Raw genomic sequence first — 72,089 nt, forward strand, 5'->3', positions numbered from 1 at the left:
CTTATGTGGATCCTGAGAAACTTAACAGAAGACCATGGGGGAGGGGAAGGAAAAAGAAAAGGTTAGAGAGGGAGGGAGCCAAACCATAAGAGACTCTTCAAAACTGAGAAAAAACTGAGGGTTGATGGGGGGTGGGAGGGAGGGGAGGGGAGGTGATGGGCATTGAAGAGGGCATCTTTTGGGATGAGCACTGGGTGTTGTATGGAAACTAATTTGACAATAAATTTCACATAATAAAAAAAAATTCAGGTTAAAAAAACAAAAAAACAAAAAAAACCCAAAAAAACTTAGGGACATGGAGAGTCAGCTAGAATAGGGGAAAGAAAGTCATAGGTGGTGGTGGGGGGGGTGTAGGTGGGCACATGTAGAGCCATGCTGATCTGTCCAACACCTGTGTGCCTGAGCTTTAACTAAATGAACTCAGGAGGCCAACAGCAGTAGACCTGCTCAATTCACCTTCCAAATCAGAACAACAAGACTTAAAAGCTCAGGCTTGCACTTTGCACCAGGCAGAGGTTTCGCCGGTGATGGGGAGCTCAGAAGCAGGATCTCTACTCGTCCTTCACAATCTGATGCATGCACACAGCACGCCCAGCAGCTGAATAGCTGCAAATGCCCGCACGACCCAGATGATACGCATCATGATTTCTCGTAGCTCCTTCACAACCAGAGCCTCGCATCCCTCGGCGTAGAGGTCGGAGCGGTGGGCCAGACCGTTGGAGCTGCTGGTGGTCTCTCTGCACAGCTAAGAGGGACACTCTGGTTTTTGGTTTCCTTGAACCGGTCTGGATTGTCGCAGTCTGAATAGTTGTGAATTCCACAAGAGTGCAGCTATCTCTGTACGTGATCAGCAGCCGGGCTAGTGCCACTGGGGTTGGTTCCACTGTAAGCCTTATGAATGCTGCAGTCAACCTCATTTTTCACCTTTGCTCTGTAAACGTATCCCCAAACCACTACAACAACTTCTGTGACAAAACCAAGAGTAGGTTGATGACAAACGTGGCGAGTCCGCATGGCTTTCTCGGATCGTGACCCGCGAGCCAATGAACCCAATAATGACGAGCAGGGCTCCTACAGCTATGATCACTACGGCGGGGATGAGAGAGTTCACATCTTCAAAGAAACGGTCCGGTTGTAGTCCTTGGAGGTGATAAAGACATAGCCTCCCGTGTAGCATAAAATGCCAGCTGCCCCCCCCCCCCCCCCCCCCCGAAGATGAGGTTGAGAAACACCAGCATGGTCTTGGAAGAGGTGATGTTGTGCTGGCCCATGGTGCCTGCAGCCTGCTAGGAAGTGGACAGCATACATGGCGCTCACTGCAGCCCCAGTGCCCTTGGGCGGGCCCAGCCCCAGCCCCGCCCCCGCCCCGCCCCCCACTCGCCCCGCCCCAGCCCCAGCCCCAGCCCCAGCTCCGGCAAGCTCCAACACTCCTGGCTTGGGAGAGTCACTATTTCCTGGTTCCGCTTTCGACCAATGGGAGGCTGAAGACAGGAAGGAGCTAACAGATTCTTCACCGCTCTGCCCCACAGTAACTGTTTTGAGGTACAGTCGTTTCATATTGCTTCTTGAGAGGCATCACACAGGACTAAGCAACTCACTGTGTTTCCTTGAGAAGCTGTGGGCCTGTTGAAGGAACACAGTTCCTTATATTTGCTTTCTGGCCTTTCCTGCCTTATGTTGTTTCTCTTGTACTCTCAGTGCCCTGGGATTGTACTCCCAATAAAGTGTTAGCATGCACTGTATTCACCTGTTTGCTATAGAATTGGGGCTAAGACATTGTCTTTTAAAGGTCTGGAATATTATCCTATCCCTTGGTGCTATGGGGGGACCTAACCTAAGGTGAATGAGTAGGGGAGGAAGGAAAGGGAGAGGAAATCAGGGAAGGCCTCCAGAAGGAGGTAACCCTTGAACAGAGTTTAGAAGGAAAAGTAGGGTATCATTGGGCAAAGTGGGGTTAATAAAGGAGGATGAAACAACGCGAGCAAAACGACAGAGACATGGAATTGTGTTATACTCAGGGACTAAAGTTTCTCCTTGGAAGGCTAGCAAAAAAATCTGGAAGTTCTGAAGTCTTACTAATATTGATTATTTATTATTGTTACTGCTACTTAATAATGTTTATAATTAATAGTATTATTACTGATTTTGCAGGAGTAGAGACAGGCTGCTTTAACTGCTCTCTCAGTTAAATCTTCCACTGAGGACACAGTAAGAGGTGAGAGCATTTAGGAATACCCTGGAGTTTGCATACAGTGGCCTGACAAATGAAGCTGACTGATAGGCATGTCCCCATCAGTGTTGCCCACACCATGGGTTATTGTCTAATTTGAATGGGTTGCCCATCAGATTCACACAAAACTCTAAATTCCTGTTTCCCTTGAAAAATCAGACCAGATAGCACAGGGTTTGTATCCCCACATGGATCTGATCAGCAGGTGCCTTTGTTAGGTGAAGTGCAGATGTTCAGGCTGACAGGGTCCTCACTACCCCCTGACTGGGCTTACGTTTCTCTTCCACATTCGTCTTGGAAGTTCTTCTAGCATTTAAGTCTGCAATTCTGGGCATTCACTTACTACTGGGTCACTTGAAGTAGTGAGAACATTTCTGCCCCCTTAACCTCCCAGGGCTGGATGCACCTGGAGCCATGAGAGCTCATGTTGTTGAGACTGAGCCCATGGACCCCATGCCTTCTTCTTTTGGTCACCAGCTGCTGATTCAGACCCAGACAGGAGCACGTCTGAATGTTGAAGCTGAAGGCTCATGCTCACACCTTAGCTGCAAAGGCAGCTGAGAAGGAGAATATTTGGCATTTATAGCTCCTCTGATAGGAGGCGGGCTCTGCCTCTAAGTAAGATCCGTAATGTTTAGACATTCAACAGTCAAATGAATGATAAAAGTCTACTAGAGAGGGGTTGGCTCTCGAAGAATGGAACGTCTCCCAGTGATCTTATGTGGATCTTATGTGGAACACAAAAAAACATTGTCACCCAGGTGCCCCTAGAGTACTCGTTTTTGTTCCAAGTGGTTTGTAGTCTAGGGGACAGTTCTCAATGTTGACATTATTGACATTTTGGGCCAGATAATTCTTTCTGTGTGTGTATGGGGGAGGGGCTCACCTATGGATTTTAGGAAAGCATTCCAGGCCTCTACCCACCAAAGGTCAGTGGCATCATCTCCAGTTGTGACAACCAGAAATTGCCAGATCTTCCCTGGGGGCACAAATGGCCCCCTGGCTGAGAACTTCTGGTCTTGAGAATTCTGAAGTATCCCAGTGAGGAGATAATACCCACAGGATGAAATGAGGTGACTAAGCAGTTCTGGTATGTTCTCCTGGGTGTTGTTGCACGATATCGTGTCATTGTTTGTTATTTGCAGGTGTGTCTACCTTCTCATATCAGAAATATGCAGTACCAGCTTGTACCAGTTATCATCCTTTTAATGCCGTATGTGATAAACCTGTGTGGTTTACTTACAAAATGAACAGCCAGCTTCTTATTTTTCTAGAATCCAGTGGCATTATACTTGGCAGGAAACTACAAGTGATCTCAATCTCTTTACACATTTCTTTCTTTGACTGGGTGTTAGAAATTCTTTGAGGGGGGATCTCTGTAAAAATGGGACAGATTATAAACTAGGTCCATTTGTTTATTAGTATTTTATTTATTTATTGAGTTTTTGTGGTTTTTTTGTTTACTAGTATTTTCAATACAAAGATCAGTATTACGATCGTGATATATTAATATAGCATAAAACACTGAAGAGCTAAAGAAAGACAGCTCTTCCCTCAAGTGAGGTTTTCTGGTCACCAGGGTCTAACAAGAGCATCACTCAATCCTTTTTATTTTAGCGTGTTCTGGCCTCCATGGCATCTTCCATACCATTTCTTGCCAGCCCAAACACCTTCCCCTCCAATCCCTTAGGATCTATTCAGGCAAAAACACTACCTCCTCTGTGATTGCCTCCAGAATCCTTAATCAGAAGAGCCACTTTCTTCCACTAGACCCTTTATTGTCTTATAGTCATCATTGTATTCTACTTTGGTTTCATCAAATTAAGAACCTGGATTCTCAACCCTACAAAACTGTAAATCACTTAAGGGAGAGGATCATGCTTTATTCATCTCTATTCCCAAATAGTTATCATAGTTCTTTGCACATAGAAAGCACTTGGCAAATTTTTCTTGAAAGAATGTATCCTTTTGTTAAATTAAGATTTCTCCAGAATCGGAAATCAATATTTGGCAGTGGGACAAAAATCAATTACTAACTCTATTTCTGTTGTTGGGCTGCAAGAATCAGGAGGGTGGTGAGATCCAGGCGGAGAATCTTCCCATCTTTCTCCCTGATGTACAGAGTGAGAGATTTTCCTCTGGGATTTTCTTTAGTCCCAGTTGTTGTTTGCTCTGTGTTTCTTTGACACTCGGGAATTAATTGCAGTCTTTCATGTTAATTCCATTGATCGAATCCATGAAGCAATCTTGCCCTCTATACTCTTTTAGCCCCGGTCAGGGTTGTCTGCCTAGACAACCTGTCTGCCACAGGAACTTAATCCCTCAAAGGACTCTCATAGTTCCCTTAGATACAGGCCATTGGTAAGTCACAGTTTGGGCCTTCTCAGCCATCCCACTTTCTCAGTGGCCCATGGAACCTGCCATGCTTCCCCTCTTGACAAACCCTGCTGTTGTTTACTACCTGGGATCCTAATATGTGGCTACTGATACTATCTTGGAAGGCAGATAGTGAGGGACAGTCCCTCCAGCTCAGCCTTGCTCCTTCTTATCCTCCATGTGCAGAAAGTAAATCATGGCTCGGATTAAAGCTGGCAGGTGTTTGGGAGGTGAAAATGTTCACACGTGACTTTACAGACAACAAAAATGTAGCTGTTTTATTTTTGAAGATGGATTTTATTATCTTCACATCCTCACCCCACTGGGTAGTGTTAGGGGTGGGGAGTGGGGCCTTAAATCTACTAATTAAGATGCTCTTAAATCAACCTCTTTCTGTTTAAGTCCAGTCATCTCCCTGGGGTGGGAGGGGGAGGGGGTGGGGTGACTCTTCCGGAAATACTCTACCTTGAAGAGTTCATCTTCCCCTTCTGTTTTTCCTCAAGATATGCCAGTGGGAACTAAAATAATTTAAAAAACCTTTCTCAACCAAGCCTAGCTTCCAAGACTACTACTGTCTTGCTCACTCAAAAATCCTACTTTTTATTTCCAATGGTGAACCTTGACTCTTTCCCTTTCTTTGTAGTAATCCTTATCTTCTCAAAGGCAAATGGATGATGTTGGCCTTTTAATTGATTTTTTTCCCCTGACGTTTGCTTTCTTGGGCCTACCTTTTACCTTTTACCGGGTACATGGTTCAGTTGGCTTCCTATTAAAAAAAAAAAAAAAGAAGAAAGAAAGAAAAAGAAAATCACTATGCATTAAATCTATACCAAGTCTAAGAAGACATGTCACTAACTACATTTAACTATATCTTCACGAATTCTAAAAGAAAAGAGAATTCCACATTTCTGCAAAGTGAGAGAACAAATGTTTACAAAGACCTGGGCCAAGAAATAGATGATTTACATTGTTCTGGGATCAGTTGGAGATGTACCCAGGAAGGTATCTATCTCGGTCATGAAGCAGTTCCACCATATGTGAATTTAATCCCTGATCACAGTTTACACTAGTACATAAACTCTTCTTTATTGTTAGACAGTCAAGAGATTACATGTGGCTAAAGGTATAAAATTTGGATGACCTAATGTAAAAGGAAACAAAAAATACTTCATCTCAGCCAAGTTCTAAGCCACTGTGACAATACACCCAAATAAACTAAAACTATCTGAGATGGACCCGGGTGTAACACAAACTCAGATAATTTCCATTAGTCCAAGAGTGTGTAATTCTTTATTTCTCTCAGGGCTCTCCCAACATTATCGAGAGAAATTACGTCCTTAGTCTATATGAATGTGGAACAGATGCTTGTGTGTATTTGTTTACAAAAAAGCCTGGGGCAGACTGGGAGAATTTTTTTGCATATGCAAAGTAAATTATTTTGGCTGGTCATGGAATTATTGTGTTGTAGAGTTAGAATGTGTGTTAGATGTCATCTTTGTTCTTCTCCTCATTTTATAAATTCAACAAATTGCTTATTGATTACCTGAAGCCCGAAAAGCCCTGATAAGTGGTTACCAACCTTTGCTGTCCGTTGAATCATTTGGGCTCCAACTGAGGAATTCTGATAGGATTGATCTGGTGTGAGGCCCGGACATTGGTAATTTTAAACACTTCTCAGGTCATGCTCATGCTCCTAAGACTACTCCCTTCCCTTCATTGAAAAAACACAAAATCTGGCATTTAAAAACTTGTATTCCGTATCTTACCCACATATGTAAATGAACTTATTTGATGAAGTAAAGGGGACAAAAAATGAGCTCTCCAGATGGCTTCTCACTTTCATAGGCTTTCATGACTTCCTCCCTTTGACCTCTTTATTTTTCCAGCGAGTGCCACCTTTTTAAAAAGATACAGTTGAGGGGCATCTGGGTGGCTCAGTCAGTTAAGCCTCAGACTCTTGATTTCGGCTCATGATCTCACAGTTTGTGAGTTTGTGCCTGCATTGGGCTCTGTGCTGACAGCGTGGAGCCTGCTTGGGATTCTCTCTCTCCCTCTTCCTCTGACCACCCCCCCTCCTCCCCAAGCTTATAAGCGCTTGTGCTTTCTCTCAAAAATAGATAGATGATAAATAAATAAATAAATAAATAAATAAAAGAATTTGATACCAATTCACAAATCCTATTCACTCAAAATGTAATTTTACTCCTCATCATGGATACCATGAAAATACTTTCAATTAAGGATAAACCATGCTTTGTAGCTGATGGATTTTCTTGTCTCCCTGGCCTACCACGAAGCAGAAAACTTGAGGCTCAGGGGTGCCCTTGAGATTGTGCAAACCTCAGTTGGACCACTGCCCCACAGTCCTCACTGCATCAATTTCCAAGGAAAAACTGACAACATTTGGTGCTATCAGATATGGGAGAAAAGCTCCAGTAAATGAAAAACTTAAAGGACTTTCAGGCCTGAGAGATTGGTTTGGGTAAAAGTCAATAAAAAAGGAAGTGAAGAATTTGCAGGTTTTAGGTATAGAAATGTTGTGTGAGATCAGCCCCTAGTGGGCACTTTAACTATTACAATAGTTCAGCGTTTTAATTGTGTGGAATGTTCATTTCCACACCAGACATGTTCTAAACGCAGACTGACTTCAGATAGCAGAAATGTGTCATTTCCGATATTATAGATAAATATAGAATATAAATCGTTCACAGGCTCTATGACTCTGCCTCTCTCTAAAACAGACTTGTAACTCTCAGTTGCTGTCCAACATTTGCGGAGGAAAAATCCTAGAAACTCCCTAACGTAGAGAAAAATGGTCCCACATTTTTCTTGCCCCTTCCTGCTTCTCCAGCCTTGCTTCTTGATTCTTTAGTACTCTGTTCACAGTGTCAGGATGAGAAGTTTTCAATGTAAATCAAGTAGGGGGACGCACACAAGAGAGGGGTTATTGTATTTGGCATATTGAGGCAATGGCAAATGTCTTCGTGTTTCTAAAGTGTAAAATGCGAGAGAAGATGGACAGCTGAGTCTTTCAGTGTTTTTCTTGTCTTTTCAACTTTCAACACATAATGATACAGAAATATTTCTCCACTCCAAAATAAATACAGTGCAAGTGGGATATTTTCACAACTGATAGTCTCCGTGACAGAGGTGGTAGGAAAGAGTCAGGAGTGTGGTCCATGGGAGAGTCCATGTTCCCTCTGAGCCGGATTACCTGTCCTCAGCTTCACTGACTGCTGGGAGAAGGGGGTCTGCTGCTGTGGGATTTTTCACATTCGTATTTTAAAATAGGGAATAGATCTGGGTTTGTTTCAAAATAAATGTTGTATTTCTGAACTCTCGCTTTCTTAAAATATTTTCTCACTAATTGCAAGAGATCAAATTTCTCAGAAGACTTAACTAAAGTGTATAGCATTTAAGGGGCGCCTGGGTGGCTTGGTCGGTTAAGCGTCCGACTTCGGCTCAGGTCATGATCTCACGGTTCGTGGGTTCGAGCCCCACGTTGGGCTCTGTGCTGACAGCTCAGAGCCTGGAGCCTGTTTCAGATTCTGTGTCTCCCTCTCTCTCTGCCCCTCCCCTGTTCATGCTCTGTCTCTGTCTCAAAAATAAATAAACGTTAAAAAAAAATTAAAAAAAAAATAAAGTTTATAGCATTTAAATATATTGATTACATGTGCTATGTTATAATTTAATTTCCATAATTAAAGAATATGGGGATTTATGTTTAGCATTACTTGTCGTACCCATGAGGAGTTCCCAATAATGTGCACATGAAGAAATCTGGACATTTTAGAAGACTTTAAGAATAGGTAATTTCTCTCTCTCTTTATTTTGCATGTTTCTAACAATGGTTGTGGGCTGTAAGAATAGAAAGTTAAGAAGTTTTAATGCAATTATAATTAGATTAAATGTTTTCTATTGAAGCATAATTGACATACAATAGCTTATGAGTTTCAGGGGTACAACATAGTGATTCAATATTTTTATACATTACAAAATGATAATAAATCTAGTTACCATTGTCACAATACAAAGTTATTATGATATTGTTGACAATATTCCATATGCTGTACATTATATCCCTGATTTACTTATTTTCTGACTGTAAGTTTCTAACTCTTAATCTCCTTCATCTAATTTGCCTGCCCCCACCAACTTCCTCCTTCTGGTAACCAACAGTTACCTGGACCTATGAGTCTGATTCTGTTTTGTCTTATTTGTTCATTTGTTTTGTTTTTAGATTTCACATACAAGTGAAATCATATGGCATTTGTCTTTCTCTAACTTATTATTAGGTAATTATAGTACCCTCTAACTCCATCCATGTTGTCACAAATGGCAAGATTTCCTTCTTTTTATGGCTGAGTAATATTCCATATGTGGGCTGTTGTAAATAATGCTGCAGTGAACATTGGGATGTATGTATCTCTTTGAATTAGTGCCGTTATTTTCTTCAGATAAATACCCCGAAATTGCTGGATTGCACGGTAGTTCCGTTTTTAATTCTTTGAGGAACCTCCATATTGTTTTCCACTGTGGCCGCAACAATTTACATTCCCACAAGCTAGGGCTCCTTTTCCTCCACATCCTCACTAACACTTGTTATTGTCTTTTTGATAAAAGCCAATCTGATAGATGTGCATTGATATCTCAGTGTGGTTTTGATTTGCATTTCCCTGATGATTAGTGGTACTGGGCCTTTTTTCATGTGCCTGTTGGCCATGTGTATGTCTTCTTTGGAAAAACGTCTATTCAAGTCCTCTGCCCATTTTTTAATCAGATTTTTAAAAACATACAAAGTTGTATAAGTTCTTTATATAGTTTGGACATTAACCCTTTATTGGATGTATGATTTGCAAATATCTCCTCCCATTCAGTAGGCTGCCTTTTAGTTTTGTTGATGGTTTCCTTTGCTGTGCAGAAGCTTTTAGTTTGATGTAATCCCATTAGTTTATTTTAGCTTTTCCTGCCCTTGCCTGAAGAGACCGGTCCAAAAAAAATACTGCTAAGACTGATGTCAAAAACCTTACTGCCCACGTCTTATGGTTTTGCGTCTAGCAGTCTTTAATCAACGTTGAATTTGTTTTTGTGTATGGTGTACACTAGTCCAGTTTCATTCTTTTGCATGCGGCTCTCCCAGTTTTCCCAACACCATTCATTGACTGAAGAGATTCCTCAGGGTTGGCAATGGGGTGGGGAGGAGCTCACTGCTCTTTCATTATTTGAAGCCAGCTATGACTCCCTCCCCAAGCCCATCATTCTCAGCTTATCCCTGTGCCTGAAACTGGAGCTACCTGGGTTCACACACTGGGGAAATGAAGACATCCAATGGCAATGCAGACCCAGGAATGTATCTCAATTCATCCGGAGACTGACAGCCTGAGCCAAGCACGTGGGTTGGGGGCGGTTACCCCTTACTTTTTCCTTACCACCTTCTTGCCCCGCCCCACAGAGGGCAGGGGGCGGGGCAGGCGGCCTTTCGGCGCCCCGCCCCTCCGGCCTCGCGCCAGTGGGCGGAAGTGACGCAAGTCCAGAGCCATTTCCGGCGGGCCGAAACTAGGAAGAAACTTGGAGCTGCAGAGGCGCTCCTGGCGCGGGTCACCGCTGCTCCTGTGCCCCGTGGCCCGGCAGCGCGGAGCTGTCGGGAGCCCTGGCCATGGGGCAGCCCCGGCTCTCCGCAGTGTGAGGCGCGAGGCCTCCCGCGGGCTCCCCGACAGGCCGAGGGCGGGCAGGCGGGAGGTGTCGTTCCAGCTGCGGTCGCCGCTGCCGGCCCGGGCTCCCGGCATCATGAATATAGACGTGGAGTTCCACATCCGGCACAACTACCCCTGGAGCAAGTTGCCGGCCAACGTGAGGCAGGTACGGCCGGAACCTGGGACCCGGGCCCCGCCCTGCCGTCACCTGCTCGCCGTGCCCGCGGGGCCGGCGCTGCTCCTCGAGGCCGAATCCCGCCCTTCCCCCGCCTCGGTCTCGGGGAAATCGACCTGCAGGTCAAGGGTTAGGGAGGGACGGCTCTGGGGCCACAGGGGCAGGATGGGGCCGTTGCTAAAAGGGATGGACTCGCCTGGCACCTTTGGCCCGCAGCCTCCTTTAAACTAGGCACTGGGCTAGGCGCTTGCGAAATCTGCTTAATACGGTTCTTGACCTCCAGAACTTTAGGATGGTGGGGAATAGACGAACGTTAAATAAATACGTTACAGAATGATAGCAGCTCATACGTACTTGTATTATAGTATATGTGGGCACACAGAGGAGGGAGTAAGAAATTGTCCAGGGAGTGTCTGGAGGCTGTGTGGTGGAGGCATTGAAATTGGGCCTTAGAGGACGAATGAGAGATAAGAGGAAATAAGATTTTCCGGGAAGTGGGAAAGTTGTTTTACGAGGCTCGCACGAGTGAAAGAGCGTGTTCTGAGAGTAGCTAGCAACTTAGTATCACGGGAGGTGGAGTTGTGGGTATATTGGTGTTCGGAGGTGGGATTTTGTGAGTGCGTGGAGGTTGTAGCAGATGAATCTGGAAAAGCAGGCAGGGCCAGATTTTGAAGGGGCTTTCGTACTTGGTTTTGTGGGACTTTGTCCTCTAGGCAAGATAGGTTTATTAGAGATGTTGCAACAAGAGACTGACAGGAGGTTTTCTTCTGAGGGTTAATTCTCAACTGCTTGAGTGCCATTTCTGTTCGGTGCTCAACAGATAGTAGTAATTGAACACCTGCACACTGTGCCTTCTTGTAGGTGCTGGTGGTTAATTTGCACCAGTCAACAAGACGGAGACCCTGTTTTCATGGCTCTTACATTTTAGTAAAGAAAGACAGTAAACAAATAAATGAACGAGAGCCTAATACAGCAGGTGGTGGTGAATCTTAGGAAGGTAGTGATACATGCTGCCTATAAAGCACTGTTTCTCAGACCATAGACCATCGATTGACCTTCAGGTTTCCTCCCATTCCACTTGGTTGAGAGTGAAATTCTGGTTTCCATTGGTGCTGGGGAGTTATAATCGGAGTTTCGGGTGGTGGTGGTGATGGTATAAGGATTATTTGCTTTTTCCCTCAGCTTGGGGGCTTAGTTCTAAGAAATGAATAGTTTAAGGTTCTGGTGATGCGTCATGTGGCAGGGAAAGTGCTTTCACTGTGAGATACCCAAAAAAACTAGAAGGTAGAAAGACAGAGGAGGAATTCTTGGTTGTCAGTGGCTGCCCATGTGGCACTTATCTTGACTTGAAAGAACAAAGCTCTAAACTTGAGTAAATTTCTCTTGTTAAGCTTGAATGAGGGCTTTGGTACTTTTGTTCTTTAGGGTTTTGTGGTGTATCCAAAGACAACTGGAGGAACCAACAATCTTTTTCTTTGTTTCCATCTTTACTCTTCTTTTCACAGAAATAAATGTAGCATAATGGAAGAAAGATGGATGATTCGATTATGTTCAGCATGAATAATTGATCTAAATTTGTATTGGCAAAAGCATATCTAATACTTAGTCATGACTATTAAAAATAATCACAGATCAGAGTTATAATTAGGTACAGATGTGACATTAAATTAAAATTAGTTTTGGTAAGATCACTTAAAAAAGAGTAGCCATTTTAGCTTAGAAGGAGCTTCCGCTTATAGAAGGTGTTGGAAAACCCATCTGTACATGTTGCTTCCTTGGACTTCATGTGGCCATGCCACTGTTGGCCTAGGTCAAGCTCGGCCTTTGATTACTACATCACCTTTCTCCTTGGTCTCTTGTCCGCAGGATGGGACTCTCTCCCATTCATTCCTCACATTACACCGGAGCGAGATTTCTAAATGCCAGCTCAGTCCTGCACTACCTGTCTCCTCCTAGAGATTACTTGTAGCTTCTTGAATGTCAGAACTCTCCAGGGAGGTTTCCCTGACTTTCTACATGCGGAGCAGTTGATTCTCCACAGCGCCGTGTTTCTCACCCACAGCACTGACCCCACTGTGTTGCATTTGCTGCATACGTTACTTGTTTTTTGCTTTTGCATTTTGAGCACCTATCATGTGGTTGGCTTTTAGTAAACATTTTTGGAGTGAATGAGTGATGGTATCAGTCTGAGATTTCTTTTCAGGGAGCTAAAGCTCAGTCACTTTCAAAGTGGGAAGTAGTCCTTGTATGGAAAGAATTTGTTTTTTGCCATTATAATACTAAGTAGTTTGATAGCATTTCCAGTAAGCTTTGATGAGTTTAATTTGGAAATGACTCATTTCCCACTTCTGAAAACTGGGGGAAGGTGATTTCAGATTTTTTTAAAAAAGGTATGTCAAGCCAGAAGGTGATTTCAGATTTTTAAAAAATGTGTGTAAAGCCATTAGTTTTTATATGGGTGGGATGAAATGTTTTTATGTGATATGGCTATACAAAAGCTTAAAAAGTACATTAAAAAGTTATAGATAACGCCATTATTTCAGGATATTTCTGTAGTTTATCAGTATTTTGTATTCATGATTCAAAAACAATTTATAGGTGTTTTAAGGGAAGTCTTATGAGGTTCTGTGTCATGTGTGAAAGGTCAGTTAAAGATTTGGTGTATTTTTGGGGGGGTGTGCGTGTGTGATTGGGGTTTGTAGGAGAAAAGTCCGTAGAAAAAAATTCCTTATGCTTTTAGCGAAATCTGGTGCACAGTGGGTATTTTATAACCATTACCTATGTCACTCTTTAATCTGTTATAGTTCCCATTATATGCAGCTCAGCTTCATTTGTCAGATCTGGTCAGTATTTCTGCAGGGTCAGCGCATCTCAGAGTAAAATGACCTTTCTTTTAGTTTGCCTCCTGTAGTGGTAACAGTGTTTTAGTATGCGAATGGTGGGAAATTTGGGGTAGGAGTGGGAGGGAAGCCAAAGAATCTTTGTGAACAAAGCAATTATATTTTATGTATATGGGTAGTGAAGAATAAAATCAACTTTTAATGTAGTTTTTAGATATCTGTGGGTACACATATGTATTGATTGATCAGGACCAGTCATTACTTTGAATGCCTGGCACAGAGGCTTAGGCATTTAAACACTGTATTCTCTAACTAGCTTAGAAATAACAGACCCTTCCATTTTGAGCGGCGTGATTACACTCTTTGTTCTCGAGTTACCAGGGATGAAGTTAGAAAGAGAAAATGCTTGTAAGTCATGATAAATGAAGAGATTTATTTTAAAACAGAAGCGCAAAACCTCATGTTGAGGTTGCTGAGATTCTAGCAAAGTGGTGCTCTGTGTGTGTGTTTTGTGTTCCTTGAGAAGGAGACTTATGTGACAGCGGAGCTGGAGGAGACCCTTTACAAATTTCACAGCAAGCCCAGTGTTTAACTCCCCTCAACATCTTAATTACTGACCCTGGCGTTGGTGCTGGGTGGAGGATGTGGAGCGGTTTCTCGATAATAAACTTTGTTACTAACCACTTGTGACTTTAAAGAAGAATGGAACAATTTAAGCACATATATTCAGGCAGTAAAATGAGTCACGGTTTAGCCTGTGATAAACTAATTAATTTAGATGAAGGAAGAGAGATGTTAGTTTTCTCACATCACCTTTTTCTTAAAATACATCCCACCAGTGGGTCCAGTTAGGTGCTGGTTTATTTAAATATGAGTTTTATCTGTCTTGTAAGATGGCCTTTGGTGAAAGCGTGTGTGTGTGTGTGTGTGTGTGTGGACGTTTACCTCAGCTTTCAAACCTGTGAGTTGGAAGTATAATAACTGAATCTTCTGATCTTTTTGCCATTAGTCTCCTGTAATGTCTAATTTTATTTTACAGCGTGTTGGGAGGATCATACCCAGTAATTAGAAGGGGGATAGCAGTCATATATTAAATTAAGTTTATGGTCGCACATTGAATATAATGTTGACTGTAATCAGACACACTTATGCTTTGCTTTCATGAGAATCTATCTTTGAGCTTAAAACACTAAAGCACAGTGGGAAAGTTTTTTGCTCTTTAAAAAACATCAAAATTCTAAAATTGTCTGGATTTTTTCTAATGTTTATTTTCAGACACACACACACACACACACACACACACACACACACACACACGTGCATGCGAGTGGGGGTAGGTAGAGGCAGAAAGAGAGGGGAGAGAGAAAATCCCAAGCAGGTTCCACGCTGTCAGCATAGAGCCCAACATGGGGCTCAGTCTCACAAACCCCAAGACATGACCTGAGCTGAAGTTGAGTTGGACATTCAACAGACTGAGCCACCCAGGCGCCCCTAAATATTTTTTAATGAGGCCATAAGGAGATGATGTTTTTAAGAAGTTATCTTATATCATTTAGAGGTACATTTGAAATGTACATTCTCCAGAAATGTTAATTTTTGATAATTATAGCCATCAGCTATAAACAATTAGCAGACAAGGTCTTTTGTTGACAGTCTTACATTTTAGAAAAATGTAGGTGCATGAAGCCATCCGTCCATTTATCCATCTGTCTATTCAATGCACGAATTAGGAACAATCAGGAAAGAAGTCTTTGTAAATAGAACTTAGTTTTTTGTTAATGAAGTTATAGGCTCTCAGACTGCTCTTTTATTTGATAAGCACTTTAGGTAATTTCAGTAAGTCCTTTAGGAAGGCAGGCTAAAAATAATAAACACATTGAATTTTTGCTCTAATGTCATAGCATGAAAATTAGTATAATAACATTTAAGAAAATATTCTGTATTCAGTTCTGGAAATTAGAGGTATGAGGATTAAAATTAGAGGGAGTGGTTTTGAAATTGTATGAGGAAAAAGTACTGTTGTTTAGTTCAGAGGCTATTTTTAAAACTATTTGAATTTTTTATTTTATTTTTTTTAGAGTCTTGGAAATTCACAGAGAGAATATGAAAAGCAGGTTGTTCTGTACAGTATCCGCAATCAGTTACGATACAGAAATAACTTAGGTAAGTAGAGACATTTTTATATTGAGGTGGAAACGACTATTGCTGATTTACCATTTTCATTAATCCTATCTTTAAAAAAATTTCTTTTTTAATGTTTACTTATTTTTGAAAGAGAGAGGGAGAAAGCACACACGAATGGGGGAGGGACAGAAATGGGGGGGACAGAGAATCCGAAGTGGGCTCCGCCCTGACAGAGAGCCATATGCGGGGCTCAGACTCATGAACTGGGAGATCGTGACCTGAGCCGAAGTTGGGCGCTCAACCAACTGAGCCACCCAGGTGCCCCATCCTGTCTTTTCAGTACATGTTTCACAGTACTGAAAGTATTCCATGTACAGACTCTAAGAAACTCTGTACTGGGGTGCCTGGGTGGCTCAGTTGGTTGAATGTCCGTCTTCGGCTCAAGTCACGATTTTGCGGTTTGTGGGCCCACATGGGGCCCTGTGCTGACAGCTCAGAGCCTGGAGCCTGCTTCAGATTCTGTGTCTCCTTCTCTCTCTGCCCCTCCCCTGCTCGCACTCTGTGGCCTGATTGTTTCTTTGTTCCAACTTGGAGTGTTTCGTTTGCTCTCTTCCAACTACTGTGCTTTTATTTTTTATTAAGGTTGGTTTATGAAGTAGTTCCTATTGCATTTGTAATTATATGTAAGTGTAAGACACCTGACAAAAACTGGATAATTTCTCTTTCCCCAGTTAAACATGTCAAGAAAGATGAGCGCAAATACTATGAGGAGCTCCTCAAGTACAGTCGCGATCATCTCATGCTGTACCCTTACCATCTGTCAGATATTATGGTAAAGGGCCTGAGGATAACACCCTTTTCGTATTATACTGGGATCATGGAGGTGAGTTGGCAGTATACATGGGCCATCATGGGCTACTTGTCAGGGACTCTGCCGACAGTGACTGGCTCTGCACATCTCCGCCACATTGGCCATCATTCTTGAGTTTACAGCAGAGAGGGGAGTGTTCGTAACAAGTTAACCGCTTGCGCCACACTCACCTAAGCAGCTGCTGGAAGTTCCAGGTGTTCACGGCGGAAGAGTATCTGTTTTTCTTCTGGGTTCTCGAAGGCATTTGTTGACCCTTTGTGCTCTTGTAGCGTTAATGATTTATGTTAGCAGCGTCTCTGTAAAACAGACTGCTTTTGACACATGATGAAGGTCGAAAATGCAGCTGATGGAACTGACCACCGGGCTCAGAAAAACAATGCATTTAACTCTTCACTGACTACAGAAAGAATTAATGATGCAATACGTGTGTCAGAAACAGAAATATGTTTCTAGTCCCGGCCTCTAATTTCTTTCCTTTATTATTAACTTTTAGATGTTAGCCTTCCTCCAAAAGCAGTTTTTTAAATACCAGTTATATACTGTTTTTAAGTGAGCTGTATGTAAAGACTGGCAATGTTTATGTAGTATTCATTTGCTACTTAATTTTATGTGAGTGCTGCTGTTTTGGGCCCACTCACCGCTTCCAGAGCAGAGAGAAGCCTAGAACTGAAGGAGTTGGGAACCTACGAGTAACAGTGAGGTTCCTTTCCAATGGGGCTTCCTTTGCAAGATCTCCCTTTGCTTTTCTCCCCGAGCCCCTTCTTCACGGGCACTTATGCTGCCCTGCGTCTCCCGCGTCCCCATTCGGAAGGAAACATTAGAGAAATACTGAGGCCTGACAGCCCAGGTTTCTGTCAGTTCCTTTTCACTAGAACCAAGGCAGCATAATGGAGGCGGTAGCTAATCAGTAAGTAGCATCGTTATGGCTGTCTCTTTATTATTTTGCTGGTATTGACCACAAAGTTTAGGAGAGAAAATAGAGGGAGGTTTTTCCTCAGTTACCCGCTTTCGGTTACATCCACGTGCTTGTTGCTCTCTGGTTTCTGTTCTTACACCATGGGGTATAGCTGCTGGGCTGAAAATGGGCCCTATCTCCACAGTAAACAGTTGGTTTGCTGTTGGAGAAACAGGCAGGAGTTGAAAAAAGCTGGATACTGCGTTTAACTCTGCTGCTGGTTGGGTCTCGTAGGAGCAGAGATGACTAAGTGGTTAAAATCTTGGTTGGTAGCGCATGTGTCAGACGCATATTGATGGAGCTGTGAGCCATCACGCCCCTTGTTTCGGGGTACGCCTCTAGGGTTGGGTGTGAGGTGTGGAGAGGCTGGAGCCCAGAGCTCTAAATGCGGTATTCCTGGCACAGCTTCCACAGGGCAGAGGTTACAGGGCAAATGTTTGGGATTCATAGAGAGTGCTGTGAGAATCCAGACCTGAAAGTCCGATCTTCAGTTACTAGGTTCGAACCACATAGTGAGTACCACAATGTGGCATGCGTGTTTAGGTTGCAAACTCGAATCTCAGGGCTTCGTGCCAATAATTAATTATTATTCTGTTTGGCTGTAGTAATACATATTTATGCAAATTTTTATCTAAGGATATTTTGCATTTAGGATTTTTAATTGTTTTTTTTTTTGAAAGGACATTATGAACAGTGAGAAAAGTTATGATTCCTTGCCCAATTTTACTGCTGCTGACTGTAAGTATTTAATTATGCTGAAGATAATGATTAGAGTCTGTCTTTCTGTGTGCATGCTATAGTCCGTATCATCATGTGTGTTTTTAACCTAAAACACTTGAAACATGGGAACAGCAGGCACCACTGTTGATAGTTTTATCAGTTTTATACCAGTCAAGTGTAAGATGTAGTCTAAATGTCTACGGGGAATACTTTGGAGTGGTAGAAGGAGAAAAATGAGACTAATCTCTGTATTTCTAGAAAGTGAAATTCTCCCTGATGCTTGGGCAGTGTTGTGTGCCGAATGAGGGAAGAATATTTGTGCACAGTGGTTTTGCAGCATTGACACACGGTTGTTACTAATACAACCTGCTGTGTTATGCTCATTTTAAGGAAGTGTGTATCTGACATGTGACACAGTTCTGTTGTGTAGGAAGAAACTTTTGCTGAGAAGGATGTCCTGACTTCCTGAAGTCGGGAGGGCTTCTGCTCTGTAAAAATTGGCCCATGTGACATTGTCACAAGTGTCAGCTTGAGTTCATCTTTCCCAGTTTGGGTTTTCTTTTGTATTTCGTTTGAGAATTCCTTTTAATTTGATATTGATTATCAATCAGTGACCAAAGGTGAACAAAAGCCAAGGGGTTTTTTTCCTAAAAGACCTGAGTGTCCTGGCATTTTAAGATGCATTACGTGTTTTTAAAGGAAAGGCTTTCTTTCAGGTCTAAGGCTCCTTGGCATAGGAAGAAACCAGTACATTGATCTGATGAATCAGTGTCGGTCATCAAAAGTGAGTTAACTTGTTTTCCTTCCTTTTTCGTTTCTTCCTCCTTATCATACAGTCTCATTAATTGTTTTAAGTGGTAAAAATAATGAATTGAATTTCTTCGATCAAGTAAAATATGCATAATACAGAAATAATACCAAAAACACCTCTTCGGTATTCTCTAGGTTATGCCGATGCGATTACTGAATTAAAACATTTAAGGAATAAAACATTTATTCTTAAAAATCAATTTTGCTCTGCTGGTCTTTTTACCTGCTGATTCCACTCCCACTGTTCACTTAATGGTTGAAATGAGTACACATTTTTCAAATTTGTTTTCACCTCCTAGATTTCCTTTGAATTTCTGGATTTAGATCGAGACTTAATGATTTGTGTTTTGAAGTAATTTACTTTGAAATAATTTAAGAATGACTTTTTCTATTCAGTACATCTAGAGTACTTCAGATTTTAAAACATGGGAATTTAAAAAGATATTTAGCCTGTTGGAAACAGTCTTACACTGTGATCAATAAAAAAGAAAGTCGTGATTTCAGGCTGACTGCAAATTCTTAAATGTTTGTACCGTTGCAGAAATTTTTCAGAAGGAAAACAGCTCGTGATCTTTTGCCAGTGAAGCCGGTGGAAATTGCCATAGAGGCTTGGTGGGTGGTGCAGGCTGGGTATATCACAGAAGATGACATAAAGGTAGGTCCCTTTAGAAATTAGACATGACTTTTATGTTTTAAATTGTAATTCTTCATCATAGTTCTGTAATCTTTCTAAGAAGTAACACTGTTTGGTTTTCCTGAAGAAAATTAAACTTAAGTTCAAAGTTTTAAATGACTGTAGCACATGGGTGGGTTTGAAAGACACTCTTTAATAATGAGGAAGACTTGACTTGGTCCACGTACAGTAATCTGGGGACTTTAACTAGCAGTTTCATGTGAAGTGATGTGATGCTGCCATGACGCCGGCCAACACTTCTCGGGCGCTTGCTGTGTGCCGGCTCCACCAGCTCTCCTGCAAGCACTTTTATAGCGTCTCATGTGATTCCTGCAACACCCCAGAGTGGTGTATTATTCGTACTCCATTTCACATAGGAGGAAAGTGAGCACGGAGAAATAAGGTAACGGCTCAAGTCACAGTGGTAGCGAACGTCCAGGATTTTAAGTGAGGCAGTTGCTATGGAAGTTGTGCTCTTGATCACTCTGCTGAAGCGCTGTGCTGACGAGGTAGGAGCTTTGATGGGGGATAGTGTCAAGATCAAGGGGTGGTCAGACCGCATTGGAGATAAGCCTTACGCATGGTAGAAGAGATGCTAATTTAGAGGGAAAGGGGCAGGGCAGTGGACCAGAGGGCCTAGAGACTAGGTCATGTCTCTCTGTGGTTGAAGAAATGGAAGTGAGCAGGTGGACTTTTTTTTCAGTTTACATTTTATTTTACTTCAGAGGACAGATTAAATCCAGTGAGCAGAAGGCTTAGGAATTTTGCTTCAGTGTGAGAACAGAGCTATAGTGATGTACTTCCTGTGCTGATAATAGCCGTGTGGAATTTGAATAAACTTGTGATCTGAGAGGTTCAGAATCAGCAAATGGATCTGATTCCCATTCAAAGAAGATGATTAAATATTGGTATTTATTAGGTAACACTTACTGCTTATCAGCAAATATTGGTGCTTATAATTTGTCCTCGATTCTGTTGGTGGCATATTCTGGCACCTTAATCGACAGCTGTGTGCATAGATTTTTCTTCTGAATTCCAGAGCAATAAGAGAAAAAAAATACGTAGTACATTCAGCTAATGGCACCTAATATTTATAAGCATACATAATAGATAATATATAATCATATATAATAGTCATCATGATAATCCTTGTCTTAAACATGAAGAGATTTCAAGAGACTTATAAATTAATTTGGACAGAATTTAATTGAAATTATTTTGTTTTTCTTAGATATGCACTTTGCCTGAGAAATGTGCTATTGATAAGATCATCGATGCAGGCCCTCAGCTGTCTGGATCACTAGATTACAATGTAGTACATAGTAAGTGGTTAGTAGAAGTGGTCTTTTGTCAACATAAAAACTAATTTTAAACCAGCAACAATTAATAGTAATTTTTTTCAATCTTTTATTCACATACACTACAAATTTATACAAATGAATCATAGGTAAAAAAATGTTTTTAATTTTGTAGTTCTGAGCATGTGAAGGAAACAGATTTGAAAACTTTAATTCTTTTCCTCTTCTGCTTATTTTTTTTCTCCTTTACCTAGTATTCAGTTGTAAGAATCTTTGCAGAAAATCAGGAATCAATTTTGGTTTCTTTTTAAATTTACTGTTGTTTAGTATTCCATCTAAAACAGCTACTTTTGCTTCTGTAGGCTTATATAACAAAGGATTTATTTATCTGGATGTACCCATATCTGATGACAGTTGTATAGCAGGTAAGTATATGCTAACACTTTCCAGGGTTTTTTGAATGGTTACTAGGTGCTGCACGTTGCATGTATCACCCTAATAAATTAGACACATAATCTAGGATCTATGATGTTAGAATCTTTCAAAGAAAGACATTTCTCTTTTGTTATGTTGTAACACATTGTGGTGGTTTTATTTAAATTCCTTATTTTTTATCTTCACGTTATTGTACATGCTATGTTAAAATAATGGAAGTCTGAAATAAATTTCTCGCATCCTAAATCAGGTTAATGTTTTCGTAAATTTATGTCCTTTTAGTCTTTGTTCAGTGCATAACTGTTTTTACAGATGTTCAGTCCTATCATAGCTATTATTTTAACTCCACATACCTGTCTTATTTTGTCATGTTGAAGTCATCTTTTTTGTCTTTATCTACTCCTCCCTTCATCCTTCATCCATTCCCTAAGTTAAACCAATATTAAGGCCCTTGTGTATTTCCTTATGGATGTATCAGTTTATTAGAACATTCTCCTATTGCTGGTTATTTAGGTTGCTTATAATTTTTCTTTTTCTTTCTTTCTTTTTTTTTTTTTTTCTTTCCTGTAGTAGTGATGTGCTTAACATCCTTGAACACAGTGAAGCTTTTTTCCTATAGGTTAGATTTTTTAACAAATTTAGGTTGTGTGTTACAGGTACGTTTTTATGTTTCCCAGCATATCTTTGAGCTATGGTTCTTTTTTTTTTCTTTTTTTAAGTTTATTTATCTATTTTGAGAGAGAGGGAACACAGGAGGGGCAGAGAGAGAGAATCCCAAGCAGGCTCCTCACTGTCAGCACAGAGCCTGATGTGGGGCCAGAACTCACAAACCTGTGAGATCGTGACCTGAGCCGAAATCCAGAGTTGGAGGCTTAACCGACTGAGCCACCTAGGCGCCCCTGAGCTGTCGTTCTTATTTGTTGGTATCTTTTACCATACTAAGATACTTAATATTTGTGTAATCAAATATTAATGTCAAAAATTTCCAGGGAATGACTTTGAGTGATGGTAGGGGCTTATTGCAGAAATACTCCCTCATGTCAGTGTTGAATCTTTACAGGTTATCATGCTGTATTGTATCCTGACCTTTATCTGTGTTACCATGTGTTTGCGATTCTTTAATAAATGGATTTTGAACCATGTACATACATGAATTCTTTAAATTTGGAAAGAAAATCAAAAAGTAATGAGATACTAATTCTTGTTTATATAATTGATGCTATAGCAAATAAAATACTAGTTTTACAATTTGAAAGGTTTTGACAAGGAAGAGATTTCTGGAGGACAGGGCTGGTAGTGGTTTCCTGTCACTATGGGAAAATATGAAGGCATTACTCTAGTCTTTACTGTCGTCAATCAACTGATATTGACTCATTTGAGAATCCCCTGAAAAGATAGGTTTTTGATTAGTTCATTTCAGTCCCTGTGGATTGATAGTTTGAATATTGACTCACGTTAGCACTAAGTGCATTTAAAAGATGTAGTCAGAAGGGCCAAGTGGATGGCTACTCTATTACAGTGATGGGTTCTGCCATGCTTTACCTACTGTCTAGCAATGTTTGCTGGTGCGGACAGACTCAGGCTCTTATTACTGCTGAATTTACCTTCCTTATCACCGTGGAACATGGAATGTTCACCAAATTGTAATAACCTATGAAAAGCAGTTTGACAACGTGGAAGCCATCAAATTCAGCACAAAAGATGCCTGCAGTTGATTTCAGAGAAAGCATTTCTGCTGTGTTTCAACAAAACAAGCACTGTGGTTGGTGGAACAAATAAATTGGGGGAGACAAATACTTTGAATAGTCACTAAAGGGTCTATTTTTTAAATTTTTTTGACGTTTATTTTTGAAAAAGAGGGGGGGTGAGGGGACAGAGAGAGGGGGAGACGCAGAATCTGAAGCTGACTCCACGCACTGAGCTGTCAGCACAGAGCCCAATGCAGGGCTTCAACTCACAAACCGCGAGGTCATGACCTGAGCCAAAGTTGGTCGCTTAACTGAGCCACTCAGGTGCCCCTAAAGGGTCTATTGTTAAAATATGTTTAGTCCATCATTCATCAAACTGTATACTTGCTCAATTTATGTCTCCCCTTTTGCTTATAGATTCTAGATTTCTGTTATGCTTGAATAGAGTACTTTTAAGATATATGTGTATGTATATGTGTGTGTGTGTATGTGTATATATGTACACATATATGTGCACATATATGTAAATAGTCTAAAAATTCTTAAAAACTTTTGTCATACAAATTCAGACCTGTAGTTGGAACTTATTTTTGTATTTGATGTGAAATAAGGGTCCAACTTGGTTTTTTTCTGTTTGGAAAACCAATAGCATTTGGGTAAATTCCAGGACTGTTTTTTCAGTAACCCATTACCACGGGGTGGAAATGTAACTTTTGTCATACATTGAATTCCCCTCTCCACTGGAGCTAGTTCGGATAGTCTTTTGTCTTCACAGATCTGTTTTTATTTTTATACCATATTGTTTTGATTACAGTGACTCAGAATAATCTTTAATGTTAGTTATTGCCAGGGGCACCTGAGTGGCTTGGTCGGTTAAGCATCTGACTCTTCGTTTCGGCTCAGGTCATGATCTTACGGTTCATGAGTTCAATCCCTGCATCAGACTCTGCGCTGACAATGGGGAGCCTGCTTGGGATTCTCTTTCTCTCCCTCTGTCTCTGCCCCTCACCTACTTGCACGGTCTCTATCTCTCTCAAAAATAATACACTTAAAAAAAATTTAAAAAATATATTAGTTACGGCCAGGCCTTCCTTGTGAGTTTTTTTTTTAAACTTTCTAGGCTATTCTCAGGTATTTTTCTTTACACTTATTAATTTTTATTAACATGTTTAAAATTTTTATTTTGTTATTTCTTTATTGAGATATAATTGACATACACACTGTGTTAGTTTCAGATATAAATTGTAATGTTGATAGTTATATTGTGAAATGATCATCATGAGTCTGGGTAACATCCATCACCACTCATAAAAGCAGAAATCTTTTTTCTTGTGGTGAGAACTTTTAAGATCTACGCTTTTAGCAACTTTGAGATAGGCAGTGTGGCATTGTTAACTATAGTTGCTGTGCTGTACGTTACATCTCCATGACTTACTTATTTTATAATTGGAACTTTGAACCTTCTTATTCCTTTTACCCATTTCGCCCATCCTCCACCTCTCATTTCTGGCAGCCACCAGTTTGTTCTCTGTGTATGTTAGCTTGATTTTTTTCAATATATTTTTGAGTAGGCAATATTATGATATAATATTCTAAATTTATAAAAGATTATAAAAACATCTGCTTCTGACCCCTGTGCCTGGCTACACAGTTTCTCTCTCCGTGGCCACTCTCAGTGGCTCTCTTAAATTTCTTGTTTATCTTTCCAGAAGTATGCTAAGCACATAGGCATGTATGCATATATCCTCTTTTGTATGGTTTTTGTTTTACGCAGATGGTGTGTTGTAATTCATACTTTTTTTTAACTTTGTATTAGAGACTATTCAGTATCTCTTTACCTAGATGTAAATTGTGTGTTTGTAACCTCTTAAGTGTCTTGGTTTCTTGTCTCTGAAATACAGAGGTATAGTATTAGACAACTCATGAGGTTAAGAGGATTAGATGAAATTGTGTGTGTCAAGTACCTGGAAGTCGTCTGGCACTTAGTATGTGCTCAGTAAATGTTTGCTATTATCCACACAGCTGATAGTGTAGGAAAAGAGTTAAGGATATCAAATAGGGGGTTTCTAAAATATTTCAAAAGAGAAACCATTGATCCTTAAAAGTACTTGGATGACTAGAACTATAGGTAACACTAAATTAGAAAATGACCCGAGGGGCGCCTGGGTGGCTTAGTCGGTTGGGCATCCGACTTCGGCTCGGGTCATGATCTCACGGTCGGTGAGTTCAAGCCCCGCGTTGGGCTCTGTGCTGACAGCTCAGGGGCCTGGGGCCTACTTTGGATTCTGTGTCCCCCTCTCTCTCTGCCCCTCCCCTGCTCAAGCTCTGCCTCTGTCTCTCTCAAAAATAAACATTAAAAAAAAAAAAAAAAGTGACATGAGCCAGATCTAAAAAGTGAATAATCTGTCATTGTGATTTTTTGCAATGTCTTCGTTTTGACCACTTAAGTTTTGTCTTACTTCTCTTTGTTAGGAATAATTTAGGTTTTGGGTGCAATAGATGGTATTAGGTCCAGGAGACACAGGACCCCCAAGTCCTTTGATGGCCTAAATACTCTTCCTTCCCAGGATATTTTCAAGGGAAACGTGCACAGTGGAGAATGGTAAAGGAAAGCATAGTGCCTCTTTATTATCAGCTGGGCAGAGTGCTCTAGTAAATTGGATTAGAGTTTCTGGACCAACGAGATGGAGAGAAATGAGTATGAATCCACTTTCAGGTGAACAGCACCTGCTAGGCTGCCTCCTGTGATGAAGAAGGTCTTGCCCTTCTTAATACTGAGGCCACTGAAGAGGGTATAGAAAGAAAGCCCCAAAGAATAAATTAGTGATTGCTGGTAAAAGTGGCCGTCGTGCAGGTGAATTTCTTCTCTTCTCAGCATGGAGCGGGGATGATGGGAGAAAGGCAGCCAGTACAGTCTTTGTATAGTCTCTCAGTCTTTTGCTTTTCTGCCTTAGCCTAGTCACCCCTGCTGTCTCTCAGGGCATTACAACACACCCATTGCAGCCTTCCTCATGCGGAAGCAGCCCCAGTGCCCCTGCCTTTCTACCAAGTTCGTGTCCTCCAGCACTTCCTTTGCCTCAGTAATCTGAGAGGTCCATGGGATTAAGTTAAATTAACTCTCTGTAGGATTTGTGCTCTACTGTCAGAGTCCTCTGTGTAGACTGGGTTGTAAATGTCCTTAACTTTGGGGGTTTTAGAAAACTTGCTGTGGAGTGGATAAAAGCAAAAGCTGAATTCAATCTCTAAGGTAGAGGTTTTTCTTTTTGAGTAGATATTTGAATTATGCTTTCTTATGTTATAAAATTGTATCACTAAACTAAGTCTATTTTGTTTTAGTTCCTCCTCTTGAAGGTTTTGTAATGAATCGGGTGCAAGGTGATTATTTTGAAACTCTACTTTATAAGATATTTGTTTCAATAGATGAGCATACTAATGTTGCAGAGGTAAGTATGAACAGTGTTTGATGAAAGACTTGGCCTCAAGATTATAAAATAATCTTTGTGTGAAGTAAAGTTATTTAATGATGGTTAAAGTGTTTTTGGAATCTATACATGGTAGAGCATAGACCATTAATATACTTACGTCACTGTTCTTATGTTACTTTTTGTATATACATATTGAGTTTTTTTTTAGTAATAACATAATTTGGCAAATAACTTTTTATATGACTTCTTGGTAAAAGGATTGTAGGCTGTTGATTGATATAGGCATTTTCTTATTTTAAATGAAACTCAATTAAAGAGAAAAGAATCTCCCATTGTTATGGTCACTATCTAGACTCCTACTCTAAACATCTTAGACATAAGGAAAGGAGAAAGTTCTGATTTCAAAATTTATTCAGTCTTTCAGTTATTCTTAATTTAAAATTTTGCTCTTTATGGTTCAGTTGTTTATTACAAGCTGTGTAATATTGATAATTCTAGGAATGTAAATAATTTTTTTTTTATCTTCCAGCTTGCAAATGTCCTTGAAATAGACTTATCTTTGGTTAAGGTATGTAATTTTTATACTCTTTTTACTTATAAATACTGAATGGCTTTTATTATAAGCCATTGATAAGCTACTGAGAAATAGAGACAATGAGATTCTTATTGCTCTCCAAGGGAGTGGGGACAGTAAAGGGGTCCTTGCAAAGATAGAAAGAAATAAGGATCCTGAAGTGGAATTTCACCCCACGCAGTGAAAGCCGGCACTCACATTCCCGTGCACGCAGGAAGCAGAGTGATCAGTGTCTAGTAAGGAGTAAGGAGGTCAGGTAAAGCAACAACTTCTGCTAAACTGCACCACTTCAGCCTCTTGCTTCCTAGACAGCGGCAGGCCTGAGGGTTGGGAGCATTCGCTCTTCTACGGATGTGAAGACCTTAGCAGATGAACAGGCCTACTGAAAAATGGTTTTTTCTAGTTATGGGATGAAAATGTGTGAGGATCACTGTTAGCATAGTCCGTGGTGATATTTTCTCTCTACATTCTGATGTCTGGTTCATTGTAAATGCTAATTTCCTTTCTGTTCCTTTCAGAATGCCGTTTCAATGTATTGCCGATTGGGCTTTGCCCATAAGAAGGGACAAGTAATAAATTTGGACCAGCTTCATTCATCGTGGAAGAATGTTCCATCCGTAAACAGATTAAAGTAATTCATTTATTTAGTATGAGATATTAGAGTTTCCTCTTAGGAAAAAATATTGTTTTATGTACAAAAATTTTACTTACCAACCTGTCAGTTGAGGTGAACCCTATATATTAGTGGTTTTTAATCTTTTTTTGTGTGATGAATCTTCTTTAGGATGATGAAAACAAGAACCCTTTCCCCAGAGAAAAGTAAATATAGTATTTTACATACAGTTTTTTTGTTTTCGTTTGTTTTAGTATTTTACATATAGTTTTAAAGAGTTCTCAAATTCCCTGAAGCCTGTCCATGGGTCTTAGTTAAGAACCATTGCTGTATGTGGGCAGAGCATTTGGGGGCTACGTCTCAATTTCAGGCTTGAACAAGAGACTGGATTTGGATGGATATTCATAATTTGAGTACTGACTTTAGTAGCTATTTTTATATAAGATAATTTATATGACTTTTAAAATGTGGATGTATTCTTCGTTAATAGGAGTACTTTAGATCCACAAAAGATGCTGCTCTCATGGGATGGTGGGGAAAGTAGGAGTCCTGTACAAGAAGCTTCATCGGCTACTGACACAGATACTAACAGTCAAGAAGATCCAGGTTAGCACTTACTCACTTTAATTTAGAGTGTTTATAGATGATGGCCTGTGTCTACACATACACTCACAGAGTTAACTCTCCTAGCTTTGTTCTCGGTATCATTCATTTGGTACATAGTCGTTGAGTACTTACCCATATGCTGGGTACTGTGCTAGGTCTTAAGGGTATAAAATTGACAAGAATATGGTACCTTCCTTCTGAGAATTAAGTCTAGGGAGAGAGAAGGCAGGATAACCACAAAACCCACAGCAACGTGAGAAGTGTTTTGGTGCTTGTGGGAGCAGAGGGGAAGTGCTCCCTTGTTGCCTAGAGAGGTTCAGGAAGCTTTCCTGGAGAGGAGGATAGTTGGGCTAAAAATGAATAATAGCCTGCCGGCTGGTGAGTGAGGGAAGGCCTCAGTATGGGCCAAGCACAAGGGGAGGCAAAGCTAATGGACGAGGGGGCTACATGTGGTTTATGTTGGGGTGGGGGGAGGGGAGCACAGCATAGGCTCTCATTCTTATCCCAGCCTCTTATCTGAGCCAGGTGACTCGTCTGAAGAGTTTAGGCTAGCTAGTCTTAATGTTCTGTCAGTTATCAAGTCTTGGTTTATTATTGGCTTTTAAGAAGTTTATTATAGGGGTGTCTGGATGGCTTAGCTGGTTAAACATCCGACTTTGGACTTCGGCTTAGGTTGTGATCTCGCAGTTTTGTGAGTTCTGGCCCCACATTGGTCTCTGCACTGGCAGCACGGAGCCTGCTTGGGATTCTCTCTCCCTCTCTCTCTGTCCCTCCTCTGCTTGCTCGCTCTCTCTCAAAATGAATAAATAAACTATAAAAAACAGAAAAGAAAAAAGAAGAAAAGAAATTTATTATAAGGGTGCCTAGGTGGCTCAGTCAGTTAAGTGTCCCGACTCTTGATTTTGGCTCAGGTCATGATCTCATGGTCGTGAGATTGAACTCTGCTTTTGGGTTCTGCACTGAGCGTGAAGACTGCTTGGGATTCTCTCTCTCCCTCTGGCCCTCCCCTGCTCGCACACGTGCTTGCTCTCAAACAAACAACAACAAAAGAAATTTACTACACAAGTACCTTTAAAAAAATTTTTTTTAACCTTTTTTAGTTCGAGATAGGTGGGACTGGGACCTTTTGGGACTGCAATATTGGCTTACATTTAGTTATGTAATTTTTTTAATTATCAAAGTTGAAAAGAAATACTTTCTCATTCTAAATGATAAGCAAAGAATAATTTTCATTTACTCGATTTTACATTGATTTTTTTTTTTTCTAGCTGACACAGCCAGTGTAAGCAGTTTGAGTTTGTCCACAGGATATACAAAGCGTATTGCTTTTCTCTTTGACTCAACTCTCACTGCCTTTTTAATGATGGGAAATCTTTCACCAGTAAGTCAAATTCTTGTTTAAATATGACAGTGTTTAAAGATTAGAGTTAAAATAGTTCATGCTTTTAGGTCCCTTTTTAAGAATTAGATTAATTCCTAAAAATGCAAAATGCAACTGTCTTTGTTTTATATTCCTTAGAGGAGCATAGTAACTCTTTAGTGAGGGTTACTTCTGTAATCAGAAGACTCAGCTTCACATGTCACTCACTTTTTAAGTTTAATTATATTAGACAGCGTAATATAAATGTGAGATGTTAATGCTTCATGTAAGAAGAGAAAACTAGGACTTATGAACAATAGACTCATGTAAGGTGTTTAAGGTCCATTTTAAGTTTTTTTGTTTTGTTTCTGTATTACAGAACTTGAAAAGCCATGCTGTCACAATGTTCGAAGTTGGCAAACTGTCAGATGAGTCTCTGGACAGCTTTCTTATAGAACTAGAAAAGGTAAATCTGGACTGGTCAGTATGGGATGTCAGGGCATTTGGAACCATTTCTTGATACAACATCAGTTATTGATTGTATAGGTTTTCATATATTCTTGCTCATTCCTGCCTAATTCCTCACCTTAATACTGCAACAGTCATTTAGACTTTAGAATATCAAGTGGATGAACAGATTTTGTGATTTAGAAAGTGATTTGTGGACCTTATCTATCACTTAGCGTGATTTGGTTTAATGAAATGGGGTATAGAAATAGTCTATGTAATTTTTTGTACATTTTTCTAAAATAGCTTTTAATTTTCTTTAGTATGATTTTCCAAGATCTCCTTTCAGCTGTTTTATTTGAAGTTTTTGTTCCCCTTATCTTAAATCTGAAACAGTGTCCCTGGGTATCATGTTTATGTCCACTCTCACCATCCCCTTTATTATCTGGAAGACTTCAGCCAATGCTCTTAGCCACCTTCTTCTCCGTGAGGACAGCCCTACTTGGCCTTAGCTCTAAATCTGGATTGCCCTTTTGGGGTTTTCCATTTCCTAGGTTTTTTGGGTTTTTGGTGGTGGTGGTCGTGGTGTGGTAGAGGTGTGTGTGTGTGTGTGTGTGTGTGTGTGTGTTGTGTGTTTGTTTTCGTTTTTGTTTTTGTCCTCTGTTTTCCTCTCTGCAAATAGTTTCTATGCTGAATCTGTTACTTGACTAATAATTTTGGTACCTTTTGTGTTTTCGTGGTGAACTCTGTGTATTAAATGTGCTACTTAGAGGATTTTATGATTCCATTATCCTTTATATCTTAAGAAAAAGACCATGACATTTTTTCACTCTTCCTTCTCCATAAATTTTTCATTTTTTTAGGGCAGAAATGTATTTGAGATAATCCTTGCTATTAATTGGTCTCTTATTGTTACCTTTATACATCCATTATTCCCTCAATACTTTTAACACCTTGTTAACCCCATTTCTTGTTGTGTATTATCTTGGCAAATTTGCCAATAAATTTTTTATTTTCTAGCACATTCTAAGTTCTGTTTTTCTGATTTTTATTTTTCTCACCTCCACTAGTCTTTTATCACGTTTAGCAAATTGGAAGATCACTTTATTTTTTATATATCTATATTCTCTTATATCACATAGTTATTTTTGGGAAGGCCTTTTAGTCTGAAGTCTAGTTTTTAAAAATAGTTTCTTAGCTATTTTTTAAGAAGCTTCGTCTTGATGAGGCTTAAGTGGTTATCTTATTTTTTAATGCAGATCTAATTTAGTCATTTTCCCCTATAGACCTGTCTTTCCATTTTGTGTGTTGTTTCTGGGATATATGTGTTTTTACGTATTGAACAAGTACCTGACTCAGTGTCAGAAGAACATGCGTTAAAATGAAGTCCAGTGAGCACAGCGGTTTTGTCCACTATTCAATCCATACATCCTAGACAGGTCATCCATAGCACATAGTAGGGACTCAGTGAATCCTCGTTGAATGAATTTAAGCTGTATATTTAGTAGTGTTGAAACAGCCGTGTTGAATCACATACTCCACTGAGCCTTGCAGCCAGTGATACAGAACTGTGGACACGGTGATGAGAATTAGGGGCGTAATTGGTGACCATGGATTGGAGTACTCTTCTGGAAGAAGCAGAATGTAGAATGTGGATCTTAGAGTTTTTTTAAGCACTCCATTTGAATCATACGTGAGACATACAACTTATATAATGGTGTAATTTAACATTATTTGGTGTGTTAGTTTTACTTGCTGGGATAATTTCTATCATCTTCAAGGATGTATTCAAATAGAAACTCAACTGAGATTTAAGCTAATGTTTGTTTCAGTATTGCCTGGGCAAATTTGTGGTTTATTGATTCTTAATGTCTTAATATCTCTACTGTATGGTTACGTATTAGGATGAATGGTTTGAGAGTGGTACTGCAAAACTTATTTTCTCTTGGTTTAGGTTCAGAGCACTGGTGAAGGAGAAGCACAGAGATATTTTGATCATGCACTTACTCTGAGAAACACAATATTGTTTCTGCGTCATAATAAAGATCTAGTTGCACAAACTGCACAGCCAGACCAGCCCAATTATGGTATGATAAATGTACTTGATTTTGAAGACATGATCCTATGGAACTTCTTTAAGAAATTAAACAGGTCACGCTCACTTATTTAATACATTTTGTGTAGATGGCATGTCGAGTTTGCAACTAAAGGCTTGTTTTGTGAAGTTCTTTGCTCGTGAACTCTTTCTTACCTGATTTTACTCTTTCTCCTTTCTTATGTGCCACTGTAGTATTTGTAGCATTTAAATCTGTTCAGTACCTATAAGAAGGGTTGGAGTGTTTAATTTGTTTAAGTGGCTGGACGGAATTTAGAACAGGCCTCAGTTTGAGGGGTGAACAAGTGCCAAAATGTAGTTGTTTTAAGAAGCATAAAATTTCATGAGTGAAAGATTCCATTGTATAAAAATAATAAACAGGAGCTTCCTGTTGAAATGCTGCTGTAATATTTACTAAAGTATTTTACTTTAACAAATAAAAAAGAGGACGGAGAACCTCTTTTTAAAGAGTAAAAGAGGTAGTGACACTTGTAATCTGTGATGAGCCCTACTGTGGCGATCACCTGGCATGCGCTGTCAGTGTTGGGATAGACGAGGGTTCCCAAACTGGGGGTCAGTGGATGGTAGGTCCTGCGTTGTGCAGCGCCATCCAGGAATATATGTTTTGAAAAGATGACGTGGCCTGGGCACCAGTGAAGAGCATTTGGCTCAGGTCCTCAGACATTCGCAGGAGCTGCATCTCGGAAGTCTGTGAAATCTTGGCACCACGATAATCTTTACTCTCACTCATTCTTTCATTCACTTGATAGTTCTGTTTTCTGGCCAAGAACCGTCGAGTTTCTTAGTGACATCCATTTTCATTCTACTTCTTTCACTAGCATCTGGCTTTCAACTCCATTTAAAAATTTAAGGACGGGGGCGCCTGGGTGGCTCAGTCGGTTGAGCATCCGACTTCGGCAGGTCATGATCTCACACTCTGTGAGTTCGAGCCCCGCATCGGTCTCTGTGCTGACGGCTCAGAGCCTGGAGCCTGTTTCGGATTCTGTGTCTCCCTCTCTCTCTGTCCCTTCCCCGCTCATGCTCTGTCTCTCTCTGTCTCAAAAATAAATAAAAAACATTAAGAAAAAAAAAATTAAAAAAAAAAAATTTAAGGACGGAATCAGTTGTCACTTCACAAAAGTGATTGTGGAGGTGACTGCAAAGCTGCCAGGTGGTTGAGCTGAGTGAGGCTGGACACGCTCAGTTTCCTGTGACTGGGCTCTGCAACCTTTGCGTGTCGGGTGCAGAGACAGACGTGAGCAGAAAGAGGAATGGTCCCATGCTGGGGCTCTTTTTGAGATTGTTCGTAAATAGTTAAAACTGAGAATATTAAATCAAATGCCAAGAGGCCAAAGCACTTACTCATAAGTGTTTGTTAATAGTAACCATTTTTTGGCTACCAAATGTTAGATCATGTGACCTAAGCGATGAGCAGCACAATCTTGAAGATGTCTTTGTACGTAGAAGTTACCGGGACTTTTTAGTGACTTATGGAAATAACAGGTTAGAGTATTTGAAATACTCTGCTATAACCATCTTAAAATAAATCATCCTTCCATGCTCATGATAGAATGCAGGGATGTTGGTGCTAGTGGCCAGGCAAGTTTAACTCATTTTATAGATAAAGAAATTGAAGGTTGTCTCAGTCAGATTTCCTGCCCATATAATCATTATGGTCTGTATGATCAGTCAGTGGAAGAAATGGGACTTAAATCCATGTCTCTTGAATTTTTTTTTTTTTTTTTTTTTTGCTCTGTCCCTTTTATTAACTTCTCTTGAGCACCAGCCTTTTTTTTTTTTTTTTTAATTTTTTTAATGTTATTTATTTTTGAGAGAGAGTGAGAGAGAGAGACAGAGCATGAGTGGGGGGGGGAGGGGCAGAGAGAGAGGGAGAGATAGAATCCAAAGCAGGCTCCAGGCTCTGAGCGGTCAGCACAGAACTCAACACGGGGCTCAAACCCACAAACCACAAGATCGTGACCTGAGCTGAAATCGGATGCTCAACCAACTGAGCCACCCAGGTGCCCCAGGCACTAACTAAGCTTTTTATTGATTTATTCATAAACGACCTCTCACTTAGTAATCTGGACTAAACTTTTTCACCATTAATCATTTATGTACCAGAATGTATGTTAAAGGGAAAACCTAAACCTTATCTGTGTGAAAGTAGTTAAGTTTATTTTTCTAACCTCGGAGGTTGGCTTGATACTTGACGGGTTTTGGGTACCAGTTAAAGCTTTTGTTGTTTAGTCTCTCCTCTCTCAGATTTTTTTATCATTTTTTCACTCGTGGCTGTGATTCCTCCATTTTATTAAATTTGCTCTTGAATTGTTGTACTTAATCAAACATAAGTTTCTCTACTCTTTATAGAACTTTTCTCCTTCTCTCCTTTTCCTAAGCCAACTGCTCACCTCTCATTGTACTTCAAAATGAACATCACATCTGGGTCCAGCCAGTCTTGTCTTATAGCTGCTTTCGGTTCTCTGTCTTTACTTTGTTTGCCAGAGGTGTGGACCCGATGTTCTTCCTGACATCTGTAGGACTCTCTCTCCTCCATTAACATTAAATCACAGACTCCCTGCGGTTTTTTTTTTTTTTTAAACATCCTATTTGGAAATATTTTAAATTTACTAAAACAAATAAAAGTAGTATAATTACTTTCAGCCCAGAATTTGGGAGTAAGTGAAGTATCATGGTGTTAACTCCACTAAATTTTTCAGGGTATGTTTCTTTTCTATTTTTTTCAGTGTTTATTTTTGAGACAGTGCAAGCGGGGGAGGGGCTGAGGGAAAGGGAGACAGAATCAGAAACAGGCTTCAGGCTGAGCTGTCAGCACAGAGCCTGTCGAGGGGCTCGAACTCACGAACCGTGAGATCGTGATCTGAGCCAAAGTCAGACACTTAACCGACTGAGCCACCCAGGCGCCTCCTCTCAGGGTATGTTTCCTAAGAATAGGGCTATGCCCTCACATCAACTTCAGAAGATGTAATGTTGATACGGTAATCTACCATTTGTATTCCAGTTTATCAGTTGACCTAATCATGTCCTTCATAGCATTTTCGCCCTTCAAGTGCAGGATCTGTTTTAAGATCAGATCTGCATGAAATTGTTATGTCTCCTCTATCTCCTTTATTCTGGAACAAATCTGTAACCTTTTTAGTCCTTTAGAACATTCTTTTTTAAGAATATAGTCCCTTTTTGTTGGTTTTGCCAGAAAGGTTCTCACCTGGGGTGTAGGTGATGTTTCATTGTGATTAGTAGATTCAGGTTGTGCGCTCAAGTCTAGAGTATCATGTAAGTAATGTCATGTCCTAAGGGTATGACATCTGGATGCATATGATTTCCATCTGTCCCCCATTGTGATGGTAATTTTGATCACCCAGTTAATGTGTTTTCTGATATTTCCACTGTACAGTTAATTATTCTCCCCACCCTCAACTACTAAGTAATGTGTGGGCAGATACTTGAAGACCATGCACGTATCCTACTCCTCATCAGTATTTCCTCTCAGACTGAGCATCCAGTGATGGTCCTGTCTGAACCATTCTTTACTGTGATGGCTGCAGATTGATCACTTTTTTCCAATTCCAGTATTTCTTCCAGTAACAGCTGGGACTAGGCATTCTTTTATATTCTCAGTATGGATTGATGAATTCCTGTTTTTTTCATTGGCTTATAATCAGTCATTGCTCTCTTAATTCGTATGCTGCAGTTGTCTCAGATTTTGCCAGTGGGTTCCCCTTCAAGCTGCCTCCTGTTTTCTTGTGCCATGCCTCCATCCTTTAATTTTTTTTTTTTTTTTTTTTTACTTTTGTCGCAGTTGTTTTCTCTCTGGCAAAACAGTGTTATCTTCTCTTGTACTTCTGTCCCATTCCTGGAATCAGCCTTTTCTCTTAGGAGCCTGGTTTCTCATACTAGGGTATGATATTAAAGACCAAGGTCCTGGTGCTAGTTGTGCTCAGTACTTCTGTGCCCTTCCAGCAGGCCATGTGTTTTTTGATTCATTCTTGGCTTGAGTGAGAGATGGGCCAACTTGACCTTCCAAAGTTTCTTTCAGCCTTAAATATCTCTTTTTAGAGGGCAAACAGAATTGGTACTTTCCGAAAGGATTAAGAATGGGAACACTTAAAATCTGTTGCGTGCTGAGTGAGTTTATGCTTTACGGACCGGCAGTCTTGGGTACATATTGTTAGCTGAGGAACTCATTCCTATGCCATACTCAGAACTTGGTCTTGAAGCTCTTTGTAGAAATCAGAAATTGGGGGAGGCAAGGTGACAGCTTTTTTTGTGGCGCTTAGGTCTTCATGATATGCCATTGCCCTGGCGTGGCTGGGGATGGAGAGGAGGCAACGTGGAGCAAGCACATACTTTTAAGGGAAGAGGTGGCCTCACAAAACACCAGTAGACCATTAATCTTTCTAGACCAGGGAATAAAGACCCTTAGTTTTAAGTCTTAAAGTGTCTTAGTGGTCTCCAAGGAAATTGGGCATTTTTAATAGAGATAACTCTGTGAAAACAATGTTTAAATATCAAGGCAATATTTTATTTTAGACATTTACAATATTTAAATATTTTACCAATATTTTGTCTTGGACATTTTTGCTTCACATTGTCAGTCTTTCACTCTATGTGTATGCTTGATCATAATTCAGGTTTTCCTCTGGATCTCTTACGCTGTGAAAGCCTTCTTGGTTTGGACCCTGCAACTTGTAGCAGAGTTCTGAACAAAAATTACACACTACTCGTCTCCATGGCTCCTCTCACCAACGAAATCCGGCCTGTGAGCAGCTGCACCCCTCAGGTAAAGAGCCACCTGGAGTGTCACTAGCCGTGGCATTTCAGACTTGCTCGTGGTGACTTGAAGAAGAGGCTTTCCGGTTTGATTGTGTTATCTCAATTTGCTGATACCAGATATGAAGATCAGGGATCAGGAAGCAGCTTTGTATTTTATGCTGTTGTAAGAGGTTCAGTTCGTTGGGTAGAGTTGGTGCATTTTATTCATGTATCATCTCGTGATTGGTGCCACATTGAAGTTTTCTTGATGAATGCAGTATTTTAAAGAGAATGTTTTGGATGCTCTAGGAAGGAAGCCTGGATCGCCTTGAGGGATCAAGTCAATTAGGAAAAATGAAATGTTTTAGAAGTAGGGCTATGGTGGTAAATAAACGGGAAAGATTGCGCTTGAAAGCTAGAACTTTAGTTATCTCTGAAACTGACTTGTGAAAATTACTGCTGCTCTTTTACTTTTTCAGTGTAATCAGTTGTGTATCTGTGTACTTTGCAAGGATGCCATTTCAAAGAGGCGGGATCACATAGCTGTTCTTCAGTGCTGCATCCTGCCTGGTTTCCTAGATATGCAAGGTTAATGGTGTAGAAGAAAGGAAGGGATCCTTGTATAAGGTTGATTTCGTTGCTGTGCTGTTCTAGCTGCCCTCGTGAGCACACCTCCCTCACCTCCAAATTCGTCCTCTGTTCGGTAGGAGTGGTTACAGATTTTACATTGACCAACTTTTTTTTTTTTTTTTTTCATAATTCTTTGTGTGTCCCCCCAACCCTATCCCATATACACATTTCCTCCTGTTCTGTAACACGATTTCTAGGCACAGTAGGAATCCATGAACTGAAGGAATGGTAAGATGGATGGAAGGTTAGATAGTCCCTTTGTGAGGAATTGCATGTGACTAATGACAATAACTAACTTTGAAATAGAGCTTATTATTTGACAGGCACTGTTTTAAACCCTTTTGAGCAAGCGTACAATGTCTTTACAGGGTAGATATTTTGTCACCACATTACAGAAAAGCAAAGAAGTAACCTTCTTAAGGTGATACAGCCGAGGGGGGTGAGGCCAAGATTCAGACCTTGGTGTTTTCCTTCAGGGTCCATCTCCCAATTACGGTGATAAGACGTGCTTTCTCAATTCTGGAATAACATGGAAACCGCTTGGATGGAGCGTTTAAAATTTATTTTCATAAGAACAATAGCAGTGAACATTTATGTGAGGCATTAGCTGTTTGTAAGACCATCCTTGGTCCCTTGTGAAATTTGGCTGCTTTTGAGAAGTATTATAACTTTATCTTACTCGTTTTACGATTACAGCATATTGGACCAGCTATCCCAGAAGTCAGTTCTGTCTGGTTTAAACTATACATTTATTACATCACTGGGCAAGGACCACCATCTCTTTTACTGTCCAAAGGTACAAGACTTCGGAAACTGCCAGATATATTCCAGGTATGTTGTGTGAGGTTTGTTTCTTTAGTTGGTTTTGAGGAGGGTAGAGATTGGTAAGCAGCATTATAGCATTGTATATAAACTGAGATCTTCTTAGTTTTTGTTTGTTTTTTAAAATTTCTAAATGCCATTTTATCTTCATTCATTTCTTTTCCGTAGGGTTATGATCGATTACTAATAACATCTTGGGGTCATGACCCTGGGGTAGTCCCTACGTCCAACGTGCTCACGATGCTGAATGACGCTTTAACACATTCGGCAGTTTTGATTCAGGTACAGTTGCTTTGTTTGAAACAACCGGTTTTGGATTTTTATTTTTAAAGATTCTAATTTGTTAAGTCACAGTCAGATGTCGGTGATTTGAAATTTGTAAAGCTGAAACATAAGAGATGAGATACGGATTTTTGCCCTGGCCTTTGTCCGGCAGTGTGGGAATCCCAGAAACCACATGGATTTTGTAGTGAGACCCAGACTTGAATTCCAGCTTCACATTTGCTACCTGTGTGGCCATAATTGTTTGATACATGTAATCGCTCTATCGAGGTATAATTCACGTAGTGTACGGTTCACCAATTTAAATTGGTGAACAAAAACCACTTCAGTGTTTTTTAGTGTAGTTGCAGGTATCCACAGCCGTCATCAAGCTCAATTTTAGAACATTTTCATTACCTCAAAAAGAACTCCCGAACCTTTAGTTCTCAGTCCCCTAGTCCCCAGCCCCAAACAACACTAATCTACTCGCTCTTTCTCTAGAATGCTTCTTCTGGGCATTTCACACACACAAAGTCACGTAATGTGTGGTCTTTTGTCACCGGTCTCTTGTACTTGGCAGAATGTTTTTGAGCTTCATCATGTTGTAGCGTGTTATCAGTCCGTCATGAGTCATTACTGCGTTCCTTTTTACGGCCAAATAAGAAGTCCCTTGTACGAATATACCACGATCTGTTTCTCCCATTCATTGTTGACGGACACTTGGGTTGTTTCCACCTTTTGGCTATTAAGAATCATAGTAATCACTGTTAAAACTGTTCATTTATAGGTTTTTGTGTGGCCGTATTGTCATTTCTCTTAGGTATGTGGTTAAGAGTGGAAATGCTGCATCATATGGCGATTCTGTGTGTAACTGTTTAAGGAACTTCCAGGCTGTTTTCCAGAGTGGCTGCACCACTTTCCATTCCCACCAGCACTTGGTATTATTTGACTTTTTAAGTTAGAACCCACCTGGTGGGTGTGAATGGTATCCCATAGTGGTTTTGATTTGTGTTTTCTTGATGCCTGGTGGCGGGGCCCTCTTTTCACGTGCTAATGAGCTGTGTGACATTTTGAAGATACTTCTGTTAGTTTCCCACCCATGAAACGGAGATGGTGACATTTACTGTATAGCAACAAAAAATAATGTAGCAGCTAATGGCGAGATAAGCAATTTATAGTCCTAGGATTGTTGAGAGAATGAATTAAGAATGTGCTGAAGTGTGCGGCACACTTTCTGTTTCATAATAGGTTCTCGATAAAGATTTCATTGGTTTATTCAACTATCAATCGTTATGTGCCATATTCTGTGCTAATTAACGTGGATACACAAATAAGTCACGGTCCCTGTGTTCAAGGGATTTAAGTCTGGTGGGAAAAGTTGCATAAGCAGCCAGTTTCCGTTTTTTGCTGAGTGCTGAATAGAATTATCTATGCTGCAAGCATTAGAGAGAAGTACCTAGTTCAGCCTTGAGGCAAGGAGAAAGGCTGAGGGGACACTCAGAGAAAATGAGACTCAGGCTGCATACAGAAGGATGATACAGAAGAGAGCCAGGTCAGGCACAGGGGTTAGCATGAATAAAGCTGTGGGCAGAGATGTTTTTCTTTTCCTCCACTGCTATTTCCATAGTACCTACAACAGCACCTGGCTCAGAGTAGCTACTTGCGAGTGTTTTGATGTAGGCAGGCCCTGGAGAGTAGTGTGCCTTGACCCTTTTGCTGCCGAGCTTTGGCTGTACCCTATAGATTGATGAAAGAGAGCAAAGGGTGCTGAGCAGGGGATTTATGTGGTCAGTGTGTCTTGGGAAGATCGGCTTGGAGAGTATGCTGAGAAGGGTTGGGTAAGGTAAGATTCTTGAAGCAAGAGGACCAATTAGCATTTGGTGTAGGAGTCCCGATAAGAGGGGAAGTCAGCCTAGATTAGAAGAATAAGTACTGAAAGGAGGAACTGGGTTCAATAATTCTTACAAATTAAAATTAATAGAATTGATCAGATGTCTGAGAAGGCTATGAGAAGAGGAAGGGTAGGATTCCTGGGGGATTGGCTTGTGAAGGTGGAAGAATGGTGATATCCCTGCTTGAGCAAACAGAGGAGGAAGAGCCGGTTGATGGGGGTCAGATGATGTGTGTTGTGTTTGGGGCAGGCTGAGTCTAAGGTGCCTGTGGGACATTTGGGTGGTAGGGCTATCTAGTCGGTAATGGAAAACATTTTGAAATCCAGACGAGAGTTGAACAGGAAGCATTGACTTGAGTGTCCGCATCAGCACGTGGAGGTAGTTGAAAGCACGAAGAACAGGATGCGTTCGCCAGCAGGGGGGACACCTAGCAGGGGTAGTGGTGGCAGATGACCTCATAGGATGGGTGAGACGTGGGCTCGAGTCAGTCTGCCTAAGTTAAAATCTTGATTCCACCATTTATTAGGAATCTTGGGCAAATTAAATAATCTTGAATTCCTTCACCTGCAAACTAAAGATAATGGTTCCTAAGGTCGTTGAAATGAATGACCGAATTGCACCATCTACATAAAATGCCTGTACCTGTGCCTAGCACACGGGACGGTCCCAGAAGGCGTTAGCCGTGTGGCGGTAGTGGTAGCAGATGTGGCCCAGTTTTAACATGTTTATGAGGAGTTTTGTTTTTGCTAAAAAAGAATGCCTCTTTTATTTTAAGTTTTATGGGAGAAATTCATCTTGCTGGAACTTAAAACACAATTTTGATTAAAACCATGCTTTCATCGTAACAGCCTTGATTGGGGTATAAATCATAATGGTACCGATGAGGTAAAAGTGGGCTGCCAGAAGAAATACATTCGGGTTGTTATACGCACCATTGAAATGAGTGCAGTTTTTCTCTGAAATAATTTTTTTCTTGTGTATCAGAGTACTTTGAATTTAAATAATGCAAAGGGTTTTTTCAATGGAAAAATGTATAGATCCCCAGTGTTAAATTTTCTCTTGTAGCGATACTAAATACACATAAACATAAAATTAAGTTCTTCATTCTTATTATTCTTAAACAGTTATAAAACCAAAATAAACCTGGGGATTTAAATTTAAAAAAAAAAGAACCCTTTAAAACTAACAAAATTCAAATGAACATTAATTGAAAGTAATAGATAAAACTAAATTATTATTTGTAGCATGGGAGTGGGGTGGTTAGACTCAGATTTTTTTAATTCAGTTTTTGAGTTGATAGAACCTTCGCATGATTCAGAAATAAAACACTGTTAAAAGATGCATGGAGGAAAGTATCACTACCCTTCCAACACTATCTGCCCAGTTCTCCCCGTTTCTTTTCCTAACCAGATACATTTTTAGTTTCTGCTGTACTCTTCTAGAATTTCTTTATGCAGATGCAAGCCAACACACAGTGCTATATCCCCATGCTTTTTTCACTTAGCAACTGGAGACCTTTCCATTTCCGTTCATAGGGAGCTTCCTTTTTTTTTTTTTTTTTTTTTTTTGGTAGCTGCATTGAAAATACATACGTTGATTTGTTTAACCACAGTTGGGGGCATTCATAATCATATAATTTTGAATATGTCACTAAGTACAGGTGTTTGAGTTTTGCATTCCTAGTTCATGATATGCCAGGTGACTGATGATGGGATTCCTTCACCACTTTTCTTCTCTTGGACCTGCAGCTAACCCTTGTATGAGTGTGCCTGATTTCAGTCTTCAGTTGTCTCACACCTGATGTACCTGTTCAGTCGGCCTCTCTTTCTCGTTAGCCATACGTTCATTTAGAGACACATTGTCCTATAAGTTAATACACACTTAAGGTCTTTGCTTGCTGAGAAAAATTAAAAATTGTTGAAAGATTTTTGATGGTATGTTAGTGTAGAATATGCCATCACATGGCACAGTCTTATTTATTGTTTGACTGTTACTGGAAATACAGATTTCTTGTATAACTTTCAACTGTGTTTCTTCATGTTTAGGGACATGGTTTGCATGGGATAGGAGAAACTGTCCACATACCTTTTCCATTTGATGAAACAGAACTACAAGGAGGTATCTTGCTTTTAAATTATATCTGAGTTCTTTATCATTAATCTTTGTCAACAGTTTGGTAGAAAACATAGCAGGAAGTGAATTCTTAAAACTTTGAGTTCAAGGGTCTTTAAAAAAATTTTTTTTTTAATGTTCATTAATTTTTGAGAGAGAGAGAGAGAAAGCTCAGGCCCATAAGTTGGGGAGGGGCAGAGAGAGAGGGAGACACAGAATCGAAAGGTCTCAGGCTCTGAGTTGTCCGCACAGAGCCTGACGGTGGGGCTCGAACCCATGAACCATGAGATCATGACCCGAACCGAAGTCAGACACTCAACTTACTGGGCCACCTAGACACCCTAGTTCTAGGGTCTTATCGTTGCCACTTTTAAAGAGTATTGGCAAAGGTAGTTTTCTTTCTTTCTTTCTTTTTATTATAATTTATTGGCAAATTGGCTAACATACAATGTATAAAGTGTGCTCTTGGTTTTGGGGGTAGATTCCCGTGGTTCATCGCTTACATACAACACCCAGTGCTCATCCCAACAGCAAAGGTCGTTTTCTGTCATGTGCCTTTTCCCATAAAGAACTAGTAGAATAAGACTTATTTAGGACCTTTGAAGGAATACTAGTTTGCCTTGGAGATGAAGAGAATCAGTAGGTCTCTGTTTAGGTGAAAGACTAGATTTTCCTCTCTGTTTAGCCTTTTACTTTTCTTTTATTATTTGGAGGCTGGGGGAGAAGAATTCATAGGGAATTTTTTTACCCTTAGAAAGCCAATTTTTTCTTTCCCAGTGTTACATACTATTTGCCTCCCTCTTCCAACCCAGGAGCTTTTTTAGGTGATTTAGAAATACATGCCATTGAATATGGGTATAATACTTTACGGTTTACAGAGTACCTGCACGTATTTCCTCTTTCAGCATTTGATTTTGTTGTTAAATGTTACTTTTTGCAATTAGGATTTGAGTGGATTATAGAGTTTGAACTAAATAAAGCTGGTTAGAATCAAGGGCAGGGGGAAAACCCGTTTAAAGTGTTCTCTTTCTAGAATTGGATGTGAACTAAGTACATTTGGTATAAGATGTTCAGAGAATATCTGTTAAAAGCAAATTTATTCTTCCTTTTGTTTAATATAGGAGATGACCCTTTCTCTGTCAAATATTAGGAAGGTATATATGTTCAAAAGAAAAATAATACGATTAAAACTTAACATATATCTATATAGCACTACTCCATGTAAAATTGCTGTTGTATAATTTTATTTTTCTGGTTCTTAGAGCCACCTTGCTTGAATTTTTAGAGAGCAGTGAATGGTTCAAGTAATCTAATTTTTGTTAGTTTATATAAGAACTTAATGTTCTCCCAAAATAATAGAGTGGGGGAAAGGAAGATTTTTAAAATATCTTTTTCCTTTTCACATAGCCAGACTGCAGAAGCCTCATGTTTGAAATTAAGTTCTCTCTCTTGCCTGTTGTGAATAAATGTGTACAAAGTTTAGAGAAGAGGTTTCTCTTCCAAAAAATAGCCCCTTTTCAATAAGTACTTCTCTGCAATTAAACTTTGCTATTTAATCCTCTGATACTTTATAAATTCTGTGGAGGGGCGCCTAGGTGGTTCAGTCGATTAAGCATCCGACCTAGGCTCAGGTCATGATCTCATGGTTCGTGAGTTCGAGCCCCACATCAGGCTGCACTGAGAGTGCAAAGCCTGCTTCCGACCCTCTGTCTCCCTCTCTCTCACTGCTCCTCCCTTGTTTGCACACATTCTCTCTCTGTCTCTCTCTCTCTCTCTCTCTCTCTCTCTGTCTCTCTCTCTCAAAAATAAACATTTTACAAAAATAAATTCTGTGGAAAAATATTAGTTCACCTGAAGATACAGGCTAGTGACAACAGGATCTTAAAATTTATACAAAATCTCAAAAACTGATTAATAGCTCTCTTGCCTTGAGAGATTGTGTCAATTGTAAAAGAATCTTCATATCTGAGTATAGAGCATATTTCTGTTATAGAAGTTCATGTATTTATAAAACTTGCACTGGTATTTAAATAATTTATTAAGGATATAATTTCAAGTCCTTTTTGGCGTTAGTCTAAATAGGAATAATTTTACTTTAAAAAGGTTTTCAAAAATATAATGTGTATTTAATACATTTCAAAAATGTAATGTGTATGTAGTACATAGAAGCCCAACAAGGAAGCATTTGAGGCAGAATAGAACCACGAAGAGAAGTCTAGAGAATTTGCCACTGACCAGCCCAACTTTTTATTTTATTTTTTTATTAAAAAAATATATATTTTTTAATGTTTATTTATTTTTGAGAGAGAGAGGCAGAGCATGAGTGGGAGGGAGACACAGAATCTGAAGCAGGCTCCAGGCTCTGTGCTATCAGCACAGAGCCCGATGTGAGACTTGAACCCACGAACTGTGAGATCATGACCTGAGCTGAAGTTGGACACTCAACCAACTGAGCCACCCAGGTGCCCCTGACCGGGCCCTGTTTGCTTGCTTAGCACATAGTTTGTTCTGATACCGTAAATGCCTCCTGGAGGCTATAAATAAATCTGTGTATGCCAGCCTTTTCCATTCACAAGTAGGTTTTTGTTGGAATCAGTGTTGATAGATTCAAGTATAAAAGGAGTTCTGAGAATTGTTCAATAAAGGTATATTTACATTTTTGATGTTGTTTTATGTTACAAAACTATGTACTTACAGTGTAACGTCACCCCTTTGTTCTTAGAGTTCACTCGCGTCAACATGAGTGTTCATAAAGCCTTGCAGATATTAAGGAACAAAGTGGATCTGCAGCATTTTTGTGGCTATGTCACCGTGTTGAATGCTTCGAGCCGCCTTGCACACAGAAAACTCAGTGACGCTTCTGATGAGAGAGGTCAGCCAGTGGTTGGGTTCTCTGAATTCAGGTGGTTGTACTAAGTTTATTGTAATCTTAGTATTTTAAGAAGCAGGGACTCTTGTGGGGATGTCGAATTATGTAATACTTAGTGTTTTTTCACTAAGGTGAGAAAATATTCTGTGACATCATTTGGACTAATATCAGTTGTTCAGATGGAGAAAATACAGAAGTACTGACCTGGGGTTAGAGTACGGAGTGGTTTTTAGGTTTTAGCCCTTTCTTTACTGTTGGCTCTGTGGTAATAGGCTTTAAATTAAGTTCCTCTGTGACGTGATGGCTTCAGAACTTGAGTCTCTTTGTAAAGAGGTTTCCAAAGTAGAATTAACAGTTTTTTTTTTCCCCATTCAGCCTTTCTTTTTCTGTCAAAGGCACCACTGTCTCAATGACCCAGGCCTAAAATCTTGTCTTTGCCTCTTCCTTCTTTTTTCACGCTGTCCACTTTGTTTCCACGTTCTGGGGAATTAGTCTTTAGAAGTGTCTCTCATATCCTTTCTTCTCTTGTCATTTCTTTTGAAATTCTCTGTAACTGTCCTTCTAACCTGCGTCTCAATACTGTAATCCTGGATCACTGCAGCCATTTCCTGCCTAGCCTTCCTGGCCTCATTCTCCTCTGTCTCCAGCCCATCTTGCACATTGTCAACAGTTAGTTTTCCTTTACTTTTTTAATTAAAGAATTTATTTGCATGTCACCTTCTCATGCTCACTGATTGTTTCCACTCTGGCCTAGTTTTGGCTTGTATGTGGCTTTGGTGGCCATAGTGCCAGCTCTGGTCCATGACTCTAGAAAACATTTCAATTCAAACGTCTGTCATTGATTGACTGTATTCCCTGAGCCTTTTAGTGTGCCATCCTGAGTAGATATGATTGATGTGCTAGCCATCCAGTGGATCGGATTGGCTCCCTCTGAGTTAAATATCCACCGCAAATATCCTTTACGTTTGGCCAGAAGATGTGAGTAAATTTTAACAGTTGACTGCCACGTATCACAGGGGCATTTCCATGTTTTATTTTTTCATTCCACCAGCATTTATGGAGTACCTGCCGAGGTGCTAGAAAGATAGAAATTAGTAAGACCTAAGGAATGAAACCCTAGAAAGGGAGACAAGCAGGTGAGTCAGCCTGCCGCATAGTGTTAAAATCTGTGCCAAAGCTTGGCATCAGCTCCATGTGCTGACGTAGGGCCGAGAAGGCATATCTCAGGCCAACTGAGCTATCAGAAAAGGCCTCTTAGAGCAGGTAAAGCCTGAAGTAAGTCTTGAAAAGTGAGGATTTGGGTACGTAAAAGATGGTTGCTGTGTATTTGAAGGGTAGCAGCCTTTCAGGCAGAGGGAATCAAGCAGTAGAGTAAGCTCATCTTGGCAAAAAGAAAGAATTTGTTGGAAAGTAGTAGAAAATGAGAGTAAAGAAGTTGGTAAGATCAGGAGATCTTGGAGGATCTTCAGTGCTGGAAGATACGAAGAGTCAAAGAATTTTGAAGAGGAATAACATAATCAGATTGCATATTTCCATGGGGATAGAAGCGACTTTGGTAAAGATCTAAGTGAAAGTCTGATAAACTTATGTTCTGCCTTTTGAGTCCTTGTTTCCTTTGGCCAGGGTTTTACAACCTCAGCGCCATTTATATTTTGAGCGGGATAATTGTTTGTTTTGGAGGACTGTCCTGTGCATTGTAGGATGTTTAGCATCCCTAGATATCAGTAGCATCCCTGTCCCCATTCACAACAACCGCATAGGTCTCCAGACATCGTCAGAGGTCTCTTGGGGGACAAAATTGCCCCCTCCTTGGGAACTGCTTTAGGCTGAAGACTGTTCATTATCCTCCATTGTCATGCCTGTTGCTGGAGTCTTCTCTTCCGTTAGAACCGATTTACTGACTTGTGCCGACTACTAAACCCTAATATTGTGTGTGTCCTTTAATTACAAGGAGACCCTGATTTGGCTTCTGGCTCAGATGTAAATGGGAGCACAGAGTCATTTGAAATGGTCATTGAGGAAGCAACTCTAGACTCGGCAACAAAACACAACTCTGGTAAGGTTTTAAGAATTAATTTGTAGCTTTAGACTAGTTTCTGATGTTTAACTCTTCTGTTACATCATTTGGATGGCATTTGTCTACTCTGTTTATCCACAATGGGCCTTTTAGTAAGCATTTACCAGGAAACATTTTTTTATGTTTAGAATAACAATTAAAGTATTATAAAAACATGATCTGAGAATGACTTCAGTTGCGTTTTTCCTATGTTAAATTCTTTCATCCTGTAGTTGTCTTACGATATCTTTTTTGGGGGGAAAAGACCATTTTGAACATCTGATGAAAGCTTTGTACCTTCTCCCCAGAAGCATGTACATACTCAAGAAAGATTCTTTCCTGTTTCAGAGATTCACTGACCTCTCTGAATCCTCTCCCCTGTTAAGCCCGTTGCTGGATACCGCAGGGGTGGGAGGAATCTGAAAATTTATGAGCCTCAGTTAAGAAACCCTGGTCAGTCATAATATATATGACTACCTATGTGACTAACAGCTGTGTGCCCTTTGTAGCTGCCACAACAGAAGCGGATTGGGTTCCTCTTGAGCTGTGCTTTGGAATTCCATTGTTTAGTTCTGAATTAAACCGGAAAGTTTGTAGAAAAATTGCGACACATGGCCTTTGCAGAAAAGAGAGGTGAGGGTTTATATTCATTGTCATCTTTTCATTTGTGAGACTTCTAGGCTCTCAGTTGCTACATCTTATTTTCTTTTATTTCACACATGAGCATGGTAATTGCCTTGAGTATATTTGTTGATTGAATAGAGATTGCTAATTAAGGATTTTGCTATATTTTTCAAAATTAAACTTCAGCACCTCAAAAATCTGACATATGCAAACATTTGGGACACATGTTTTGGTTAATTTTAGTTATGTTAACTGAATTACCAGGTCTGGCGAGGTATATGAGATGATAAACCTAGTGTTTGTAATATGTATGTGTCTAGAACATTTCCCTTGTGCACTTCTGTCACTCTTAGCAAACACACGTTCAACTTATGTCATGTAAATAGTGGTTATCTATTATGGTGGAATTATAGCTGAATTTCTAAATTTGGTTCAAATTTCCATGTTTTCTAAAATGAGCACGTATTACTTCTCAGAGATGGTCTGTAGGTTTTGTTTCCCATGCCTACTCTGATCTGTTGGGAGCAGTTGCTAAGAGGCAGTGTTGTGAAAGTTCTGCGACTTTGGAGCATATGGGAATATTCCTCAGTCTCATTGTCTTGGTAGGGTGGCTGAGAGAGCTGATGTCCACAGGTCTCCTTGACTTCTTTTAGAAAACAAAGTTGTAGAAGTAATTCATTTAATTGGCTTAATATAGTTTATCAGAAGATTAAAAGTGCTCAGTCAACAAATAATTTCAGCAATTCTCTGAAAGTAACATACATGAGTAAAAAGTAGAAACACTAATAACAGCTTTAAAGATGGCCACCATGATTGTTACCAGTTTGCATATTTGAAAAATATTTGATTTAGGTGGGTTGATGTGTATGAAATCTGTCAGGCTTTTTATCAGGATGTATTTTAAAATTACATTGGGTATTTGAAGTTTGTATCATAATTGTCATTCCTGCCTGAATTTTTGTTTTAAAAATTTTCTTTCATTTAACATTTATATTTGCTAATAGTTTAAACTCTTCCTGACAATAACTTCTCAGTTTTCGTTTTATACATGGTTTTTTATTTCAGAATGGTCTTTTTATGCACTGTTAAACTCCCTACTCTTAAAACTGGCAGAAATTTCACGGATGAGAACCACTGAAAAATGTTTTAATTTTTTATGTGATTAATCAGAATGTATTTACACATATAAATGCATTTAAATTGCTGAAATTATTGTGAGATATTAGTTCTTGCTATTAAAATTATATTTGTCTTAAAATTTCCTTTTTTTTCAGCCTTCAGAACCTCTTACATTCCAGTAGAAAACTCTCTCTACAAGTCCTTAACTTTGTTCACTCATTCCAGGTAACGAAACCCAAAAAATCCAAATGGTATTTGCATAGAGCTTTATAGGATGCAGAGCAGTTCCATGTCATGCTCAAGTGCAAAGAGTGCAAAGAGATGTTATTTAAAGACTTTTAACTGATGGGGCTTGCGAGCGGGGGAGGGGCAGAAGGGGGTGCTGGACAGAGGATCCAAAGCAGGCTCTGTGCTGACAGCAGCCAGCTGGATGCGGGGCTTGAACTCATGAACTGTGAGATCATGACCTGAGCCGAAGTCAGATGCTCAACCAACTGGGCCACCCAGGCGCCCCAGTTGTTAAAGACTTTTAAATAGGAATGACATTATTTCTGATTGCCTGTTTTAAAAAATTAGTTACTGTTCAGAAAGCAGATGAAAAAGGGACAAGCATAAAAGCAAGACTAGTTCAGAGAATGTTATAATAGCCCAGGTGAGAATTTTTGGTAGCTGAGCTCCCCTTTTCATTAAAAATAGCCCCAAAGTTTGCATGTGTCCATAATAAAGGTTGATTGCACATATATACTGTTATATCAACAAATGATACTATAAAACATACACAAAAATAGAAATTTTGTGAGGATGTAATAGTCGATAGAGCATTTGTAAGATTTTGACAGTCCCGTGCCCTGCTTTGGAGTGAGTACCCCACTTTGGAGACCACTGGCCCAGACTGGGTGGCGGGTTCTGGTGACTGTATCAAGCAGTTTGGGATACACGTTGGATGTAGACGGATTGACCTGATTAACTCAATGTGAGGAAAAGATTGACGGTGTGGTGAGGAAGGGAAGACTCAAGAATGAGTCTCCTGTTTCTGGACTAGCTTCGTGTGTGGAGTAGGGAAGGCTGGCGAGGAATTGGAGAATTAAGGTCACGGACATGGTAAGTGTGGAACGTGTGGCGAAACACCCAGGAGCAGATGTCAGCTCGGTGCATGTTTGAGCCTGGAGTCCTGGGGAGAGGTCTGTGCTAGGTGACAGGAATCTGAGAGCCTTGGGAGCGCATGGAGTGTTCTGGGTGCTTAATGTTACGTGAGGGGTGTTTAGAGATTGTTTAAGAATTAACTTTTTTCTTGTCCTCTGGCCTCCTAGCCTATTTTTGTTTATTTCTAAGCGCTTATCGTGGTGTGACTTGTGTCCGTCATTACCGCGTACAATAATTCCCCTGATTGATTATTGGGGATTATGACGTAGATCTTGGCATCTCCCACAGTGCTTTGCATCCCAGAAACATTTCTCGGGCAGTCAAAGCCTGTATTTGTAACTAGCTATGTTCCGTGGTTTGGTAAAGTGTCGAATATGGGATTTTTTCTCTTCCTCGGTCTTCTAGGAAGGTGCTTCCACACTGGATGTTCACACAGAGGCCAGCTTTTCCAGTGTGCCTTCACAGTCCTCCTGTGCCGACACGGGAGTTCCGCTTCCTGCAAAGAACTTAATATTTAAAGATGGTGTCTTATCGGAGTGGAGTGGACGGTCACCTTCCTCACTTCTTGTTGCTAATCTCCATTTGCAATAATTTCGTTCCACCATGCATTGCTCACACTTTCTGCCTTTTTTTCTTTCTTAACGTAGCTTTATAGTGCCCGCCACTAGGAAGCACCCTGCTGCTACAGTGCACTTCATGCTTAACTGGTGTGAAGAGATTGGGGAACATGTTCATGTTTTCTAAAGTTTTCCTCATTATTGCACCTCCTAATGCAACAAAGAGCTTTTTAGCAGCCTGCACTGTATTTTTTACCTTGAGACAATCTGCATTTCTTTTGTAAAACTGAGGATATACTTTATAGGCTTTATGATGACTGTTACGTTTATAAGCAGTCACTATGAATATTGCAGTGGTAATTTTATATGTTAGTTTATCAAACATAAATCTTGTTTAATTTTATATTTTGTTACCTACTCTTTAGGGGATCACAGGAAGAGGTGGAACTCTTCCTCTGAAAAGGCTTCTTGGTACTTAAAAGCAGCAAAACTATAAAACAATAAACATCCAGTTTTGAGAGATGATATGATGGGGCATTAAGAATTTCTGTGGATGTCTGTAAATTATGTATATGAGTTGAACATTGTTGAAGGTATGTAAATCAGCATAGTTATGTATAACCTAACCTTGATTTATAAGGTCTTAACTCAGACTCTGACTATACATTGACATCTCATGAGAAGCTTTGGAAAACATTCTATTTTTAAACAACATTTATATGTGGACTTCTGTCGTCACTCACTTTGGGCTTTATATTTTCATAGAGTCTTTATGGAAAAATAGAATTTGTTTTCCACTGTCGTAACTGTGGCTGCTGCACGTTTTTACCCTCATTTATTTTTTGTTTAGTAGCTTTACCAATGAATTGTTATGAAATCGAATTTGGTGTTTAAAAACCAAGGATTGTGATTTTAGGTTAGAATTACATATTTAGAGGCATTAAGGCTATATGTCTTCTGATCAAAACACTTGGGGATAAACCTACTTTGAAGACATTCTTAGGCAATCTGGACCTTAAGTTTATGTGAATAGTTTTGGAGGGACTGATAAAGAAAAATTGAGCAATTTCAAAATGTTTCTCGAATCATTAATTCTTTTAGATCTCAAATGTTAATTAGAATAATTGGAATCACTTTCTAGATTTTTTAAGTTGCCTTCCTTGGGAAGTTTGTGCAGTGTTCTAGTTTAGTGTAGCTCTTCTCATAGGATAACGGTTTGCTTGTTTAAAACTGTAACCAAACTAACTGGTCAAACAACATATATCTAAAAACACTTAAAGCATTAGAAAATTTGGGAATGTTATAACCTCAACATTTTTGCTGATAATTTTTTGTCATTTATAGAACTGATATTTGTGTATTTAACATACTTCTGGAAATATATGCCTTTCTTAAAACTGTTAACATAACCATGCATTCAATACCATGGCCTACCTATAGAATCGAATATCTTGGAGCAGGTTACCTGTGGCACATGGTCAGTGCTGTGTTTGGGGTAAGTGCAGTAACGTTTAGTTTTCTACTTTGTCTTATATGAGGTAGAAATCAAGTGTATGTTATAAATGTTTGTCTATAAAAGGAAAAATACATACTAATATTAAAATAATTTCTTATGACTGTGAATCACTCATTTATTTTTCCAATAATTGATATTGTACATTCCTAGTGCTATTAGGTATGTATGTAACTTACAGTTTTTCAACTGAAAGTTGTGTTTCATTTGATCAGGGCTCTTTAATCTCATTTTCATTTGCTTTGTTTATATTAACTGTAGTTATTTTATTTATTCCTGTATTAACAATCTAAGCCTACTGTAATGACATGTACACTAATAAAGAATCGAATAATTTGTAGTTGTTGGCAGTGAACCCAGTTGGTGGTTAATTGAAAACTTAAAATATGGGAGTGATTTGCTGCTATATTACCTTTGAGAGATAATAGAGGAAGAAATAGAACCTAACAGTGATCATGAATTTTAAAATACTGGAAAACATGTGGACAACTCTGGTTTCTCCGGTGAATGGAGAAAGTTCTGATTCCCAGCTGGAAACCTCTCATATGTTTAAGGAGGGAGAATCTGCTTTGTAGAGCTGTTAGTAAAATGTGAAAGCTGCTTTTGTGCTTTGCTTTATGAACTTGGCTTTGTTTCATTCATATGTTAACTCATGTAAAGATGCATCTCCTAAATCTTACAAGTTTTGATCCAGTTCAGCAACATGTTAAATTTTAAATACAGACTTTATTATTTGCCAAAGAAGACTTATGAAAGAATTCTAAAGTAATTTCATTTGGCTTTGTGCTACCTCCCCATTCGATTCCCCCCTTAATGTAGCTTAAACCATGGGAAACGTTCTTTAGAAACCAAGAGAAAACGAAGTCACAGAGGACATAGAATTTAGCATGGTCCAGATTAACCTCTCAGGTGGGTCTAAAGAAATACAACTTTATGTCATTTACAAACATACCAGGTTTTCTTGATTCCTTTCTTTCTTTCGTTTTAAGTATGTAATCAGATGATTTTGTATTTGTTTTCTGGGGGGGAGTATCACTTTTCTTTTACTTGATGTATTCAATATTCTCTGCCATTCATGTTTCTATTTTATGTTCAGTGTTTCAAATACAGTTTGTATTTAAAGATCTTAAAGTACCAAAACTGTAAGTGAGTACAGTGGACTGTTTTCTGGTATGATGTTAATATTATACAACAAAATGTATAAAGTGTTGTCAATTTGATTATTGACACCTTATAATATGTTTACAATAAACTGTGGTGTTGATCAAATTACTGTGGACATGTGTATATAATCTGTAAGTCCCTTTCTCAGTATTAAATACAGCACCTCAATGCTAAATGCTTTCAGTGCTGTGGCTTTCCTACATGTTTTTTTCATGACCTTTTTACTTTAGAATAATTTCAGATTTATAGGAAAGTTGCAGAGAGTCCAGAGATGTTTCTTCTACCCTTCCCCACGCTTCCCTTAAAGTTAACACCTTATGTAAACTGTGGCATTTATTTGTCAAAATTCAGAAATTAACCTTGGGACAGTTCTGTTAACTATGTCTACTACGGACTTTATTTGTTTTCTGTTTTCCACTACTGTCTTTCTGCTGTTCTAGGAGCAGTCCCGGACACCACACTGCATTCATTTATTTAGTCGTTAATGCCTCCTTTGTCTCTTCCAGTCTGTGACAGCTAGTCTTTCAAGACCTTGGCACTGTGAACAGTACTGATTGGTTATTTTGTACAATGATCCTTAATGTGGGTTTGCCGGACGTTTTCTTGTGAGTCGATTTGAGGTTATGCTTTATCAGGAAGGAGAGCACAGAGTTGATGTGCCCTTCTACACTGTATAATATCAAGTACATGATGTTAGTAGGTATCACCGGTGATATTCCTTCATCGGCTGGCTAGGTTGGTGTCCACTAGGTCTTCCACTGTATTTTTTCACTTTCCGTACTTTTTTTTCCTTTGGAAGTGAATTACTAAATCTAGCCCACAGTCAAGAGGAGGGGACAGTATATATATTATTTAGCATTTTTCTTAAAGAAAATTTGTTCCTCTTTCCTATTCATTTGATACTTTGTATTAATATGTGATTGTGGCAGTTTATTTTCTACTTTAGGTTAAAATCTAATACCGTTGTAATTTACTGGGTGAATTATTTCAGCTTTGGGACTCTTTGAGGTTGGCTCCTAAATTCTTTTGACATGCCCTTATTTTTCTAAGACCATATTTTTACCTTTTAGCACTGCCAAGTATTATCTGAGTGCCATTCCTAGAATTAGCTATTTCTCCAAGAAGCCCTCGTTTCTTTCATTGGAGAACAGTATTTTTTTTTTTTTTTTAATGTTTATCTTTGAGAGAGAGACAGAGTGCAAGCTGAGGAGGAGCAGAGAGAGAGAGAAAGACATAGAATCAGAAGCAGGCTCCAGGCTCTGAGCTGTCAGCATAGACCCCGACGCAGGGCTCGAACCCACAAACTGTGAGATTTTGAACTGAGCTGAAGTTGGTCGCTTAACCAACTGAGCCACCCAGGCATCTCTAGAGAATGATATTTAGAAACAAAGATCTGGATGTTGGATGTGCTCACTGCTACTGCTGCTGTGGTTTTTCAGTGAAACGTGCTAAGAGATGACAAATATGCATACTGACCAATGTACAGTACACGTCTCTGTAATTATTTCTAGATCTGTCTGTATATATATTAAACATTCAATTATACTGACTCAGCCAGCACTACAAGGTTTTGCCTCCATGTTTATTTGTAACTTTTTTTTCTGAGAGTGAGAACCCTGACTTCTTTATCTACAATTGATTTGCTCGTTGAACCTTAGAATACTTAAAAAGTGGTTTCAGAATAGTTAAGTTGTACCCCTGTGAGAAAAATGGACCAACAAATGGAATTCGGTGTTCAAGTCCTTGTCTTGTCCTTAGCTTTACGGTATCTGCTCAAAGTACCACTTTCCGTAGTAACTTAGTTCAGCTCCCTTTATTTCCCACTTTCTTCGTGGAGGTTATGTCATACGTTCGTGAAACACATTACTTGTCACACTGCGCACCCCACTTGAGGTCTCTTGACATCCCTGTTGGGTTTTTCACACCACAAAGTCCACTCTGCATGAGCTTTGACAAGTTTGTGATTATGGACCCACCGTCTCCGTACTACCCAGAGCAGTCCCATCACCCTAAAAATTCCTCTTTGTACTCAGCCCCCACCCCACCCCACCCCACCCCTCACAACCACTTATCTGGTTTCCATTCCTGTAATTTTGCTTTTTCTGGAATGTCAAGTAAATAGGTTGTACAATTCATAGCTTTTTTAATCTGGCCTCTTACAAGAGCAATGCAGAATGCATTTTAAATTCATGGTGTCATGTGAACCAATAAGTAGCTCGTCCCTTCTGTTGCTGAGAACTTTGCTGGGTGGATGAATCAAGATGTGTTTATCTTCTTCATAATAAACATAATTTGGTTTGCCGGGAGTGGGTTTGTTAACTAACTCATTTGGTAAGTGTACGTTTAATCTTATAAGAAAGACACTGCCACCCTGTCTTCCAAAATGATTGCAGTTTTGCACCCCGCCAGCGGTGAATGAAAGTTTCCGTTGCAGTGGTAGCTCTTTGTGGCTGAAATACTCATTTCCTTGACGAAAAACAATGTTGAGCATCTCTATCTCCATATGCTTACTTGCCACCCATATGCCTTCTTTGCTGAAGGGTCTGTGCAGATCAGTTGTCCGTATTTTAAAAATTGGGTTTTGCTGAGTTTTAAGAGTTCAGTATATTATTTTGAGTACAATTCCTTTGTCAGATGTGTTTTGCAAATATTTTCTCCCAATCTGACTTGTCTTTTCATTCTCTTAATAGTATGTGTTCAAGAACAAAAGTTTTTAATTTTCATGAAGTCTAGCTTTTTTTTTTTTTTTTTTTTTTTTTAAAGGGATTGTGCTTTCTGTGCTGTTACCTAAAAACTCCTCATGAACGCTAGGTCATGCAGATGTTTCCTGTTTTCTTTTGAAAGTTTTATAGTCTTATGTGTAGGTCTTTGACCCCTGTTGAGCTCATTTTAATATATGGGGTGAGGTGTATGTCAAGGTTTGTTTTTGCACATGAACATCCAGTTCATAGAACACCATTTCTTGAGAAGACTTCTTTCCTCATTGACTTGCCATTACACCTTTATCAAAAGTCAGTTGATAGGTCTCTAGATTGGTTGTTGCCACAGATAGAAATGGGGAGTGAGTGCAAATGGGCAGACAGCATCTTCCTGGACTGCTGGAAATGTTACCAAAAAATAATTGCATTGTACACTTGAGACAAGTGAATTTTACTGTATGTAAGTCATACTTCAATAAAGCTGTTTTTAAAAAACCAGTTGACATTTGTGTGGGTGTGCTTCTCGGCTCTCTGTTCTGCTGCACTCATCAATGTCTGTCCTTCCAATGCCACACTGAAATTGGATAGTAGGAGTCTTCCCCAACTTTGTTCTTTTTTTTTTTTTAATTGATTTTGGCTTTTTTAGTTCTTTGCCTTTCCATATAAATTTTAAACTCAGCTTGTGAGTGTCTACACACAAACTTGCAGGGGTTTATTCAAAGTGTTATTGAATCTATAAATCAAGCTGTGGAGAACTGACACCCTAATCAGTATCTGTCCACTTATTTAGAACTTCTTTTTTGGTCACTGTTTTATAGATTTCGGCAGACATGAACTACATCTTCCGTTAGATTTCTTCATAAGTACTTCATTTTTTTGTGCTGTTGGAAGTTTTTTAATATTTCAATTTGAAATTGTTCATTACTCATGTATAGGAATATGACTGACATGTACATTTTGGTCTTGCCAAGCTCACTTAGTGAATTTTTTAGTAGATTCTTGAAGATTTTCTACATAGATGATTATGTTGTCTATGAATAAAGACATTTTATTCTTTCTAACGTGTATGCCTTTTATTTCTTTTTCTTGCATTATTTCACTGGCTTAAGACTACCAGTGTGATACTGAATAGGAATTGTGAGAACAGACATCCTTACCTTGCTCCCCCATCTTAGGGGAAAGCATTCCATCTCTAGCTATTAAGTATGATGGTAGCTACAGATTTTTTTATTTTAAAAAGTTTTTTTAATGTTTATTTATTTTAGAGAGAGAGAGAATGAGCTTGGGAGGGGCAGACAGAGTGGGGGACAGGATCCAAAGTGGGCTCTGTGGGCAGTTGAGAGCCCGATGAAGGGCTCAGAACTCACAAACTGTGAGATCATGACCTGAACCAAAGCCAAATGCTTTTAACCACTGAGCCTCCCAGGCTCCCCTTAGCTATAGATTTTTAAATAGATGACCATTAGGTTAAAGAAGTTCCTTTCTAGTTCTACTTAGGTGTTTGGTTTTTTTTTTTTTTTAATCATGAGTAGATGTTGGATTTTATATGTTTTCACTATCATATGATTCGTTTTTATTTAGACTCTATATGGTGAATTCCACAGATTAATTTTTGAATCTTTAATCAGCCTTACATTCTTGGTATGAATTCAACTTGGTCACAATGGATTATCCTTTCTATCTATTGCTGGATTTGATTGGCTAATATTTTTATATCCATATTCCTGAAGAATGTTGTTTTGTGGTTTTGTAATACCTTAGTCTGATTTTGGTAGAATTTGCTAGTGAAACTACCTGGGCCTAAAGTTCTCTTTTTTGGAAGATTTTGAACTATAAGTTAAATTTCTTTAATAGATATACTCAGGTTAGCTATTTCTTTCTTTCTTGAGTTTTGGAAGTTTGTGTCTTTCAAGGAATTGGTCTATTTAATCTAAATTATTGAACTTATGGGCATTTATTATACATAGTAGAGGCATACCTCATTTTATTGCTCTCCACTTGATTGTGCTTCACAGATAATTGCATTTTTTACAAAAGGAAGGTTTGTGGCAACTGTGTCGGAAAAGTATCGGCACTATTTTTCCAACAGCATTTGCTCGCTTTGTGTCCCTGTGTCATATTCTGGTAATTGTCTCAGTATTTCAACCTTTTTATTATTATTATGTTTGTAATAGTGATCTGTGATCAGTGGTTACAAGTCACTGAAAGCTCAGATGATGGTTAGCAGTTTTTAGCAATAAAGCATTTTTTAATTAAGATATGTACATTCTTTTAGACAATGCTATTACACAATTATGTATAATGGCATACAGTATAATGTAAACATAACTTACATGCACTAAGAAACCAAAAAGTTCATTTGACTTTATTGCATTCTCTTTGTTGCAGTGGTCTGGAAGCAAACCCGCAGTATCTCTGAAGTATCCCTGCATTCCTATTGTCCTTTTAGTCTGTGGGATCAGATAAGAAAATGAAAAGATGAAGTGAGGTAGATTCCAAAGAGAAAATGTTTGAGAATTGTCCAGAGCAGATGAAAGATAAGAATCTGGAGATACAGGAATCCAATGCATATCAATAATGAATTTAGGAAACAATTCAATCACAAAAATACTTGGAAAAAATGCTAGCCTACAATTGTGAGTCCAGCAAAAATTATCTTTCAACAAGGGTGAAAAAGACCTATGTTTTCAAATATGCATTACCGAGTTTATTATTGGACTCAGCTCAAAAAAAAAAAAAATTCAAATAAAGGAGAATTATTCTAGAAGGAATTCTTGCAATGTGAGGAAGGCTTCTCTGTGCAAGATGGTGATTAAAATGTTGATTAATCTCAATTTTTTCTGAATAAATATAAAAATGTTTAATTTGGGAAAAGAAACAGGACAATAGTCCCCAAAGATAATAGCATGTGAGTCAGGAGAAGTTTTACGTAGAGTTCACTCTATGCTCACTATACTTTTCAAATAGTAAATAATACTCTTCACTTGCACGCCCAACACTTACTGTACACTTACTAAGTGGCAAAATACTAGTTTTTAGGGATGGATCAGTGCATTAATTCCAGATATCATAGAGCTAACGTTCTAGTTAGTGGGGATACACACTAAACAAAATAGGACAGCACATTAGTAGGTGGTAATTGCTATAGGAAAAAAGTCATGGTGAGAAGGATGGGAAACACCAAGGAATGGGAATGTATTTCATCAGTAACTGGTCAGAGAAGACCTCAATGAGAGGGAGACATTTAAATGCAGACTTAATGAGAATGTGAGCCATGTGGCCGTCTGGGAAAGAGTCTTGAGGGAGAGGAAACTACCGGTGCAAAGGCTCTCAGGTAAGAGCATGTGTATCCTGTCCAAGGAACTTCAGGAAATGTGATAAGACTGGGTAAGGAAACTAGGGTGGTTGTCGGATAAATCTGGTAGCAGGAGAAGAGGCCAGAAGGTTTGGTATCTTAGTGGCCATTGTAAGCACTTGGACTAAAGTGTGAAATCGTTAGGTTTTGAGCAGAAAGGCACACAATTTGGCCTTTTATTGGTAACTCTGGCTAGTTGAGAATAAAAGGGGCAAGTACGAAATTTGAGTATATGCAACAATGTATGTGTGATGTATTGGTTGTTTCTGTGAAGATGGTTCATGGAAGTAGCTAGAAATGATTTGGATTCTGCATGATAAAATATGAGTAACACTAAGGGAATAGAGTCTATAACTTTGAAATTGGTAGAAGGGAAATATGGAACAGGGAAATAAGGAAAAAGGTTGTGGGGGGGGGTGGGATAGAGAAGGAAAAGCAGGTCAAATAAAAAGCAGAAATATGGTGAAACAGCCCAAATTCATGGAATCACAGTGCACATAAATTGACTAAATTTGCAAACTTAAAAAAAAAAAAAAAAGAACAACCAAATTGTTAGGTTGAATTCTATCCCATATCCCCCAAACCTGTCAACTTGATGTTTACGGGAGACACCCTAAAAACACGAAAGGGTTGAAAGTGAAATAATGGAAAAGATAGACAAGGAAACTAGGTACCAAAAGAAACCTGATATTTACATAAGACAAAGTAGCCCTTAAGCTAAAAAGCATTATTGGGGATGGACAGCTTATCAGTCAGGGCCCCAAACGGAGGCAGATGACACATTAAAATCAGGACCATTTAAGGAGAATTCTTTTATAAAAGGATTAACTGCTGATATATTAATGAGTTAGAAAACAAAAAATACAAACAGGAAGCCCACTGCCAAAAGATAAATTAGATTAATCATAAGAAAGAAGAAACCAAAGTAGCATTAGGAATTAAAAAGGGGTCATCACCATAGATCTGGTAGAGTTTAAAAAAGTACCAGAATATATTGGTTCAGATCATGATCTCAGGCTCATGGGTTTGAGCCCGGTGTTGGACTCCACTCTGACAGCATGGAGCTTGCTTGGGATTTTTTCTCTTCCCTACCCTCTCCCTCCCCCCCAACTTGCTCTCTCTGTCTCTCTCAAAATAAATAAAACTTAAAAAAAAAAAAAAGAGTGTGTGACAGTTTATGCTGGTAAATTTGAAAGCATTGACAACATTATAAAAAGTATAACTTAGTAAAATTGTGATTCAGGAAGAAACCAAAAGTCTGAATAGTCCTGTAACTGTTAAATCAGTAATTTAAAATCTTACGAAGAAAACACCTAATCTAAATAATTTTATAGATATGTTCTACCAAACTTTCAAAGAATAGATAATTTCAACTTAGGCAAATTCTTCTGTTAAGTAAAAAGGAGAAAAGACTCATTCTATGAAGCTAGTATAACTTTCAGGGCAAATTCAGAGAAGCGTGGGCCAAGAAAGGCCAACTACAGTCTAATCTCACCCATGAATGTAGTTGCAAAATTGTAAGCAAAATATTTAGCAAATTGTACCCCTGTGAAATTTACAAAATATAGCAAGTTGAGCATATTCCAGGAATGTAGGGCTCATTTAACAAATCTATTAATACAATTCATGTCACTAAAGTTAAAATATATCTATATGATCATCTCAATAGATGCGGAAAATGATTTTGATAAAATGCAACACCCAATTGAAGAAAAAAAGACAATGATATTTTTAACAAATTAAGAGGAGAAAGGAACTTCCTCAGTCTGATGTACTAGTAGAAACCTACAACAAACAGCATTTTAATGGTGAAGTGTTAGAAGCATTGCCTTTGAATCCAACTAGATTAGGATACCCATAATTCCTACTTTTATTAAATCATATGTGGGAGGTTCTAGCAGTGAAGAAAAAAAAAAAGATTTGCAAAGAATGAAAGAAAAAGCCATTATCCAGAGATAGTATAATTTTATATAGGAAACAAATTAACCTGGTGGATTATTAGAAATAATAAGTGCAACATGGGTAGATGTATAATCACAGATCAAAATTAATTGCATCTCTATTCACCAGGAATAAACAAAAATTAAATATCTTAAAAGATACTATATAGCAAAGGCATAAAAGTTCCTAGCAATGAGGTTGTAAGAATTTATGCAGCACTTCTGTGGAGAATTTCATTTGTCTATCAGAGTTTATTTAGAAAATAGAAGCCACATTAACTTTTTTATTTTTATTTAAAAAAAGTTTTTTAATGCTTATTTATTTGGGGCGGGGGGAAGGGCAGAGAGAGATGGAGACAGAATCCGAAGCAGGTGCTAGGCTCCATGCTGTCAGCACTGAGCCCATTGCGGGGCTCCCAACCCATGAACTGTGAAATCATGACCTGAGCCAAAGTCGGACACTTAACCGACTGAGCCACCCAGGTGCCTCAAGAAGCTGCACTAATTATTTTAATAGAGATAAGTAAGATAGAAGGAATCAGTGGAACAGTTTTGGGGGGAAAAAGGAAAACTGACATAACACAGTTAATAACTGCAGGAACTCTAGCACCCCCAGGTCTGAAGTAAACCTGGAAAGAGGTTAGCGTTACCAGAACCTAGACGCATGGAGGACGAGCCCTCGGGAGTCAGGAAGCTGACCACTAAGGAGAAGGCACCACCCCCCCAGGAGCTGGGAGGAGGTCCCTGGTGATACTAAGACTCAGACTCTTAGGATGGGGCACAGCCTGACCCAGGGAGAGAAGCTGGAAACTGGAACTTATGTTGCCTGTTGTGTGGTAGTGATTCAGTTTACCCTCGGTGGTTAACCAGAGTTACTTGGCCAGTTCAGTGACCAACGCCACCCACCCCCCCAACCCCAAACCTTTGGTTACCTGTTCTTTCAATGACATGAGAAATCCAACGTGGCCAGGTGGCAGCCTCAACTACCAGTTCAGTGGAGGCTTTGTGGTGCTCCCTGGAGGAAGCATTCCTCCTTGGGGAGCCTAAAATCTGCAAATGGCTTATTAGCCTAGTAGTGAAGGAAGCCATGCCTGTCTCCCCTCCTCGACTCCGGAGACCACCTTCTTTGCAGCTGGACAGCTCTACGAAGATTGGGGGGCTGCATCTCTGTGCCTGCTGCATTTGCTATACAAAAACCTCTTTTAAGAAAAAAAAAAGGCAAGCTAGAGAAGAAAAATGGGAAAAATATATGAATAGGCAGTTCATAGGAAAAGAAATAGAATAGCTAACAAAAATTAAAACACATCAATTCCTAATTAAACACAAATTAATACTACTGTGAGGTAGCATTTTGCACCCGACCAACACATGGGCAAAAATGAAAAAGATGGTAATCCCCAGTGTTCGTGAAGGTCTAAGGCAGCATGCATAGTATTAGCTGGAAGGTAAATTATTGTAACTTTCTTTGGAGGGAAATTTGAATATATCAGAATACACTATGCTTTTTGATACATTATGACCCCTGGGCATATTATTTTTAGACATACTTGGACATATGTGTAGGAGGATATGCACTGCAGTTTTGGTTATAGTAGCAAAAAAAAAAAAAAAAAACTAAAAAAAATGGCGGGTGGCTAGGTGGGTTAAGTGTCTGACTTCCGCTCAGGTCATAGTCTCACCGTTTGTGAGTTTGAGCCCCGGGTCGGGTTCTGCGCTGCCATTGAGAAGCCTGCTTGGGATTCTCTTTCTTCCTCTCTCTCTCTGCCCCTCCCTGCCCCTCTCTCTCAAGAAAAAAAAAAAAAAAGCTTAAAATTTTTTAAAAAAGGGAATATCTGCCATTATCTGAAAAGATTATTAAATTCCTTCCTCTCTTTGCCAAATACGTATTTGTTGTGAGGCAAGATGTTCCTCATGTACTTTAACCAAAATAATGTCTCATGACAGGTGAAATCAGAAGCACATGAGAATCCAGCTGCCTTTAGTAACCAGACATTAAAGAGATTTGCAAGGACATACAGCAATGCTAATTTTCTCACTAAAGTACTTTTTCTTTGGAAAACATAGTTATTTTTCGTTCAATATGTTGTTTATGGAAACATGCAATGGATTTATTTTATTTTTAGCTGAATTTAAAAAATGCTCAGACTTTTTCGGTTTTAATTTCTACTGAATATCAATAGATACAAATATAATCCATTCAAGCAAAAGCTCTTTGCAGGCCTCAATAATTTTTAATATTATAAAGGAGCCCTGAGACCAAAATGATTACAACTGCTGACCTAGACTATTCCAACTGTGGCAGCAATTAGGGATATACACGTATTTTAAAATCGCCATCAGCCATGGCCTATACAATCGCTTAAACTTTTATATTATTTTTATTTAAAAAATTGTTTTTAATGTCTCTTTTTGAGAGAGAGAGAGAAACAGAGTGTGAGTGGGGTTGGAGCAGAGAGAGAGGGAGTCACAGAATCCGAAGCACAGAATCCGAATCTGAGCTGTCAGCACAGAGCCTGAAGTGGGGCTGGAACTCACGAACTGCGGGATCATGACCTGAGCCAAAGTCAGAGGCTTAACCTACTGGGCCACCCAGGCGCCCCTATATTATTTTTAGAAAGCTTTTTAAGTCACAGGTTTTTTTTCTAATTAGGACACAATTCGCTTTCACTGTGGTAAATTGGAAAATGCAGGAAAAAATGAAGAAGACAATGTCAACCATAATCTCACTGCGCAGAGTTGAACACTGGGAGATTTGGGCGTGTTTCTTTGCAGGACTTTCCCCCCCACACACGGATACACAGACATAGACATAGGTAGACACCTGGAACTATCTGGAACCATCCTCTCCATTAAGCTTGGTCCCTTGCTTTTTCCATTTCACGTTACGCGGTTAGGATTTTTTCATCTTAAATGTTCTCATCTCAAATGTATACTTTTCATGCCTGATGAGGGAGCATAAGACAAGCTGACAGGTCACAAACACCGCCCCCACCCCCCACTCCACCCCCAGGTGGCATATGTGATATTCCTCAGGCACTCCTGGCTGCCCAAGAACAAAGGAAAGGGGAAAAACAAATGGATAACTGATAGAGCTCATAGTCCTGCAGGACCTAAGTCTCCATCACCCGTCCACAGCGATGTGGGAAACAAAGGCAGAAGGAAATAGAACTAGATTTCCTTATAACCTGCAGCCCATTGGCAAATACTTGAGGCTGGCCGAGTAAAATGTTTCTCTAGGAACTCCCTACTGTATTAATGCTAATGCTTTGCTAGAGGGAAAAACAACCCTTAGCCTGACAATAGCGAGGCCTCTTATTCTGGGAGTCTTCTTTAGCATATGAAAGTCTTACTGGAAACTTCCCCTGGACTTTACCTCCCCCATCTCCATAGTATAAAACCAGTCTCTCTGCTGGGGCAGCTCTTCCTGCCCACGGGTTCTGTCCCCTGCTTCAATAAAATCACCTTTTTTGCACCAAAGACATCTTCAGGAATTCTTTCTTGGTCCTTGTCTCTGGACCTCATGAACCCCACTGTCACCCCCCAAAGCCTTATTAATGCTCAACTTCCCTCATTGATACACGGCATCTTCGGTTATTTGTCAAAAAAACCCCAAGAAGATCAAAAACTTAAGTGGTCCCTTAAGACCAACTGAATAAAAGTGACACTTATTTAAAATAAAGCCCATGAAAAATTAGCTTGTTTTCTCGATTCAAAAATCTCCCAATGAAAGTATGGTGAACTTCTGTCTTTAGTAAATCTTAAGAGGCCCGTTCTTAGGCCCAAATCATCAGGAGTGTGATTTTTCTCTTGGTGCAGGAGAAAAAGGACAGAACTTTGTAAAATGCCAAGTCTGCTTTAAAATGTTTTGTTGTTTCGTATGTTTCGCCCAAGAGAGAAAACAACAAATGCTTTCCACTCTCCAAGCAGGCACCTACTTACTTCTAAAGCAGGATTGTGCAGTAGAAGTTGTCTTCAGACCATTGTTGCCGTTTTTTGGACACTATTGTAAATCCAGAATGCCAAAAGGGGCACAGTTGCCCGATTAAACTTTTCTTTTAACTTGATCTCTCAGTGATTTTCTTGCCGGTGTTTGAAAAGTCACCGTCCATGCCCCTGGAGTGCTGATGTTTCGGTTTAAAGTCCAGTAGGATGCTGGGGCCTTGAACGGCTGGAGTACTTTGAATTTCCTCTGCAGGCTTTTTCCATCCAGTGGGTGGCAGTGTTTCACTTTTTATTCCTCCTTGCTCTTAGGGAATTCTCAACTTGAAAGAGGAAGGCACATATTTTCTTTTCACAAGAGTAAACAGGATCCTATTGTTGGCCCCCTCCCCGCCCCCCAGTCCTGTTAACTGTTGTTCACCCGGGGAAATGTTCTGAGAACATCAGGACTTACTGTCCTAGGTTGATTATGAGTATATTTCCGAGGGAAAGCATCTTGTGCTGGAGTACCTGTGTGTAGGATGGCACAGAAACATTTCAAAAAGCCGCTTGAATGTGTTTGGGTGATAATGATTGAGGTGGGTGGTCATGGCCCCTTCTTCCTTCCTTTGTTCTAGGAATCACCCCTCCCCAACACAGCCATGCAGGGGCATCTAATCCAGCCCACCATCACAGATGGGGCAGAGAAGGGTGGGTTTGGAACTCAGAGACAATAGTTTATTCTGAGAGAAAGAGAGAGCTGGGGAGGGGCAGAGAGAGAATCCCAAGCAGGCTCTGCATTGTGAGCGCAGAGCCCAATGCAGGGCTCGAACTCACAAACCGTGAGATCATGGCCTGAGCCGAAATCAAGAGTCGGATGCTTAACAGCCTGAGCCACCCAGGCGCCCCCAGGGACAATAGTTCAATAGTCAGCCTGGTGTCTGTGGTGGAGGAATGTTACTGAGTCTGAAAAACTGACACTTGATCGGTTTTTATGCATGTAATAAAATGTTCCATGCGTGTTGGATGTCTATTGCTATGTAATAATTACCACAGACTTTGTGGCTTAAAACAACATCCAGTTCCGTGGATCTGAAGTCCGTGCGTGGCATAACTGGGTTCTCTTCGCAGAGTCGTCTAAGGCTAACATCAAGGTGTCCTGACAGCTGCTTGTCATCCAGAGCTGAGCATCTTCTGGACTCGTATATTTGTGGCAGAATCCAGACCCTTACGGTCCTGGTTTCCTCGCTGACCGTCTTGCCGGGAGCTCTTCTCGTTCCTAAAGGCTGCCTGCATTCCCCGACATGTGTCCCCTCTATCTCCAAAGTCGTGGAGAATCTTCCTTGTGTCGACTCTGCAGTGTGACTCCCCCTGACTTCTCTGTATCTGGTCTCTAGAGTCAGAGTTAAGGGCTCATGTGCTTAGGTCAGGCCACCCTCATATACTCCTCTTATTTTACCTTAATTAAATCTGCAAAATGCCTTCATGGTGGCACCTACATGTAAGTGTTTGATTGCAGAACTGAGAGAATATATGTGACACCAGGGATGGGAATCTTGGGGGCCGTGTTTGAATTCTGCCCATCACAGCAGGTAACAGTTCAGGTGTTAGAAAGAAGCTCTGCAAGCTCCCTGCTCGGAGCTCCAAGGAGGATGCTGGGCTGGGGACACACAACAAAGGAAGAAAGGCAGTGACAAGATCCCTTCCGGTGGCGGTAAGTGCTCATGAAGGAAGTTAACCAGGAGGTGCTGGGAACCACTTTACAAGCGCTCTTTAGCCAAGGCCTCTCCGGGAGAGGTGGTGCTGAGCTGAGACACGAAGCGATGAGTTGAACCAGCGACACAAAGCTGGAGGAAAAGTCTTCCAGGCGGATGGAACAGTAAAAGCAAAGGCGGGATTCTGAGGAATAGAAAGGGAGATCAGGGTGGCAGGTGGGTGACTCATTTTCTTGGTAGGTCTGTGCAGGTGGGCAGGGAAGCCTCCTCAGGCAGACCCAGGTGAGCCCCCGTTTCTACTGGCTCAGCTCTGGTCTATACACAACGGAGGGCTGGTCCTGCAGGTGAGGCCAGTTGGTCTCGTGGAGGAAGAAGCAGAGCGTTTCCGGAAGGCCCTGAAGGCAAGTAAGACCCTCGGTTCCACAGGACCAGAGAGCCCGAGAGCCATGAGAGTGTGCTCATCCAGAAGTCAGTAAGTGTTGCGCGTGATGCTCGCGGGTTGGACAGTTCATAGTACCTCCCTACCCCCACCCCACCCCAAAGACAGCCTTAGAGGAGTTTAAAAGGATCTGAGCAAGTCAGGGGCAATGTATGAAAACTCTGGGGAAAAGAGACTTGAACCTGCATTCCGCACCCCTGCACCCTGGGCTCACCCCACCCCTGGGCTCCCCCTGTGGCACACAGTGGCCCTGGGCTCAGTGTCAGGCACTGAAGGCTGCCCTTCCTCTTGTATTTGAACTTGTGTATTTGTGTGAAGTGAAGCGGTAGTGACATCTCTATTTGATGTCTTGGTTTTTTTTGGTATAAATTAAAGGTGTGTTTTGGGCAGGAGTTACGTCAAAATGAGACAGATTTTGGTGCAAATAGCTTATCTGAGAGCTGATCCCTGGAGTCACATTGGGGGTGGGTGGGAAGGGAGAAAAGTCATTAAGGGGTCAGTCAATGAGAGGGTTAAGGCTGTGGACAATCAGGGCTCCATTCCAAAGGGGACCCTCTGGGAGATCAGGTAAGACACATCTGAGCAATGTCCCCTGTGGGGCGAGGAGCCTGGGGATGGCTTCTCTGACCGGTCTGGGGCCGCTCCTGTGGGGGTTAACTTCCTGGCGCCTTTGACCTGCCCTGCCAGGGGGCTGAGTATACGTCCCGGGTCAGTGTGATGCTTTAAGACAGAGAGACACCTGTACGTGGGGCAGGAAGGCAGCAACACATAGGAGCTGAAGATGCAGGTGACCTTTGAGTCACAGCGGGGCTCACAACCCTGGGTAGGTAGCTGGGGAAATGTGTGCTGTGGTCTGGAGCCCCTTTGGCCAAGAGCTTCACGAGATGGGGGTATACTGGGCTACGGCTGCAAGCTGGCTCTCTCCTTGGCCTGCCCTTGGAGGGGTCAGCTGACCCCCATCCCCGTAGTCTAGCCCTGGGGAACTGGCAACTTTCAGCAAAAGTGACAGAAATCCAGGGAGGAAAGGAGAGGAGAGAGGGAGATGGTGTGTGCTGACATATCAACAGTGATCCTGGCTACAGGCTCCTGTCGCCGGATGTTCACTGGACTTGACTTCCTAGTCCTTGCAGCCCTTTTTTGATTCTCTGAGATATCCTAGCAGCCTTCTAGGGAGACCCATTTTTGGCATAGGCTTTTTTTCCTTATTTATTTATTTATTTAATCCAAGTTAGTTAACACATGGTGCAACAATGATTTCAGGAGTAGATTCCTTAATGCCCCTTCCCCATTTAGCCCATCCCCCCTCCCACAATCCCTCCAGCAACCCTCTGCTTGTTCTCTATATTTAAGAGTCTCTTACGTTTTGTCCCCTCCCTGTTTTTATATTATTTTTCCCTTCCCTTATGTTCATCTGTTTTGCCTCTTAAAGGCCTCATATGAGAGAAGTCGTATGATTTTTGTCTTTCTCCAACTAATTTCACTTAGCATAATACCCTCCAGTTCCATCCACGTAGTTGCGAATGGCAAGATTTCATTCTTTCTGATTGCCGAGTAATACTCCAATGTATATATATACCACATCGTATTTATCCATTCATCCGTCGATGGACATTTGGGCTCTTTCCATAATTTGGCTATTGTTGATAGTGCTGCTATAAACATGGGGTGCATATGTCCCTTCGAAACAGCACACCTGTATCCCTTGGATGAATACCTACTAGTGCAATTGCTGGGTCGTAGGGTAGTTCTATTTTAAGTTTTTTGAGGAACCTCCATCCTGTTTTCCAGAGTGGCTGCACCAGCTTGCATTGCCACCAACAATGCAGAAGAGATCCTCTTTCTCCACATCCTCGCCAACATCTGTTGTTGCCTGAGTTAATGTTAGCCATTCAGACAGGTGTTAGGTGGCATCTCATTGTGGTTTTGATTTGTATTTCCCTGATGATGAGTGATGTTGAGCATTTTTTCATGTGTCATTTTGGCCATCTGGATGTCTTTGGAGAAGTGTCTATTCATATCTTTTGCCCATTTCTTCACTGGATTATTTGTTTTTGGGGTGAGTTTGACAAGTTCTTTATAGATTTTAGATACTAACCCTTCATTTGATATGTTGTCTGCAAGTATCTTCTCCCATTCCGTCGGTTGCCTTTTAATTTTGCTGATAGTTTCCTTCACTGTGCAGAAGCTTTTTATTTTGATGAGGTTCCAGTAGTTCAATTTTGCTTTCGTTTCCCATGCCTCCGGAGACGTATTGAGTAAGAAGTTGCTGTGGCCAAGGTCAAAGAGGTTTTGCCTGCTTTCTCCTTGAGGATTTTGATGGCTTCCTGTCTTACGTTTAGGTCTTTCCACCATTTTGAGTTTGTTTTTATGTATGGTGTAAGAAAGTGGTCCAGGTTCATTTTTCTGCATGCCGCTGTCCAGTTTTCCCAGCACCACTTGCTGAAAAGACTGTCTTTATTCCTTTGGATATTCTTTTCTACTTTGTCAAAGATTAGTTGGCCATATGTTTGTGGGTCGCTTTCTGGGTTCTCTATTCTGTTCCTTTTATCTGAGTGTCTGTTTTTGTGCTGGCACCATACTGTCTTGATGATTACAGCTTTGTAGTATAGCTTGAAGTCCGGGATTGTGATACCTCCTGCTTTGGTTTTCTTTTTTCAAGATTGCTTTGGCTGTTTGGGGTCTTTTCTGGTTCCATACAAATTTTAGGATTGTTTGTTCTAGCTCTGTGAAGAATCCTGGTATGATTTTGATAGGTATTGCATTGAATATGTAGATTGTTTGAGGTAGTATTGACATTTTAACAATATTTGTTCTTCCTATCCAGGAGCATGGACTTTTTTTCCTTTTTTTTGTGTGTCTTCTTCAATCTGTTTCATAAGCTTTCTATATCTTTCAGTGTATAGAATTTTCACCTCTTTGGTTAGATTTATTTCTAGGTATTTTGTGGTTTTTGGTGCAATTGTAAAAGGGATAGATTCCTTGATTTCTCTTTCTGTTGCCTCATTATTGGTGTATAGGAATACAACTGATTTTGTGCATTGATTTTATATCCTGCGACTTTGCTGAATTCATGGATCAGTTCTAGCAGTTTTTGGTGGAATCTTTTGGATTTTCCATATAGAGTAACATGTCATCTGAGAAGAGTGAAAGTTTGACTTCCTGATGGCCGATTTGGATGCCTTTTATTCCTTTGTGCTGTATGATTGCTGAGGCTAAGACTTCCAATACTATGTTGATTAACAGTGGTAAGAATGGACATCCCTGTCGTGTTCCTGGCCTTAGGGGGAAAGCTCTCACTTTTTCCTCATTTAGGATGATATCATTGGTGGGTCTTTCATATATAGCTTTTATGATCTTGAGGTATGATCCTTCTATCCCTACTCTCGAGTTTTGTTTTTTTTTTAATCAAGAAAGGATGCTGTATTTTGTTAAATGCTTTCTCTGGATCTATTGAGAAGATCATGTGGTTTTTGTCCTTTCTTTTATTGACATGATGTATCACATTGATTGTTTTGTGGATATTGAACCAGCCCAGCATCTCAGGTATAAATCCCACTTGGTCGTGGTGAATAATTCTTTTAATGTATTGTTGGATCTGGTTGGCTAGTATCTTGTTGAGGATTTTTGCATCCATGTTCATTAGGGGAATTGGTCTGTGGTTCTCCTTTTTAGTGGGGTCTTTGTCTGGTTTCGGAATCAGAGTAATTCTGGCTTCATAGAAAGAGTTTGGAAGTTTTCCTTATTTTTTGGAACAGTTTCAAGAGAATAGGTGTTAACTCTTCCTTAAATGTTTGGTAGAATTCCCCTGGAAAGTCATCTGGCCCTGGGCTCTTGTTTTGGGGGGGATTTTTGATTACTAATTATATTTCTTTACTGGTTATGGGTCTGTTCAAATTTTCTGTTTCTTCCTGTTTCATTTTTGGTAGTTGATATGTTTCTAGGAATTTGTCCATTTCTTCCAGATTGCCCATTTTATTGGCATGTAATTGTTCATAATATTCTCTTACTGTTGTTTGTATTCTGTGTTGGTTGTGATCTCTCTTTCATTCTTGATATTTTTTTATTTGGTCCTTTCCTTTTTCTTTTTGATCAAACTGGCTAGGGGTTTATCAATTTTGTTAATTCTTTCAAAGAAACAGCTTCTGGTTTCATTGATCTGTTCTACTGGTTTGTTTGTTTGTTTGTTTTTGGGTTTAATAGCATTGATTTCTGCTGTAATCTATTATTTCCTATCTTCTGCTGGCTTGGGGTTTTATTTGTGGTTCTTTTTCCAATTCTTTAAGGTATAAGGTTAGGTTGTGTATTTGAGACCTTTCTTCCTTCTTTAGGAAGACCTGAATTGCTATATACTTCCTGCTTATGACTGCCTTTGCTGTGTCACAGAGGTTTTGGGCAGTGGTGTTATCATTTTCATTGGCTTCCATGTACTTTTTTTAAAAATGTTTTTATTTATTTTTGAGACAGAGAGAGACAGCGCATG

At 39.9% G+C, this 72,089-nt stretch overlaps 1 protein-coding gene and 1 pseudogene across 1 annotated transcript; one reads left to right on the plus strand and one right to left on the minus strand.

Moving 5' to 3' along the window:
- Positions 1 to 487: 487 nt before the first annotated feature.
- On the minus strand, positions 488 to 1,271 carry LOC102952130 (annotated as a pseudogene).
- Positions 1,272 to 10,161: 8,890 nt separating this feature from the next.
- On the plus strand, positions 10,162 to 53,648 carry FAM91A1 (family with sequence similarity 91 member A1). The gene is made up of 24 exons (XM_007076844.2): positions 10,162 to 10,465; positions 15,393 to 15,477; positions 16,170 to 16,321; positions 17,945 to 18,002; positions 18,701 to 18,768; positions 19,336 to 19,449; positions 20,699 to 20,789; positions 21,128 to 21,190; positions 26,225 to 26,331; positions 26,843 to 26,881; positions 27,406 to 27,518; positions 27,991 to 28,106; positions 29,375 to 29,487; positions 29,846 to 29,932; positions 31,868 to 32,000; positions 36,661 to 36,809; positions 38,108 to 38,242; positions 38,402 to 38,515; positions 42,432 to 42,504; positions 45,221 to 45,370; positions 47,319 to 47,423; positions 47,933 to 48,056; positions 49,322 to 49,391; positions 50,715 to 53,648. Exons 1-24 carry the CDS (start codon positions 10,394 to 10,396, stop codon positions 50,898 to 50,900), a joined length of 2,517 nt encoding a protein of 838 aa, XP_007076906.2. The 5' UTR covers positions 10,162 to 10,393; the 3' UTR covers positions 50,901 to 53,648.
- Positions 53,649 to 72,089: the final 18,441 nt, after the last annotated feature.

Source organism: Panthera tigris, chromosome F2, assembly GCF_018350195.1.
Source record: "Panthera tigris isolate Pti1 chromosome F2, P.tigris_Pti1_mat1.1, whole genome shotgun sequence".
Lineage (NCBI taxonomy): Eukaryota > Metazoa > Chordata > Mammalia > Carnivora > Felidae > Panthera > Panthera tigris.

Bases quoted from the DNA above. Each gene is read 5' to 3' on its own strand.
- FAM91A1 (XM_007076844.2), top strand. From the start codon at position 10,394: ATGAATATAGACGTGGAGTTCCACATCCGGCACAACTACCCCTGGAGC. The intron at 16,322-17,944 runs GTGAGTTGGCAG...TTTTTTTGAAAG, and splicing joins ATTATACTGGGATCATGGAG to GACATTATGAACAGTGAGAA. The intron at 42,505-45,220 runs GTATCTTGCTTT...CTTTGTTCTTAG, and splicing joins TGAAACAGAACTACAAGGAG to AGTTCACTCGCGTCAACATG.